The 72089-nt window shown below is 38.7% G+C and overlaps 1 long non-coding RNA gene across 12 annotated transcripts; it reads right to left on the minus strand.

Moving 5' to 3' along the window:
* Window positions 1-864: 864 nt before the first annotated feature.
* On the minus strand, window positions 865-52744 carry Gm2824. Of its 12 annotated transcripts, none has more exons than XR_001781655.2 (5): window positions 43173-47967; window positions 42980-43055; window positions 30981-31117; window positions 10648-11052; window positions 865-8424 (listed from the first exon to the last, which is right to left on the minus strand). It is a non-coding gene; the product is annotated as a predicted gene 2824 (long non-coding RNA). The 12 variants fall into 12 exon arrangements; XR_003951499.1 differs by lacking the exons at window positions 865-8424; window positions 10648-11052 and adding exons at window positions 24559-25371; window positions 26701-26775 and having other exon boundaries at window positions 27556-31117; XR_003951495.1 differs by lacking the exons at window positions 865-8424; window positions 10648-11052 and adding an exon at window positions 52270-52700 and having other exon boundaries at window positions 24559-31117; window positions 43173-43365.
* Between the last annotated feature and the right edge of the window lie 19345 nt (window positions 52745-72089).

The following is a 72089-nucleotide window of genomic DNA, read 5'->3' on the forward strand; positions in this document are numbered from 1 at the left end:
TAACGACCACAGCTCAAAGTCCTAGATACTCAAGTTAAATGGAAAGGAGACACAACATTGCTGAGCATTTAAACAACGAGAACTGGTTATTTTGTAATACCTAACTTACCTTTGTGGTGACAATGTGCAAATTTGCTCAGTGTTAAATTATAGATCAGCCTTGAAACAATTACAGAAAGAAAACATATTAAAAACTAAAAACATGAGAAGCTTTGAAACAAGAAAGAGGTGAAAAGAGTCAATAATTCAAGGACACTAGTTACAAAGCAGTATGGACAGAACAGCTTCACTATGTGTGCTATAAAAAAGCCTGGGAATGTATACAGCACTTCTAAACATGGAACATTGGCAAACAAATCCATATGACCCAACTAACCACTACTTTACATGGTTTTTGTTTTACTTTTGTTGTTTGTTTGTTTGTTCACCATAAAATAATCCACTACAGTTTCTCTGAGCAGCAGATATTGGTAGTTGTCACATAAATACAAGTGAAGACTGTTCTTCCTTAGTCAGTGTTCTATTGCTATGAAGGGTCACCATGAGCACGAAACATTTATAGAAAAAGAAAGCATGTAAGTGGGAGTTGCTTACATTTGCAGAGTGTTACTCTATGGCCATCATGGTGTGGGGTATAGGTTACACAGGCAGAAGCTGAGAGCCTTACAACCTAATCTACATGAAGCAGGGAGAGAGAGAGAGAGAGAGGGAGAGAGAGGGGGGGGGAGAGAGAGAGAGAGAGAGAGGGAGGAAGAAGGAGGAGAAGAAGAAGGAGGAGGAGGAGAAGGAGGAGGGGAGGGGGAGGAAGAGGAGAAGAGGGGGAGGAGGGGAGGGGAAGGGGGAGGGGCAGGGGAGGGCGGGGAGGGCAGGGGGAGAGGGGAGGGGAGGAGGAGGAGGAGAGAAGAGAGTTTAAACCCAAAGTAGGGTTGTAAAATCTCAGAGCCCACTCCTAGTGACATATCTTCTCCAAGAACACACCTTCAAACAGTTCATCAACTGGCAACATAAATATATGAGTCTATGAGGGTACATTTTCACCCAGTGGCACACAGTTCTAAAGTAAACAAAATATGCACACAAAAATGTTTTTATGGCCTATTATACAAGAAATTGAGCAATAAATTTGTTATTTTATGCCGTGTTTACAGGGCTACAGTACTTCCTTCCTTCGTGTTGGTGCTCAGAATCCTTTGAGAACAGAAAAACCAAATCAATGTCTTTACCTTGGCCAAGCACTCATGTATACTATCTCAAAAATTTATGAAGGACAGACATGTGTGCACTCTGATATTTAGGATATCCTGGACAGACACATGCACAGTCTGATATTCACGATATCCTGGACAGACACATGCATACTCTGATATTTAGGATATCCTGGACAGACACATGCATACTCTGATATTTAGGATATCCAAGTCCCCTGTTTAACAGTAATCTCATTTAACCTATAAGCAGAGAGGCAAGCCCTCTCACATGGCTCAGGCTGGTGAGATGCAGTTCTCCCAGAGGAATTTGCTGCTCCAGTCCTCCTCCAGCTCTTACTTGAGAATAGATCAGTCCAAGTCCAGCCTTGCACAAACAGTGCTCCCAGGTTAAACAATTGTTCTCACTGACTACAAATGATAGCCAGCTCAGGGCACACTCTCCTAAGGGATGTTTTACTTCCTGTGACAGATCCTCACCTCCTTTGCCCTGTCTCCCATCCCAAGAAATTCTTAATTTATTAACTTTTGCCTAATATCAAATTCAAAGGAGGCATATGGCCTTTACATGTAAAGAATATTTACATGTATATTTTCTCTGTCTAACATGCAAAAGCTGAAACCAAGTTTTAAAAAACATAATATTTTGACTCTTTCATATATATATATTTTTTTTTATGAAAACAGAGGCCATGAAATTGAAAGGACCAGGGAGGGGCAGATGGGAGGGTTCAGAGGAAGAAATGAAAGGGGAAATTACGTGATTTATGTTGAAATTTAAAAAAATGAATAATTAAAAAAGAATTTATAAAAATAAAGACAAGTTACCTCCAAAATTTAAGTTCCTAGGTTATAAAACTCATTTCTCTTTAATAAGCATTTATTTCATCTGTGCTATCTGTGAAATATTTTACTAAATATTTGAGATTTAAAAAGATAAATAATACAAGTCATTTTTCTATACCAACAACCACACTGGAAATTATAATAAAGTACTCTCAGCAAAACAATAGTTATTGAAAAAATAATGGCAACAAGAAAAGAAAAGAAGACCCACCCTTAGTTTTTTTCAGAAGGCACAGTTCTTTCTTGATAACTTTTAAATTATATATACTATCTAGCTAAGAGCATGTTAAAAAGAATATCATGGAAATTAAACCAAGCCTGTGTGTGAAAGGCTCAACAGATGACTGACTGGGTGTGGAGAGGAGTAATGCAGAGATACGGAGACAAGTGGACTTGTTCCAGTGACAACTGCACTGTGCTAAAACATGGAGACAAAGAATTCTAAGTAGAAGTCTGACATAGCTACAGGGGCCAGCAATATAGCTCACTGTATAAATGTGTTTGCCACCAAGTCGGATGACTTGAGTTCAATTCCTATGACCCATATAATACAAGAACTCCCAAAGTTGTATTCTGACATCCACAAAAGTATTTCTCTCTCTCTCTCTCTCTCTCTCTCTCTCTCTCTCTCTCTCTCTCTCTCTCTCTCTCTCTCTCTCACACACACACACACACACACACACACACACACACACGGACGGACACACATGGACACGGACACGGACACGGACACACACACACGAACACACACAGACACACATGGACAACCACAGGAACACGGGGACACATGCACACACATGCACAAAATGACTGCAATGAGAAATTTATAAAAGAAAAAAAAAATCCATGACCATAGCAGGTGTCCTTATATCAGGACTCTTTAATCTAAGCCCTGCTATCCTACATCCAAACATTTCTTAGAAGGATAAAGGGTAAAAGTTGTGTTGTTTTAAACCTGTATACTCTATGGCTGTTTATTTATGAGTATATAATAATTAAAGAATTTGGTACTACAAAGTAAATTGTATGTGCATGATTTTGCCAGAATACTACCTTTTCCCTCGAACTACATACTGTAGTAAAAGCATTGCTAGTCTAATAATATCTGAGAGTACTCAAGATTATGGGGGATTTAAAACACCATTTCTGGAAAAAATATACTTTCTCTCTTCAAATTTTAAACAGCTGTCATGTGAAAAAAATTAAAAGAAAGAAAGCAGACCCAAAAATGCAGCTAAAGCCGCAGATATAAGATATATCGAGTAGCCGGGCATGGTGGTGCATGCCTTTAATCTCAGCACTCGGGAGGCAGAGGCAGGCAGATTTCTGAGTTCAAGGCCAGCCTAGTCTACAAAGTGAGTTCCAGGACAGCCAGGGCTACACAGAGAAACCCTGTCTTGAAAAACCAATCAAGATAGATAGATAGATAGATAGATGGATGGATGGATGGATGGATGGATGGATGGATGGATGGATGGATAGATTATACCTGAATGTGCTGTGGGAAGGAAAATTCTAGCTTAATAAATTAAAAATAGGACCGACAAAATGTATCTTCTCAAGAAGGAAAAAAAAAAAAACTACCTTTGTCCACAAATTCAAGAACCGGTTCCTTCTCTAAGAACTAGTTCTGGACAAGGGGCATTGAAGACCATTTTTCCCTCTGACTAATAAAAGAAATTAGACAACCATGTTTGGGGGAAACAAGTATAGATACTAATAACAGTTAGTCCAGGTCAGTGGCTTATAAAAGAAAAGGGAAAAAGCTGAGTTGCCCCATGCCTCTGCCTGGTACATCTCCATACGCTTGATCTCCAGGGCACAAGATCTCCATAGCTTGAGAAAGTAGAAGGGGCTTAGAAAATCAAATCAGTGCAATGGATCTTTGAAGGTAAGAACCTCTAACAACACATCGGATTCCTGAAAATATATCACTGACTTCTAAGATATATGTGCATAGAATGAAACCTAGGGCCAAATGAATGACTAATAATTGAAAAGTTTCTCATCAGACTGAGGTATGCTTCACTCCTAGTAGTCCAGACAGATACTTTTGCTGTATACCCTCAGCGCTTTCCTGACAGAAAGACAGACAGATTGATGACTGACTTACTGACAGATATCTACTGTATCATAGAACTACACAAACCCTGTATTAAAGCTTGCTTAAATCAAAAGGCTAAGTAGATCTGGAGTAATAACAATTATAAACCAACTTAAAAAGGATTATCTTTACTCAGAATAACTTAATTCTCTGCCAAGACAGAATCCAACACTCCTTAAAACACAAGTACAAACTGGATCCAACAACATAATAATTAGATTACTCAGTTTACAATAAAAATGACTATGTATGACAAGAGCGAGGGAAATGTGACCCCGAAAGAAGAAACTTCAGTAAATAGAAACTGAGCCAGAAGTGATACTGACCTTAGTGTTGTGGGGCAAGCATGTAAGGATTTTGTGATTTCCTGAAGGACTAAAGAAGAAATCTAATTAAGACAAATGAAAGACACAAAATAGGGGGGAAAAATCCAACTTTAAGAGATGGAAACTATGCTATCTAAAATGAAACATGTAAGGCTGTGCTTTAGAATGGAATTTGGGTTTAATGAAGCAGATAAAGTTATTATGTACTAAAAGTGCAAAAATAAAAAATAAAAACCTGCAAAGCAGAGATGGCAGAAAGAATACCAATGAGTGCATCCTGATGATTTGATGGACAACATCGAAACTGAGATCTGAGAAGGGAAACGGAGAGGATAACAGTTTTAATATCTTGAAAGATAATGTCTAAAATATCTTCTCAAATGATGACGGGTAAAGGAAGTGAACTAGCCCCAAATATGATGAACAGAACATATCAAAACAGCTGACTACAACTAACAAAGACAAAACAGTTCTTTGACTACAGAAAAGACAATTTGGAAATAAAACAAAACAATGTGGGAATTTAAGCAATTCCTGAAATTTGCGGCCAATATTTACTCATCTTTCTAAATACTTGATGCATGAAAAGGAAAGGCACAAATGATTTTAACTCAAATGCTAATCGTAATACGACTCAAATGTTAGAGATGAAGACAACATTTGGTAGAGAGCAGACCACAGCTCCCAATGCTCCTACTGCTAAACACAGAGTGCTAACTTACTCATTTTTGTTTTAAAAGATCCTAAAATGAGGCACCTCATGTTCCATTCTAAGAGACAAGCAAATAAGTTAATTCCACAACGTCTATAAGGAAGGACACCATGGAAACCCAAGAAATTGGGAATATCAACACATTAAAAATCAGTAAAACAAAGTCTAAATGATTATATTTTGATTGTACCTGTATTAACTAGACATATGTCAGTCCACAGCAGACACAGGGGAAGTGAGAAGCTACAATTAAAGTGTCTTAATACTGAAAATATATTGTACTAGATTCTACAGTTATCAAAAATAATTTAAAAAAATACCTTAGAACCAACAATGATTCAAGGTTTTAAATAAAATAAAACATTCTATTTTAATTATTTTTAAAACACACACACATGTTGAGCTTATAAAATCAAAAAAAAAGGGAAATTTAAGTTTAAAAAGTCCTCTAACTATGAAGAAAATTCAATTTGAGTACATAGCCTATGCAGGAAACGCAGTTTAAGATGGTATGAGATCTGGCAACTATATTTGAAAGAAATAATTGAAAATGTACCCAGATTCCTTCACAACGTTCAGCAGGGACATGCATGCCTTATTGGACTCTCTAGGATCAACATTTTTTACCTCAACAACAAAGGACAAAACGTAAAAACCTGGAGACACAATTCCTTTCGGGTGGATTTTGCTCATTTCTGCTATTGTTGTAGGGTCACATTTTCACAGATTCCTTGCCGTAGAGAGTACTGATGGATCCCTTACACTTTTGCAGTCTCAGTTCAAACAAGCAAAACTGAAGCCGATATCCGCAGGGTCCTAAGAACAGTGTTCAGTTCTCTGAAATCCTGGCTTCCTGCTCCACAGGCCACCCACATTCATCCTTGCTCAGAAAGGTCACAGCTCTCTGACCTGTCACATTTTCCCGAACACAGCCAAGAATGTTTCTCAGTTCTAAGGGACTCATGGGATTAGACTTGGGTCCAACCTGATCCTGCAGCCAAATCTCTCTTCTCATAGTTCTTAACCTATATCACACTTACAAGTTCCCTCTGTCCCAAGATATAAACAGAGAGAAGTCTAGGAGATTCACTGTGTGCTATGTGAGCAGAACCAATATTCCCATCACGCTTGTGGTAGTAAATCTCTTTATTTTAATGCTTGAAACCGATCTAGTATATACAGAACAGAAGTATAAAGGGATTTTTTTTTTGAGACAGGTTTTCTCTGTATAGCCCTGACTGTCCTGGAACTCACTTTGTATTTTAAATTTTTGTATAAGAAACTAAATCAGAGCTAAATCTAGTACAATATTGACACAGTGCTTAGTCATCCCTAAGTATCTTTAACTAATACCTCCAAGTTTATTTTTTATAATAGTTTATTTATTCCTTGAATTTTTCATGTAAGTATAATGTATCCAGTTCTCTTCTCCTGCATTAACTTTCCATAACCCTCTTATTTCATTTTGTTGTTGTTGTTAATAGCCCACTGAATCCAATTAGTGCTTCCTATGTGCAAAGAGATGTGGGGTTATGCACTGAGACCGGAGCCATGTACTACCTAGCCCAAAGAAAGTGACTCTCTGTCCACCACCAACTGCCAATGGCTCTTGATCTAGGGATGGGGGTCTCAGGATTCCTTCCCTATCCATGCTAGAATTTAAATGGGCTTTATCTTATCTGTTTCTGTGCAGTCAGTTGTAGCTATGGTCACATGACTTGTGTGTCTGCCATGCACATGCAGGAGACAGGATTTTACTGTTCTCCTCTCCTTTCCCTGTCTCTCCCCTTCTTCCCACCCACTCTTCTGTGATTCTCTGAGCCTTAGATTGGGAAACACTGTTATAGATGACCTGAGCTGGGCACTGGCTTCTGTATTCACAGTAGCTATGAAATGGAAACAACCCAGATGTCCCTCAGCTGATAAATGGATAATGGACATTTATTACATATACAAAGTGGACTATTACTTAGCTACAAATAAAAACAATATCACACATTCTGCAGAGAAATGGGTGACCTGGAAAGATCATACTTAGTGAGGTCATCCTGGCTCAGAAAGACAAATGTAGCAGGTTCCTAAAGATGATATTATAAAATTTGCATAGAAATGGATGGCCTGTATCATGCTAGATGACATCACAATGGCTCAGAAAGATAAATGCAGCATGTTCTCTCTTGTAGGTGGATTCTAGCTTGAGTAATTTGCTTCAGATATTTAACTTTGTAGTATATGTGGAATCCTTGTAATTGAAGACCGACTCACTATGAAAGTGGAGGTGCAGAAACAGAGGTAAAATAGGATTAGATATGGGGGATATTTGAAGAACTAAGATTCAAACATGGAAGGTATTAGCATATGGCAAAATGAGGGGGTGGAAGAAGGCGTAATCAAAGAGTTATGAAAAACTTATATGGAAACCAATAATCTCACACTCAAGGACATAATAAAGGGGATATAATACTGATGGCATAAATTCTTTTCCAGGTATTATTTTACTAGTTTTAATTTATGTATTTGTATATGTCAGTATATTAGGGGATATGTGCTTCTGAGTGTAGAGCTTATGAATGCCAGAAAATGGAGTCACAGTTGACTGTTAGCTTGCCTTGGCAATATCTGCTGAGCTGGCCATGGCTTGGTTCTTAGACTTCACAGCTAGGTAGGATTTTAGTTGTTTATCTTCCCCGCAGCTTTCACAGACTCTTCCTGCACGATAGGAGCAGACCTCAAGGAGGGGATTCCTGGTCAGTTCAAGCTTAGCTTGGCTCCACCCAATCCTGTGTCTGAACTACATGGTGTTTTCTACAATAGGACTTTACCCAAAAGTTCTGGGATTTAACCAAGTGCTTTGGCAATCACCTATATTATTTTCAGAGCCTCTTAGGTTCCCTTAACCAACAAGTTGAAGGAAGTCCTGGAGATTTTGCCATATGGTCTACGGCTATTGCCTCAAGTGGCATATCTTCATTTAGCTAATTATATATGTAGGTACATACCTTTACATATAGTGCATGCAATTTTTATGTTAACATAAAATACATTTCTCTATGGCCTTTCAACCCCTCCTCAAACCATCCCCTTTGGTATTGCTTCTACTTCTTCCCCTATAGGCAAATTCTCATCTCCATCTTTCCCAGTTTCCTCTCCATAGCACACGTCCTGCTGTCTTCCTCCAGAGAGATCTTCTTCAACTCCATCGTGGCCTTTTTCAAGGTCTGGTTTCTGACACTGTAAAAGATAGAATAACAGAAAAAGACAACTTTGACCTTTATTTAATGCACCATTCATAGCACTCAATTAATATATTATAGGGCTAAGCATAAAAGTTAAAACTTGCAGTTTTCTAGAATAAAACAGGCAACAGTCTAGAATGGCGGTGCAGTTGAAAAGTCCCTACCATGCAAACAATGAGGATCTGAGTATAAAATAATCGGGAATGGTTGCTTGCCACTCTAGACCCGATGCTGAGAGGCAGAGACAAGTGGACTTCTGGAACTAAGTGTCTAGCAAGTATAGAGAGTCAATGAAAGCCAGGTTCAGTGGAAGATGTCTTTTCAAAAATTATAACACTTTATATAAAATGATAGTAGTAGACACCCAGCCTCTACATCAGGCCTTCACATGACATACACCCTGCTCATGCACATATACAAACAGACGCATACATGCACACTATAAGACAAGAATCTTTTCAATGTTTAACAACACATTTAGCACAAATCATTTTTTGAGGTTGTGAGCTTAGCCTTTAACATCCAAGGCATCTCTCCAGGCACAGGGTCAACTTTTTAAACTCTGCTCATTTTTAAACTGTTTTCAGAAAAGTGTTGAGAAGGTGGTACGTGCTTTGTTTCTCAGTGCTCAGGAAACTGCAGTGGAGAGTCACAACATGAAGGCCAGCATAGGCAACATGGCCATAACCGACTGCTCCCCACAGTACCAGAAAACCTTGTAAACCCAAAAACTCATGTGTGAGAAAAGGTGCACAGAATATAAGTCTTGCTGTTCTCTATTAAGGAATGCATACAGAATATTAAAAGAACCCCACTACTTAATAGATAATAAAAAATTCATGTTGAAGAATATTTTGTCTATGATATTTAAACGTCAATTAAACTTAAAGAAAATTCCTCTACACATCTAGTAAAATGGCTAAGTGAGGAAGAGTGGCCATACCAAATGCTGAGGAGTGAGGAGGACACAGTTACTCAAACAGTCATACAAGAAGTAATTTCTATATCTTACATTGACAAATGCATGCTAAACGTTACATTTCTACTACTTCATCCTTAACAGAAGAGAAGTAAAACAGCTGGCATTAAAATAATGTGCAAGGGTTTTTTTTTTTATTAAAATCAAGACAATACAAAGGATTGTAAATCTCTAAACATTTTAACTATGTAAATTACTCAAATATTCTTTCAAATAAAAGTAATACAAAAACATGTTTGGAGCAATGCCTCGTTGTTTAAGAGCATGAATTGCTCCTGAAGAAGATGTGAGTTCAGTTCCTAGTACCCATGTTGAATAGATCACAACTATCTCTCACCCAGCTCCAGGGAACCTAGTGCCCTCTCCAGCCTCTAAAGACTGCACTTAAATTGCACTTAAATGCACACACACACACACACACACACACACACACACACACACACTAAAATTAATAAAAATAAATATTTTTAAACTCACAAATTTCAGTTAACACAATGCATGGATAATCTCACCAGCATGCTGAAAAGAAGATGATCATATACATATTGTAAAACAAGGACAATCATGTAATTGAATACAAGTTACCAGATGGAAAGGATGACAGCAGTTGACTGGAACTATTGACAACCTCAGCCTATTTGTAGTGATAAAAATGTGACTTTATCATAGTAATTGTCACATGGGTGTACATTTGTCCAAACTCATCAACTAGAACTTAAAATTATCAGTACTGACTCAGTAAATTTACATTTTCAGCTGTTCTTTTCCCTTCCAAAATTGTTAATTGGATATTTTCCAGGATAGACATAAACTAAGCAGCCAATTCAAATGAATAAATAATGATATCCCACTTAAATGTTTTACATTTTCTATGCCTATTCTCTATTTAATTAAAATATATAAAAGAATAAACTACCATATATTTCTGTAGGTGCAAGCTTATATCTGAAATTTCATTACAAAATGACACTAGTGGAACAGCAATTTGTGATACTTATCTAACATTCTAAATATTAAATAAAATTTGGCCACTTCCAATTGTCATAATTTTTCCTAATGATATAGTTTTCTCTACATCCATACATACTCTTTTTTATTAAATTTATTTATCCACTTTACAACCTTTCCTCTCCTCCCATTACTCCCTCACGCAAGTCCTCCACAACTCTACCTTCAACTTCTTTTGAGAAGGGGAACCCCCCTTGGGTTGCCACCCCACACACTAACACCCCACCCTACCTTTACACCTCACATCACTGTGGTAATAAGCACATCCTCTCCCACTGAGGCCAGACAAGGGGATCCATTATGAGCACAGGTTCCACAGGCAGGTCAGAAGGCAGCAGGCTCAGGGACAACCCCTGCTCCAGCTCTTGGGAGACCAGGATGAAGACCAAGCTGCTCATCTGCTACGTCTGTGCAGAGATCCTAGGTCCAGCCCATGCTTGTTCTTTGGTTGGTGATTTAGTCTCTGGGAGCCTCCAAGGGTCCAGGTTAGTTGAATTTGTTGATGTTCCTGCAGAGTCCCTGTCCTCTTCGGGTCCCTCAATCTTTCTCCCAGCTCCATCTAATGTGAGTTACTGCATCTCCTCCCATTGGCTGCTGGGTGGAGCTTCTCATAGGACAGTTATGCTAGGTTCCTGTCTGCAAACAAAACAGAGTATTATTAATTGGTTCTTACCCATGGGCTGGGTCTTGATTTGGGGCAATCACTGGTTGGCCATACCCTCAGTCTTTGTTCTATCATTGTTTCTACACATCTTGTATGCAGGACACATTTTGGGTCCAAAGGTTTGTGGATGGGTTGCTATTCTTATTCTTCCAGTGGGAGTCCTGCCCATCTACAGGAAGTAGCCACTTCAGAATCCATATGCTACGTTTCTAGGAATCTCAATTAGTGTCACCAACATAGATCCTCTGGAGCCTCTCCCCATTCCAGGTTTCTGGCAAATCCTAGAGATTGCATCCCCCAGCCAATCTCCCTTCTCTCTCCCCTGTTCTCTCTACATATGATCCCCCCCCCTCTCTCTATCCTCTCTTTCACCCAGTTTTCTCCTTGCAATAACCTCATGTATCCATTGTGCTTCTCTTCCAAGAAATAGTCAAACATACTCCCTTGGGACCTCCTTTGTTATTTGGCTTCTTTGGTTCTGTTGATTACAATATGGTTATCCTGTACTTTATGGTTAACATCCATTTATAAGTGAATACATACCATGCATCTCCTTTTGGGTTTGGATTACCTTACTCATAATGATATTCTCAAGTTCCATACATTTGCCTGTGAACTTCAGAATGTCCTTATTTTTAATGGCTGGGTAGTATTCCATTGTGAAAATAAATCACATTTTCTTCATCTATTCTTCTGTTGAAGGACATCTAGGTTGTTTCCAGTTTCTGGCTATTAGGAATAATCACTTATGGATGGCAGAGTATCTTTTGGGTATATGCCAAGAAGTAGTATATCTGCGACTTGAGGTAGAACTATTCCCAATCTTCTGAAAAACTGCCAAATTAATTTCCAGAGTGGTTGTACAGGTTTGAACTCCCAGCAGCAGTGGAGGAGTGTACCCTCTGCTCCACAACCTTGCCAGGATGTGCTGTCCTTTGAGTTTTGATCTTAGCCATTCTGATGCATGCAAGGTGGAATATCAAGGTTGTTTTGATTTGCATTTCCCTGATGACTAAGGATGTTGAACATTTCTTTAGGTATTTCTCAGCTATTCAAGATTTCTCTCTTGAGAATTCTTTGTTTAGCTCTGTATCCCATTTTTAATTAGGTTATTTAGATTATTTGAATATTAATCCCTCTGTCAGATGTATGGATAGTGAAGATCTTTTTCCAATTTGTAGGCTGCCATATTATCATAATAACAGTGTCCTTTGAAAAATTTTCAGTTTCATGAGGTCCTACTTATAAACTCTTGACCTTAGTGCCTGAGCCATTGTGGTTCTGTTCAGGAAGTTGTCTGTTCAAGGATATTCTCCACTTTCTGTTCTATTGGATTAAGTGTGTCTGGTTTTCTGTTAAGTTCTTTGATCCACTGGACTTGTGTTCTGTGCAGGATGATAGATATAGATCTACTTGGAGATATCCAGCTAAACCTACACCATTTGTTGAAGATGTTCTCCCTTTTCTATTCTATTGTTTTGGCTTCTATGTCAAAAATCAAGTTTAAATAGGTGTGTGGGTTTATTTCTGGGTCTTCAATTTGATTCCATTGATCCACCTGTTATTTTTATACCAATATCATGCAGGGATTTTTTTTTATTACTGTTACTCTGTAGTATAGCTTAAAGTCAGACATAATGATATCTACAGAAGCTCTGTTATTGCTCAGGGTCATTTTTGCTATACCGGATATTTGTTTTTCTATACGAAGTTGAAATTTTTTTCTTTCAAGATTGTGTTGGAATTTTGATGGGGTTGCACTGAATCTGTAATGGAGCAAAATTTAAAGCATTTCCACTAAAATCTGGGACAAGACAAGACTGTCTGCTCTCCCCATATCTCGTCAATATAATACTTGAAGTTCTCACAAGAGCAATAAAGCAACTAAAGGAGATCAAGCAGATACAAATTGGAATGGAAGAAGTCAAAGTATCACTATTCACAGATGATAGATATGATGCTATACATAAGTGATCCCAAAAATTTTACCAGAAAACTTCTATAGTTATAAATACCTTCTGCAAAGTGGCTGAATACAAAATTAACTCTAAGAAATCAGTAGCCATCTCCTACACAAACAATAAATGGGCTGAGAAAGAAGTTAGGGAAACAGTGCCTTTCACAATAGTCACAAATAACAAAAACACCTTGGTGTAATAACTCTAATCAAGGAAGTGGAAGATCCATATGACAATAACTTCAAGTCTCTGAAGAACAAATTTGAGGAAGATATTGGAAGACTGAAAGATCTCCTTTGCTCATTGACTAGTAGGATTTACATAGTGAACATGGCCATCTGCCCATACACATTCTTAAAATAAGAGCTTCTTTTGTTAGCCATCTACTACTGGGTATGAGACCTGGCCTTAAGAATGGCTTGTATACCAAGTGAGACTCTATTAGAGAAAAATAATTTTTCCTTTCTGAGTGGTTATCAATTGGTTGTTAAGTTTAAAAGTAGAGAGAGATGGATAGATACTTATAATTTTTAAAAATTAATAAAATATAAAAGCTTTTCCAAATATTTCCTCTCCCATGGTAGTTATAGAATAAAACTATTTCAGTCAAATCAACTTCCTTCTGATATTTGGAGAATTGTTTTGATTAAACAGTTTATAGCAGTATTCAGCTGAAATAATGTTTTATTTTGCATTTGCTTTTCTGGTGGAACACCATTTTAATAGAACCCAGCAGTGACAGTGTTGCTATTAAGTAGCTTAGGGAGGACTCTGCAGCTAAACCCCCTTGCTGCATTGGAGTGCAGACCCCAGAACCAGTGCAAAAGTAAGAGAGCTAGCAACCCTCACAGCTCTGCTCCCTGGTCACCCCCGAGCTCTGTAGGTGTAGACCAACATGAAGGGGAAACTGGTTAGATAGACTAGCTGATCAGGGTCTCCATGTTCAGTTAGAAGCCCTGGCTCAAGCAATAACATGCAGATCAATTACAGAATGCTTGATAAAACCTCTAGCCTATATACATGCATGCACACCTGAACACATATCTATACCTTCATTCAAATAAAAAAACATGCAAATGCATAGGAATGAATACTGCAGAGAGGTGCAAAAGGTAGGAGTACTCAGATTGAGTCCTCGGAGGATCATCTCATTGAAATAGGACTGACACAATAGAGAAATCAACCAACAATGTCTGCCGTCAATGATTGACAATTGTCAATGAGCTTGCCAAGCAGAATGTAATTGTTCCTGGAAAAGATTGTAACTGATATAGTAAACTTTTCCTGGCGCTTTTTCCTGATTAGACTCATGAAGGATCCCTGAATGGGTTTTCATATCCTGTGAGGAAATGGATAACATTGGATGATCTCTTGTCCAAGTGGTTAAGAATTGCATTCCAAAATCTTTCAAGAATAAGAGATCTTATAAAAACCCAAACAGGACAATAGGAGACAATGTAACAAAGAATAGTGTAATAGGAAAAAAAAATAATTCAATGTCTTATCAACAGTGGACTGAAATATTTACACTGGCCAACAGCATCAAGATAATATGCAATAGTTTGACATATTCACAAAGCACTCCATCTCTGTTACCTTCATTACATCCACAAGAGGCAAACACATTTTATATCCTGTGACTGTCACTCTGTAGAAGAGGGAAATGCGTATTCTTTCTATTTTACAATACATTTGAAAACTGCTATACAGAGGATGGAGAAACATACTATGACAGCCAACATAACTTTGAGGATCTATAACTGATTTAATGAACTATTTAAACGTAATGGTTGATTAACCTAAACATTGATTCTTTGTAAATGTCCCTCAGCTATAACTATTCATTTTTATCAATAGAGCTGATATAAATATTGTGTCATTCTTATGAAATTTCAGTGTGTTAAGAAGTACAACGAATGGCTGCTATGGGTGATTAAATGAATCTTTCAAGGAAAATAAACCTCAGATGTATGTGAATAGTTATGTCTATGTTTTTAATTGCTTGTATAGAACAAAAGAGGAGGAACTGTAGTACAAGTAGTCCACAAGGAAAGTCTCAATGGTTTTACATTGGAAATGTCTTGAGAAATAATGCTGAAGTGTTCTTGAATTGTATTTGAATTCGCACTCTTTGTTTGGCTTCCTACAGGCTCAGTGTGAATCAGCAGAGTGAGAAGGCTTCTCAAAATGTGGCTGTCATCCTGAAATAGATTAAGGAAACAGAGTGATCTGAATACAGGAATTGAAAGTAAGTGAAGCTGTACAATATCCAGACTCTCGTAAAAAAGAAAAAAATTAAAAAAACAAGTCAGTTCTCCATGGCTCCCTTGCTAAATAGGTTCACCGAGAAACTGGAACATGGCCAAGATCTATCTGCAAAGCAGCACTGCTGTGTAGAGAGTAGTTAACCTGAGAAAGTAAACACTTGCTGCATCACTTTAAGCCCCTAAGATACAGAAGTCAAAATGGAATAGGTTATACAAGAGAGTTGCTAGGGGCAGGAAGAGGACACCTGTGATATTTAGAAGAGTGATGGGGAGACCTAAGAAGTAGGTAGGAAAACCGTATGCAACTCCAACATCTGTGGGGAGAAGACAGGATCAGCTGTAAGTCTTTAAAACATCTTGGACAGACCTGGACCTGCTGCTGTAGTTTAAATACGAAATATACTCCTACAGGCTTAGGAGTGTATGAACATTGACCCCCCCCCCTCTGGCAACACTGTCTATGAAAGTTGATATGTTTTTGTATATTCTAGCTAGCAGACCTAAGACCAAAGAGGTGGGGTATAGAGGGTATAGCCACAAGCTCTCTGCTTCACAACAAACCAACATATAACATTCAGTCCTACAAGCTCCAGCTACCATGAGTTTGACCCTAACCACCATACATATCCTATAATTAGGAAATATCCCCTTAGATAGTGATATAAATAACTTGTTTCTAGCTTAATTTGTCCCAATATGTGGAAAATATATATGTTGTCCTAATAACAGGAAAGGTAACAAATTTAAAGGTCTCAAACATGTGCAGATGGTTTGATAAACGTGTAGGAAGATGTGGCTTCTATTATTACCCCTGTGTTTACTCATTGAATATAAAGCTATAGAAAAACAATATCCTCGCATCTGTATCCCTCTGATGCTAAAGAACAAATCAGTAGGGGTTCTGAGAATATCTCTCCTAGTAAGTCTCTTGAAGGTACAAGTTCCCATAGCCAGCATCCCCAACAAAACACGACTGATGTCTTCAGCATCGTTAAAGAATTCTAACATAGTTAAAGCTACATGTGGGCTCACATTCTGCCTAGCCTGTGCTGCTATTGTTAAGTGTGCAGCTCATGGGGTGGGAAAACACAGCCTAAGATTCGGGAGGCCAAAAATGGGGTTCCCTGATTCCCAGGCATCCAGTTGCTGCTGGAAAACAGAGAGGAGTTGGGAACGGAGGTTCAGGGGTCCCTGGGCTTGTGATGAGGACCCTGGGGGAAAGGAGCTCCCAAACCTACACATCCAGGAGCCACTGAGTCGTGGGGAGTTGAGAACAGAGTTGGGGGCCCCCCGCAGAGTCACCGTGTAATGATTATTAACCCAGGGCCAGGGAAATGGGGGAACTCCAACTTAGCTCATTTTCGAAAGTCCTTAGCTTAGCAGCCCTTGTCTGGAAACATAGGAGGGCCTTCTGCAAGAGACTTAAGCTGCAGCTCTGTAGGCACAGGTCTTCTCCACGCTCCCCATGGTGGTTCTTAATGGAACTGACCGTTCTTGGTTTCAAACTGTTTATTGATTGTTCATTGTTAAAAATCGGTACATACCAACCCTTCAATGTGCAGCAGAGACTAAATACCTTTTACAAGAAGGAATGCCTGGGAAGGGAAGTCTATTGGCTAATCCTTCAGGGCCTCTAGGTACCTCATTAGCATGGAGACCTACATGGGAACCATGGTCACAAGTTCTGGGACAGAAATCGAGTAGGGAGCAGAGAGACATCTACTGTCTCAAGTGGGTGCCTGGGTGCTAGGGTCTCGGGCCGACTCAACCTTACCAAGTTTCCTGGTATGGTCCACTGTACCACATGTCCATATTTCTTCTAAGTGGCTTAAAGGACAAAAGTTGAAACAAGAAGCTGATTTCATAACCTGACCTCTTTTAAATACGAAGAATTTATAATCACTAAAACTCAAACTTGGAAAGCATGGTTTCATGAATGAATATGCAGCAAACACCAAAATATGGACTAGAAGGTGAACAATTTCTTCTCATTTTTAAAGTCTAATATGAGTAGAAGTTAAGAAAAATAAAGACAGGAAAACAAACAACTAAGGAATACAGATTGTATGGATGGTTTTAATGAGACCGAGCTAAGGGACTTCTTTCCTTTTGTAATGGAAAATTTTGTTTTTTAAGAGAAATTAGAATTATTACAATTCCATTGTTTTGTTTTGTTTTGTTTTGTTTTTTTAATTCATGGAAATTGATTTTCCCTGTGTGGACGGTTAGAATAAGGGAATTAGACTTAAACCATGACCCTTCTGAATTGTTTTTGGAAACATCAGTAATGCCTCCCTCCCCTTTAATTACTAAAGAAATAAAATAATCTTCTTTCATTTCCTTCATTACCAGCCCGGTGTATGTCATGACAAAAGACTGTGTGTTATTTTTACCATAATTGCCCCTGCTTCCCTTGAGAATTTAAAAAAAAAAAAAAATCATGAAATTTTTGCAGTTTCTCTTTTCCTCAGACCAATGAAATGGTTAAGTACGTGACACCAGAGTCCTGAATTTAAGAAGCAAAAAATCTGGCAACCAGTCCAGAGTCCATTTCCAAAAAGAAGCAGCTTCCCTGAGCCTGTACAGAGGAGGCGGTTGCCTTGGCAACCGTATCTGATAGCAGAAAATATGGCCGACAGGTACACAGAAAGATCCAGGGAGCAAAGCCTCCAGGCTGCTGCTGCTGTCAGTGTTATGCACTCAGGACGCATTAACAAACGCCAAGGTTTACACTGACACCTAATTTATGACCGGGGAAAATTTCTGAGTAGCATTTATCTAGTTCCAATCAATGCAGTTTATAATTTGGTACCGTGAGGCAATCGCTGAGCATGAAATCTGACTTCCAGCATAAACAAGCAACCACCACAAATGACTGTCAAGGTAGACCCGAAACATAGAAAGGTAGCTTTGAGGCAAGATCGATTCGCACGTTCATTGATTCCCACCCACGTGTATGCTTACTCAGATTCCCCAGTCACACTCCATTCTCTGTTCTTTTACAGGGATGCAACTTTTAAGGCAAGTTATCAAACTGGGCAGAGGATTCATTACTTTGATTTATAAAAGGATTTGTCATTTATGTTCATATCTACTTTTTAAAGAGTAAGTGTTGCTCAATGTTGCCTGAGCCCTCAGTCCTGCCCAGCATCCCCCTTGGGGGCCAGTGGGTAAGAAGGTGCAGAATCTATGTCTCAGATGAGAAAACAGCAGGAGGCTCGTTCACTAAGTCTCAGGGCGTGCCCTTTATACCCTCTACCCTCTTCCCATTGGTTCCAAGCAAGGGTGTCCTCCAGGTAGCAGGTCCTGATTGGCTGTCACTGTCTACATCACCAATCTCAGGTAGGCTTCATTTTGGTCCTCATGGGGAAGTTTCTTTCCTCTGTGGCTATGCTGCCCCACTTGCTGTTTACCTACATTCACGGGGAAGTGAGCACCACCTTGGCAGCAGTGCCTTCTGTTCCTCCTACATCTCAACCGTCTATGTGTACTCAGAACCTTGTTCTAATCCTGAACCCTACTTCAACAATCTAACACATAACGGCATATGTTAATAATGGATCCTTGACGACAAAGGGTGAGAGTTCACTGGAGTGTCAGTGTGCGTTTGTGTAGCTTTTATCATAATGGGAAGGATTGTTTTGAGTTAGAGCATGATCAGCAAGAGCTACAAGACAATAGTTGATGAAGCTGTGTTTTAATATATATGCTTTCACACTGCGCTTCCTCTTATTCCTCTTTTAAATAGTCAACTCCATCTAAAAAGCAAAACATTCATGACGCAAGGGAAAGGACCCCACACTCTGCACAAACAATCATTCTCCAGTGTACTTATCTAATAGCTCATAGAATTTCACAGAATGCTTCTTAACCCAAAGACTCTTTGTTAGAAAAAAAATGGGATGCAATGCCAAGTGTCCTCTTTGAGTTTTTTTGACCATGCTTTTTATCAAAATGGACCACTAAACACCTGTGCCCACAGCATAAAGTACAGATCCCGATGGCATTTATTCATCCTGTTCTGAGAGCTCTTCTGTCTCAGTGCTTAGAAGTCTTTGAGCCTGGGCACTCCTGATGTTTCTCCACATATTAAATACCACCAGTCACATAATTCAAGGTCCTTTGTGTGCAGTAGGTAAAAAGACTCTTATGAATTTAACCCTGAAACTTTTCAATGAGTTTTGTTATAATCTTTGAATGAGAATACAAAAATTCCACATCAAGTTTAATAGCACACAGAAAGAAATATGGATTGGCTCTTTAAAATAGGAGCAAACAGAAAGTAAAGTGTTAGAATTTGTTGTTGAGAAGAAAAATGAAAGAAGTCTTAAGGTTTTACACGATTAAATAATTTTACTAAAATTTGAAAAGAATCTTTTTTGTTCAGATTAAGCAATGCTACATATTTTTTCATATCAAAGCTTCATATTCCAATTTCAGCAGAAACAAAGAAAGCAGTACAAGCGAATATTTCTATAAAGGGAGATATTTACAATTTTGATCAATGTCATAAGGGATTTCTACATATCTCTCAGTCATTAGATAAGCAAGATACCTAGTAATGTTTAAATAATTCAAACTTTAGCCATTTGACAGCAGAGGAAAAATTAATTGTAACAATAGAAGTAGAAAAACATTCAAAGTTTTCTCAAGGGATTTAAAATGTTTTCTTTTATATTTTAAGAATTCTTAATATAACAAACTACAAATGATTTCAAAACTTGTCATTCTATTTAGTAATATAAACTCATTTCCTCTCTCAATATATCGTTTTAAACAATATGGAATGCATGCACCGGAGGCTAGCTTTTAATACTTTTACTATACTCTCATTTATTCATAAATACAAAACTAGGAGTTGAATATTGTGGCAGTTGTTTTTCATTGTTTAATTGATTACTTTAGAATTACCACAGAAATGCACCTCTGAGTGGGGGTTATTCCAGAAGTGTTCAATTGGAGAGGAAAGACCTACCCTAAATGTAGGGCTCAACATCCCGTGAAGCTGAGGTCCTGAACTGAGTAAAAATATAAATAGGCTGATTACAAGCATTACTCTTTCTACTCCCCATCAGTAGGAACACTGAGACCAGCTGTCGCCCATTCCGGTACCCTCAAAATTTCAGGAAAAACGAACTCTTCCTCAAGTTGCTCTTGTCGGGTATTTTGCCACAGAGCAAGACAACAGTGAGGAAGTCAGTACCGATGCGTTTTCAATAATTCTGACAGTATGCTTCTTAGGCCTTTGGAACTGTTTGCAGGGAAAATACAGAAGGCCAATAAATAAATAAATAAATAAATAAATAAATAAATAAATAATAGAAAAATAAAAAAGAAGAAGCCCTACAATGCTGGAGGCAGAGAGTAGTTGGCCATTCTGGTAAGAGATTTGGAGAATACTTGTGCACAAATAGATGTTAGCAGTAGAGATCATGAGGTTTCAGAGGGAGAAGAACCATATGGACCTGGGCAAAACACTAGTCCTGTCATATTCTAGGACTGTGTCTGGTTTCATCCTATTCTGTGATGAATTTAAAAACTATGAACTAATTTGTTGGAAGAAATTTCAAGACAGGATAGCATTCAGGCTGTAGAATGGTTACTCTTCACTGTTCATACTCTGGTCTACAGTGAGAGAAACCCATCAAGTTGAGCATAAAAATAAAAACTGTTTGGTAAATAAAAATTTGAATTGTTTTATTTATTTATATTCCAATGTTGCTCCCCCTTCCCAGTCCACCCTCCCAGGGTTCTTCACTATGCCCTTGCCTCAGAGAGAACCCCACCCACCCACAGGTCAGAGATGGAAGGAAAAATATAAAAATTACGGCTTGATAAATAAAAGAATGTGATTGACTTAAAATTGCACAAAAGGCTGGGGGAAAGAAAATGGTGTAATTGATAAAGAACTTACCATCTCTGAAGATGACCATCTTCAGTTCTGGGATTATAGGAAAGCTGTCTTGATGAAGGCTTCACCTAACAAGGGCTCCAAATAAGTACACTTAAAGGAGAGGCTCTGCCTTGAAAATGTCTCTTAAGAGTTTCCATGCTTGAAAATAACTAAGAAAGTGGGTTTTCCCCCTAGAGAATATTTCTTCAAATTCAGCAACTGCAGTACACAGAGACCACTATGGTATTGATAGAACAGGACTAGGTTACATGCAGCCAGCAGCTAAGGTGTTGTCCGGGAAGGACTGGTTGTGCAAGCATTAAATATGCCCAAGTGAGAGTTGATAGAGGTTTGCTCCCCACTTCTAGAAAGCCAGAGACCATAGAATTGTAGTAGGGTCAAGTTCCTTTCAATGGTGCCCTGAGAGGCTATTGCACTAAGTTAGGAAGGTAAAGACAAAGTTAATTCTCCAAGGGTTTTGGGTATGCCAGGATTGTGATAATCTGCAGTAATGAAGTGTATTTGGCCCAACATAGAGGGTTCAAACTGCAGAGATGGAGGGCTGGGACTATCCAAGGCCTTTGGAACCCAGATGATTTCATCATGAACTTCAGATGTTGTCATATAAGCCAGATGTGGAGCTGTAGGACTTGGCATTTGCTTTGTTGAGTATTGGTCTTTTTTTAATCTAATATATATATATACATATATATATAAAATATTATATATTATTCATTCAATTATTTTGCAATTAGAATGCTTACTCTTGGCCATTGACTATTGGAACTCTGTTTCTTACATATATATGTTTTTTTTAATAAGTTAAGAGTTTGCCTGAATCTCATTGTATACACTACACTTAAACTTTTGAACAGTGTTAATATTGTTACAACTTTGGAGTCTTATAGAACCCATGTTTATGAAGTTTATGAAACATTTTGCACTGTGAGATGAGAATATGTCTTCATGGACTGCAGGTAGAATGTTTTGTTTTAAAATGATGGGTTTGGGTTAACAAAGGAATAAAGGTGTGATGATAAATCTTCATTGTCGACTTGACTGAATTTAGAATCACCATGGAAATACATAGTATGACAATAGGAAGGCTCCAGAAAGGTTTATCTGAGTAGGGAAGACTCACACTGATTGGGGATAACCACATCTCATAGAGTCTTAAGGGGAATGAGAGTTACAACGTGATCAGAGCAAAAGCATTCATCTCTGCTTCCCAATGAAGGTATTCATCATTCTCACACTGTCCTTGCCAAAGTATTATCCAAAATTAATCCTTTTCCCCTTATTCTTTGCTTTGTATTTTATCACAATAATGAAGAAAAACTGATATAATTAGAATTTTCCTGATGACTAAAGATAGAAAACATTTTTGGAAATATTTGTTTGTTCTTTATTTCTTCATTTTGAGAACTATCTTTTCAATTAATTATTCCACTTTCTTATCTGCTATCTTTTTCAATTTTGATAATTCTTTATATATTCTAGATGTTAATTTGTGTCCCATGAAAGAGAAGCAAGAGATATTAAGGAAGCAAGAGATATTAAAATATTAATAAAATTGGCATGAAAGAAGAATGAAGTACTTGAAGAGGGATAGAGAACTTTCAAGAGGGGGAAAATATGAGGTTAAGTGTGCTCAATGTGGCAGATGTGTGAAAATAACATAATGAACTCTATTATTTTGTAAGCTACCTAAAAATTTAAAAACTCATTTTAAGGGAAACTAGGTATGAACATCTTAACTCAGAGGACTTGAGAAGCTATAGAAACAATGTAACAAAAATAAAGCATTGTATAAACCCAGTAACAAAGCCATTGGTATTAATTTAATATGATGCATTATCTTGATAAGCCAAAAGTTAACCTGCTTCAGATTTGAACACCATGATACTACATGGTGGTGTGAACAGCATTTGACATGCCTGTGATGTGCTGAGCTCTGCTTGTTCAAGCCACCTACTGCTCTTTGCTACTCAGGCATGTGTAGAACATTTCTTAAACAATGATTCATGCCATCTGTGAGGATTTGTATATGCTCGGCCCAGGAAGTGGCACTATTAGAAGGTATGGCCCTGTTGGAGTATGTATCTCACTGTGGGTGTGGGCTTTAAGATCTTTTTTTTTTAATATTTTTTTATTACGTATTTTCCTCAATTACATTTCCAATGCTATCCCAAAAGTCCCCCATACCCCCCCCCCCGCCAATCCCCTACCCACCCATTCCCCTTTTTGGCCCTGGTGTTCCCCTGTACTGGAGCATATAAAGTTTGCGGGTCCAATGGGCCTCTCTTTCCAGTGATGGCCGACTAGGCCATCTTTTGATACATATGCAGCTAGAGTCAAGAGCTCCAGGGTACTGGTTAGTTCATAATGTTGTTCCACCTACAGGGTTGCAGATCTCTTTAGCTCCTTGGATACTTTCTCTAGCTCCTCCATTGGGGCCCCTGTGATCCATCCAATAGTTGACTGTGAGCATCTACTTATGTGTTTGCTAGGCCCTGGCCTTGTCTAACTGCCTGGAAGCCAGTATTCTGCCAGCATCCTTCAGATGAAGATGTAGAACTCTCAGCTCCTGCTGCACCATGCCTGCCTAGAGGCTTCCATGCTCCCCCTCGATAATGGACTGAACCTCTGAACCTGTACTCCACTCACAATTAAATGTTGTCCTTATACTATTTTGCCTTATTCATGGTGTCTGACATAGCATGGTGTCTGTTAAAACCCTAACAAAGACAGCATCCTTTAGCCTTCACTTCTGAAAAAGTGTTCAGTACTTACTCTCTTCCAATTCTCTTTTTATTAGCTACTGACCATCAAAGATGCTATTGGTGTCATTAGTTTGTAAGAAGGAAGATTGGGGTCTTTTATATTCATTGGCAGGGTTTGGAATCCTTGGCTCCATTTCTGATCTATTTTCTCTGTTCCACAGGACTAGTACCACCTATTTGGCATCTTTTGTGTTTTAAACGTAAATAGTTATGTTACCTGAGTTTAACTTGTACTTCAACCTCTGCCTGAAATCTCCTAAATTCCATCCCAACATCAGTCATATGTGATGACTTCAACCTTCCTTTTCTAAAAAGCTCTCCCAAGACCCTCGTCTTAAACAAGCTCCTCTATTATATCCCCAAAGAGCCAAGGATATTCTTAATCTATCACTGTTTGTTGGTGATATCACTGCATCGCCAAATGTGCTCAAAACACCTGCACATTGTTCCTATTGCACCTGTGTGGATAGCACATGGACTACATAACAAATACTGATCAAATTGAGGAAGGGGAATGAACTTATGAAAATTAGCAGTGTTTAGTTCAAATGAAATAAATATCCACAACAGAAAAGCCTTCTTAGCCACAAAATACTTTATTTCCATGTTTATATTAAGACTTATTTCACATCAGTTACTTTGAAATCCAACAAGGCATAGAAATACTTTTTTTTTAATTTTTAAATTCAACTTAGCATTTAATGTGCATTTGTGTTTGCTTGCATATATACATGTGTAGCTCATGTATGCCTACTACCCATGAAGGTCAAAAAAAGAGTATCAGATCGCCTGCAACTGGAGTTATAGACAGTTGTGACGCATCATGTGAGCACTGGGATCAGCTCAGGTTCTCTCTAAGAATGACAGCTGCTCATAGCAGCTGAGTCAATTCTCCAGCCCCCGAATTTATGTTTTATGTATAAATGTATATAGCATGCACTTCTCTGTGACAAATACGTTGTCAGTTAACTATAGAATAATTTTCTCCCATTTTTGCTATTCTTTGGTAGGCTTGGTCACGTCTCCTTTTATAAAGGTCTTGTGTGTCACAAAATAACAATTCAGTATTCTACCTGAGGTAATTTAAATGCCACACTCTGAATTCTGAAGACAATGGACAATCTTTAAATTTTAGTTGTAAGTGAAAACAATTCTCAGGGTCACAAAGTTTCATAGCTCTTTACGTACATGTGAGTCTTAAGTGAAAACCAAATGAACTTGTCTTGGTCCCTTCCCTGTTATTGTGATAAAATACAAAGAGTAGAGCAATGTGCAACAGGAAGAACTATTCTATGTCAATGGGTCTGTAGAGAGAAGCCGTAACTGGAGAGAGAGCATGGCAGCAGGTGGCTGAAGTCGGAAGCTAACTGATCACATTTCTTCAGCACACCTGGAAACAGAGAACTGGAAATTGGCTTGGGCTATAAACATTCAAAGCACTCCCTGGTGACTACTTCTTCCAGCAAGTCTACACCTTCCCCAGATTGCATACAACTCCCTAAACAGCACCACCAGATGCAGGCTAGTTATTCAATCATGTGGGCCTATGGGGAAATTTTCTCATTAAAACCACTATCACACAGTCTCTATCACATTATCTCATATTTTCGACTTATCAGTAACTCTGAAGTACTAATTATATGTCTAATTCCGTCAATGAAAGGAACCTTGCAATGACCTATTCTACCAATTCTTTAATGCAAAAAAAATGTTATATAAATCAGAGATCAACTATGAAATGTGACGATCAAAAGAGCTGAGCTGGAAGAAATATCCTTAAAAATTTGTTATTTCTGAATGATGAAGTTATATCATATCCAATATCAATCTGCATGTTTTTTGAGGTAGACAAAGTGAATAAAATACTAGGTATTTGGAGATATGATGAAAATGTTAGGCATACAGAGAATTGATACAATGTAAGTATCTTACTTATTCATGTAATCATTCCTTCAATGGAGCTTTGGTTTATACGATTTTTGCAACTGACTGAATTTACTGGTGTTAATGAGATAAAATTTATGGAACTTACTAAAGTTAATAAATCTTCTCTTAACTTCATAACTTTGGACTTTATTCTGCTTGTTCTGGTTTTAAATTGGCCATGTATTTTTTATTTAAAAACAATCCATCATTTCCACTTAGAACAGATATCCTCATTTTTAATAACATTATAGTCATGAATTATCAAATTATGTTTAAAAAAAACTTTGCTACTAAGAAAATAGCATTGATTCATCAAAATATATAACCACTAACTCAGACTAAGTGCTGTCATGAGATGCTATAATGGTGATGGTGTTGGGAGTCTGAACTCCCATGGAAATTACTTTCTCAATTGCCAAGGAGATGAAAAGGTTTTAGAAGGATTCTTTTAAAACACAAATGATGTGGGAATTATGACATGGATAAGGAATAATCCTTTCAATTCTGTGTGGAAACAGCATCCTACCAGTGCTAAGAGACATATATTAAAATCCATATCCTTCAACAATACTGCCTAATATGTTTTAAAAGGTTTATTTGGTCTCTTTTAGTGTATAATGGATTTTTTTTACTGCGTAGATATATTTTATCCAGTGAATAAGGAAACCAAATGGTTAAAAAGAGATGCTGCCCTTTCTATGCATACAAATAGCTGGTTTTACAACATTAAGCTTTGGTGAGTCTGGAAAAGCCAACCCTTGTCCTATTTAAAGATTAGTAAGATGATACGAACCACATTAACCTAGTGAATGGCCCAGGTGAACTTCATGCTGTTTCAGAACTTGTGGCAGAAATAACAGGTGCATATCTGAAAGGGCGTGAGTAAACACACAAGTGCTCAGCAATGGCTTCCAAAGAGCAGTGCTTCATAGCAGCCAGAGAAGGCAATTTTTCATGATTTGTGGCTGAATGGCTCATTATCAGAGTAAGAGTAGTTCTTAATTTCCTAAATCCCATCCCCTTAAGACATCACAAAAGTTGTGTGATTGTCTTGCCCTTCCACCCTCTGATTTCTTTCCAGCTTAAGCACTGGTCCCGCTGTCAGATATTAGTTACACACTCTGCAACATTGCTGTCTGCATGGGCTAAATATTAGACTTTATTAGACAACTAACCAAGAAGTCACCAAACTCGTAAGTGACATAATTCAATAAATAAGTCGTTTGGTGGTTATTCAGGGTCAGCTTCCTACACGATGATCATCTGCCAAGGTTACTTCCATCTTCTGGCCCCACTGTCTTCTAGAGCACTTGAAATCTCTGCCTGAAATCTGGCTAAGCCGGTGGGGAAATTCTTGGCAGAATCTAGCAATAGTATTGTGTGCAAGACAGGAGATGGTACATGTCTCTTCTACACACATCCCATTGACAGAGCTCAGGACCACACAGATGCCTGGGAAACAGTGAACCTGTTTCCATTGCCTCCTAACAAATCACAGAAATAAATTCAGTGTCCTTACACATGGCTATTGTCTCACAGTTTACTTGGATCAGAAGTCTACACAGGGCTTAACTGGCTTCTCTGCTCAGACTCTCTCATAATTGGAATCAAGACTTGAGCCTGACTCCATTTTCAGCAGGGAACTCACCTGTTGATGAGTCTATTCTGAAGTCAACTCGGCATGCCAGATTTCATTTCCTATGTCTGTGTTGAAAAGTTCCTGACTTTTTCCTGGGTGCAGGCTGGAGTCGGCTCTCAGGATCTTGAAGCTATCTGCACATCCTAGAGATTTTCTGCTACACCTTGCCATAGCAACCTTCACAATACAGTTGCTTAGTTCAGAAAATGAACAAAATAAACATTATTTATATCCTACTCCCTTTCCTGCCAATCTCTCACTCCTCTCCTTCTCTTCAGAATGGGTACTACAATAATGGAGGGAGGGACTCTCAGTTGCTCAGTAAGAAAATGATATCTCAGACCAGGAGAAAAAAGACAAGAAAACAAATGGATAAATTCAAGCTTCGTTTAAAAGGAAAACATAATCTGATTTAGTAATTAGAAGGCTGAGTGAAAGGGGCAAAATTATTATAATCTGCCACAGTCATTCGAAATATGTCACTGGAGTCACCCGACCTTTATGATTTTGTTTAGAATCTCATTTAAAAGTCATCTTTACATTGTATGCTATTGCAAAGTCTTCCTTTCTGACAGACAGCAGGATTCACTGCGCATTAATCACACAATATTTAACCTTGTGTGCTCCATATATGTGTGGCTGTCTGAGCTCCATGATGATAAATTTACTGAATGTAAGAGCAAGGCCTGTCCCTGGTAAAAAATATGTAAGCTCTGTAACAGCCAGGAGTGGTGCTTATATGGTCATCAGTGTATATTGTTGAAATACTATATGTGCATCCATATGCCAAGACTTTGTGGCTTTCATAACTGTTTGGTTTGCTAAAATTTGAATCCAAGTATTTGACTGGCTTTCATCATTAGTGTTGCCATCATGATCTCTGTAAAAGAATCTCAGGGTTTTGCAATGAATGAATGATTACATTTGAGAACTCTTGACACAGGCCAAAGGACTTATTACACAGTTTTAAAAATATGGCATTTTATTCAACAGCAAATTTTCTCTTATTAATTTTATTCCTTTGCATCTTCCCTAAATAATAGATTTTTGGTTGGTTGGATTCATGAGTTATTATATCAGTTTTGGCCAAATATTCAAGATAAAAAGTGAGCCTTCAATTCACAACTGTTACCAACCTCAAGAAATTATTACATATATGAATATTTCAATGGATGCTGTGCCCTCAGTGGGTAAAGAGAAAAATAAATCCAACCTTCTTTATATTTTTTAATATCCACATTCCTGAATGCCAATATAAATACAACTCTTAAAGCATTAATAACTAGCTTCTTCCCAGGGTTCAGGAACCAACATAGAAAAAGAGACAATAAGATTTTAAGAGTCAGAGGTGACAGATGACATGTAGGGAGGAGTTTTTTCTGGACGTTGCAAGGCAGTTTAACATATGAACTCATGTTGGAGCAGTTGTGATAGCATGCTCAAGACCCTTCAAGCTCAAGCCAGAGAAAATTTCAGCATAGAAAGGAGAGGTGGGTGTGATTCCCTCACCTAGAAGAGGAGCAATTGGCAACTTATAGCTTCTAAGAGAAAGAGAATCTGTTTTCTTTAAGGGAGTGGCCCCTGTTATGTTGATCATACTTGAATGAAGGTTGCATATCCAAGTGTATTAACAGCACAAACTGTACTTGATGTTTATTTTATTTTTGTTTGTTTGTTTTTTGTTGTGTTTTTGAAATGATACAAAATTAACTTGCTTAGGATGAAGGATGGATCTGGATCTGGAGGGAGTTGAGGGAAGACTAAATACGACCAAATACATTGTGCAAGATTCTCAAAGATCTAATTAAAATAGGAAATAAAAAAATAAATATATACATAGTTCAGTTATCGCCATAGAGCTATGAACAGGTACAGCTTTCCCCATGTCCTCCTTGGCTTGTAACAGCTCCAGTCCATGGCTACCAGTGAGACCTACCTGTGCTACCTGTCACAACCCTCCCAGTCAGGTGACATCAGCACCTCAAACAGCAGCCATTGCGTTGGAGTGTTTCAGTCTTGACACAGTGTTTTCCATTGGAGGGTGGTTGGGGGAACACTTGTGACTACAATTTTATGTGAATCACTGCTAGTAAGCCCATTCAAAATGAACTTAAGCAGACTATCAGTTAGCATAATAAGTATGCACTTTCAACTACCATTTGGAGTCTACCTTTTCTTCAGAATCTTGATTCTGGTCTCTGAAGCCAGAGTTAAGCCAAAGGTGCCCACTCTTCTAAGGCAGAGTGGATTGATAGACAGTGCTAAGACCCAGATTCCAGTGAGGACTTTATTTTTCTGAGTGGAAATCTAGGAGGGATTGGAGGGCTGCTACTCATGACTCTTATATTCTATAATCTCAACAACTTTGAAAATTGTACTTTACCAGAACTTTGCCAGTCATTTCGACCCTGAATTAGATCGAGCCTTCCTCCAATCTTTCTCTGTTTATTATTATTATTATTATTATTGTTGTTGTTGTTGTTGTTGTTGTTGTTGTTGGATAGTTTCTTTATTTACATTTCAAATGTTATCCTGGTTCATGGGTTTCCCTCCTAAAAACACCCTCCCCCTGTCCCTTCCCCCTCTCCCTGCTCACCAACCCACCCACTCCTGCTTCTTCGCCCTGGCATTCCCCGACACTGGGCATAGAGCCTTCACAGGACCAAGGGCCTCTCCTCCCACTAGTGACTAATTAGGCCATCCTCTGCTACATATGCAGCTGGAGCCGTGAGACCCACCATGTATGCTTTTTTGTTGGTGGTTTAGTCCCTGGGAGCTCTGGGGGGTACTGGTTAGTTCATATTGTTGTTCTTCCTATGGGTCTGCAAACTCCTTCAGCTCCTTAAGTCCTTTCTGTAGCTCATTCATTGGAGACTCTATGCTCAGTCCAATGGATAACTGTGAGCATCCACTTCTGTATTTGTCAGGCACTGGCAGAGTCTCTCAGGAGACAGCTATATCAGGCTCCTGTCAGCAAGCACTTGTTGGCATCTGCAATAGCATCTGGGTTTGGTGATTGTATATGGGATGGATCCCCAAGTGGGGCAATCTCTGGATGGTCATTTCTTCAGTCTCCTCTCCATACTTTGTCTCTGTAACTCCTCCCATGGGTGTTATGTTCCCCCTTCTAAGAAGGGTAGAAGTATCCACACTTTGGTCTTTGTTCTTCTTGAGTTTCATGTGTTTTGCAAATTGTATTCTGAGCTTCTGGGCTAGTATCCACTTATCAGGGAGTGCATACCATGTGTGTTCTTAAAGCTGGGGAAGGAGACAGCTGGCTCAGGCTTGGCAGGCTTGTTTATTGGATGGATGTATACTCAGGGTGCCTTCCCAGGGAAAGACGGACAGGTCAAGCAATTTCATTCCACCGTTTTGGTCTCAAAATAAAACTTATATTGAAAAATTATAATTCAGAAACTATGGCATAAACATACCGAGGTCATCTGAACCCTCTTGCCTTGGAAATGAGTCTAGACTGCTTATGGGTTCTGTATGTAGACAAGACTTTTTCATGATGTCCAGAGGGAGTAGGAGACACTCCATGTAGTCGTATCTCGTGTAGAATTGTCTCCTAAGGGGGAAAGAATCTAAGTCTTGTAAAAAGCATCAGGAGTAGAGTGATACTGTAATCAAAGAACCAGAGCATTCCCAAGATAAAAGTCATAAGGACATCGCGGCTCAGTAGAGACAAAGTGCCCAGAACAGCGCTAAATTCGTTAGAGGTGAAACAGATCTATGCAGCGAAGAATCTCAGGCCAGGTTAACCACTCAGTTTTACAATGTTGCTTGGAAAGCTTTGAGGTGTTTGAGAATAAAAGTAGTCTGAATTAATGTGGAAGCAATAAAATAAGAAAAAGCTTAGGATTTTATTATACGTTTGATATATCTGCTTTCTTCCCTGGAAGCATGAGTCATACTTAAAAGTTAATTCATTCAGTAGCTTTTGGATCCTAAATAAATCTTCCAACAAAATGAGAGTGTGGGGAATACCAAGATCATTTACAAAGATTCTGTGACCTGAAATAACTCACATTAGTGAGAAAATGAGAGAGAATTAGTTTAAAAGCATTGTATGATTAAGCCTCTTATACAGGAGTAGAACTAGTGTGTGCCAGATGGCTGCAGCCACGGAACCAAGAGCAGGTACTGCGAAATCAATACTCTTAGGATATCTTCAGTGGTCCACTGAGATATAACATGTCCCTGATCAATCCAACTCCTTGGAACACAGTTCAGTTTAATGGTAGGTAAATCTTTCTAGTGCAATCAGAAGATAGGACAGAAGATGGTGGCCATGCTATATAGGCAGTAGGATAGATGGGTAAATGGATCCCCACAGGAATAAATCTTTATATGTGACACAGTCTTTGAAGACATGGAGCTAACCACTAAGTCTGTGTTCAGGAAGTTTTCTGCCACTTAGGGCAGCAGTTCTCAAACTGTAGTTTGAGACCTCTTTGGGGACACGTTACAATTCTTAACAGTAGCAAAATTACAGTTATAAAGTTACAGTTATGAAGTAGCAATGAATTATTTTTTCAGCTGGGGAGGTACCATAAGATGAGTAACTATACTAAAGGGTCACAATTTTTCTCATTAGAAAGATTGAGAACCGCTTAGGGTTTTTTTCTAAGCTGCCTTTCTGCCTTATCCATTCAGTTTATATTCTTTATATAAATAAATTGAAAATTAGAGATATAAAGACAATAAAAAGGTACATGATGTTTTTATATTTGAAGGACTGGAATTTAACAAAGCCATCTCAGGGCAAGGGTAAAAGAAGAAATCAACTTTAGAAGGAAATGGCATATTTTAGAAGAGTTGTTAGCCAAGCATCCTGATGTAACTCAAACAAACAAACAAACAAACAAACAAAAAACCCTCTATCCATCAGTGGTAACAGGGAAGCTAGTATCTATCCTCTACTAAAAATGCCAAATTTTTGTCAATGCTAAGAAAGTTCTGTTTGGAGAGAGAATAAAATTGCAAAGTAATCACCAATGAAATCTTACCTTTATGAGCAACTACAATACAAGCGCCCAGTACAAAGACATATGGCCTGATAATACAGACAGCAGAGAACATAATAGCTTATGCAATCAGGAAACTTTCTTCGAATTTTATAAAATCTGGGGCTAGAGGAAAGGAGGAAAGCAGGAAAGCATGTGTCCTGATCTTACAGAAGACTACAGATGAGCTCTCAGGACCCTCACTGAACGCTTCTAGACTCTGAAGGCATCTGCACTCACACGCACATATCCCACACAAATACACATAAGCACATGACTGAAAGCAAGAAAATAAATCTTCAAAATGAAACATAAACTCTATGAAATCTACTACTGGCAAAGGGCTGGCAAAAAAAGGAGTCTACCAAGCTATTACCAGAAGTTTGGCAACATGTCAAAATGTTAATGTTCTTGGCTTTAATCAGAGTACATGATTGAAAAAAGCAGCCTAAATAATTAGTCAGTAAACATATTCAAAAACAGCTATGGGAAGGGACCTGCCCCAACTTTATATATCATATTAAAATCTAGAAATATTTCAGTGCCTATCAGGAAAATAATGTGTTAAATAACTTAGAGAAGAGCCAATAGATTCTCAGGGGACCATTACAGACCATGCTGGGAATCACAATCTACTATGTACACAGAGGGATGTAGATTGAAATTTTATGTTTAAGTTAAAATTTTTGCCAAAAAATAGTGTGAATAAGAGATGGAAAATGACAATCTTTCTGCTTCCTTTTTCGCATACATCCCGGGGCCTTGAGGGAATGACTTTGATAATGGCATCCCATTTAGCGCCAAGAGCTCCAAAGGTCCTCATTCTCTGCACATTGTCCAGTGTGGGTCTCTGTGTTACTTTCCATCTGCTGGTAAAAAGATGCTTTTCTGTTGAGGACTGTGTAGGGCACTGATGTTTAGGTATAACAGTATGCCATTAGGGTCATTTTATTGTTATGTTCCATTAGCAGAATAATGGTAATAGGGTTTTTTTTTCCTAGTCTCATGACCTATCTAGTCTCAGGTTCTTGGCCACGTTAGCATTATGAGGAATAGGTTCCATCTTACTGAATGGGCCTTAAATTCAATGTAAAAAAAAAAAAAAGTTAGCTGCTTCCATAATATTTTGAAAAGTCAGCCATGGTACATGACTCCAAGAAAAGAATATCCTCCAGACACTATAGGCTAATGGACCTATGAACTCACAGAGATTGGTGACAGTGTGCAAAACACCCGCACAGGTTCAAACAAAACAAAATCTTAGCACAGAGAGGAGGAAATGGATAGAAAGTCCCACCCCCTAACCTAGAAGCTATTTGCAATTTATATCTTCTGGAAAGACACTATCAGTTTTCCCCAGCAGAATGACATGGGTATATCAGTCATACTGCAGGGCAGGCTCCATGCCCAGTAGCTACCCAACACAATGCAGGCTCCATGTATTTTGTGTGCTTTGTTGTTTCCTTTTGGCTTGGCTTGGTATATTTGACTTATTGGGATTGGTTGATTGGTTGGTTCATTCGTTGGTTGGATTTTATCTTACTTATGTTGTTGTTGTTGTTGTTGTTTTAAAGAGCATAGACAGTGAGAGGCGTCATGAAGTTGGGTGGGTAAAGAGGGGAAGGAGGGGAAAGGATTTGGGAACTGTGGAAACAGTATATGTTCAAAATCTATGGGGAAAAAAAAACATTTCAATACAAAATGGAAGCTTTTCCAAAGAGTACAAATGTAAATGATAAAACATGCCCTGCAAAGGGCTATCAATAATTATCAAATTGATAGAGAATTTTCACCTCAAGACATCTCACTGCCTTCAATATTTAATTTTCTGTTTACTCTCTTTCTCTGCATATTTTTCTATTTTCTGAGATTTATTTGCACCCAACAAATGGACAGAAGCAGCTCATTCCTGTTATTGAACTAGGGAAGGCTGAAAGAAGCTTCCGGGTCTGTGTTCATTCAGAGATGATGCATCTAATCTTCAAGAGACTGGAAACCCCAGGGAGTTTAGAGGTCAGGTGGGGTGGGGGGTGGGGACATCCACATGGAGACAGGTGGGTGGGTAGGTGGTATGGGATGTGGAACTGTCAGAGGGTGGATGGGGGGAATAAAATATGGAATATAAAAAATTAATTAATAAAATAAAATACAGTATTCAATCACTAAAAAGGAAATTTATGACTGGCCAAATTGTTAGTGTTAGTAGGATGGAACTTTAGAGTTTATGGTTATAAGAGTCAGAAAGGAGAGGTTAATAATCTCAATGCCATATTCATTCGGTATCAACAAGCAGATCTCAAGGTTGAAAAATTCATAATACCCCCCAAAGCACAGGAAACAAAAGTAAAATTAGTAAATAGGATTAGATCAGCTTCTCAAGCACAAAAGCAGCAATCTGGCAACTGACAGGATGAAGAGAGAGAATAGGGATGGAGAATATTCACAGACCTTTCTATGGGAGCAACACCATGACAGCAACAAAGAACCTGCATGACAAAGAACTGAAAAGACAGAATTCCTGTCAATATACTTTTTTTTAAAAAAGCCTAGTATCATCTAAAGATGGTTTGGATAGTAGTTTGGACATAAGATAGTAGTTGGGGTCAACACACGAGCAAGCCACTTTAATATGGAAACCCACTCCTTGCAGGTGAAAGACCCACAACGTGAGGACTCCCCCACGTTCTGACTCAGGAGAGGCGACACCCCAAAATCACCAACGAGAAAACGGTCTTGTTGCAAATTGCAAGAGGATTTTTATTCAAGAGCGCTCTCGGGCCCACGGTCATACACCACGCAGGGGTAGAGGACTGTGGCGCCCCGAGTAGATGAGTAAAGGGGTATTTAAAGGAGAAAAACCACAACTCAAGGAGGTGGGAAGGGCGTTGTTGGAAAATACCAAAAATACCAGGTAAGAGTCACAAGGAAGTACAAAGTCACAGGTGTCACAAGGAATACCTGGTAATTGTTAACTCTCAAGACAGTTTCTAAGAGCCCCTAACAATAGCACATTTGCATTGCAGCTTCCGGTAATGGTCAGGGTGACTTTCTTTGAATGAATACTCCTTGAACTCAGGAAGTGGGTGGGTGGAGGAATGTCACTATCTGTTTTATGATTAGCATACCTTGGAGCACTGAGTTTACTACTCTTTCACAGGGGAATGAGAAACAGACCACTCTGAGCACAGAACACACGTGGATGTACACTCCCAGTTTTCCCAGTGGTCAAGTCTATCGCTTTGGCCGTTCTTGAGTATGTGAATTAGAGAAGCAAGAACAAGCTAAGCTCAAATTCTACCACAGTGATTGTAAAGCACAGGTCACATGGAGGCAAAAGGCAGTGAAACTCAAGGATGTCCTGCTTTGCCCACGCCCAGGGGTTTCTTCCATCCCTCCACAGAATGGCCCTTGTTGCTTTCCTTCTGATGTCTCAGTTTCAACTTCCCATTAGCCATCACTAAATGTTCCTTCTGACTGGAGGACACTGAAATTTCTCCATTCATTTGGAGCAAAACACATCAGAGGTCAATAGTTTCAAGATAATCTCTTTTGTATAGAAGAATGATACTTAAATGTCTGCTTCAAAACTAAATCCAAGTGCCAGGAAATGATTCAATTTCTTGCTAGAAGCTGCCTGCTGACTTCCACAGTGGTAAGCTAGCTCCAGTTTGGTGACGTAGCCTGTGATAGATATCATGTAACTTAATTGTTTGGACCAGCACCTATTAGCAATGGCATTTTACTGAAGCAGGTATCTTTCCAAAGAACATATAAGACATGTACTTTGCGAGGCCTTGTGTTTGATCCTTGGAACATTAAAAAAAAAATGTTAGAAATGATCCAGGATGACTCTAATGAGATCAGTAATTGGATAGCGAAGTATTCGAATGTGTGTGTGTGAGTGAGTGTTGGTGTGTAAACATACATGTATATGTACTTATATATAGTATCCATTTTTTCCCTAACTTTATAGGTTGTATAGTATAGTGAAGAGATATTGTTGTTTAGAATAAGTTAGATCTTGCTGTGTTGTATGCTGGCCTGAGACTACAAGGACCAGGTACACCAGGGAGGCAGGCTGGGACTGAAAGAGACTTAGACGGGGAGAGGTTAATGGAGCCAAGACAGGATTCTGTTCAAGGTCCTCCAGTTTACTATGAGAGTCTACTTATAAAAGGGGAAGGCCCATCCCCCACCAGTCCATTCTTGGTGTCTGGAGCCAGCCTGTAGGTGATGTGCAGAATAGGATGTTCTTCCGGAATATCTCAGGGGCTTCTCAGCATGTAGCAGTGTCTTGGAGAGAGCAGTGGCAGGTGGCAGAACAAAAGAGCCATCTAGGTCGGAAGGCTCCATCCTTAGGTAATTTCCTTCTCAGTGGCAGCAAGATCAAAGTCTGGATCAGCCTACTTCAGGGCTAAGGGAGGCTACAATTCCTCCCTGATTATATAATAAAAATACCCGGACAGAGGCATAAAATTTATTTATGCTCCATAGTCCTGCCTGGGAAATATGGTGGCTGGTGGCCGTGCCTGCCTTAGGATCTCAGATCTTCTCAAACCATCCAATTCCGTCATAGGAGGCTACATGCAGCTAGTTTGTGTAATATTTCACACAAAGATGGCTCTGTGGTGAATTATCAACAGCCACGACCTTTTGGAATGTACCCATGTCTTAGATTGGTATGATTCCGGATCTGGTTGCCGTCATTGACTAACCAGCCCTCATAGCACACCTTATTCCCAAATCAGACCAAAGGCACAATATGTACTTAGAATTCTTATTGATGAAAATTAATAACTGCCACCTGCCTTGTTGGAGGCGAGGTTTTACATCTGCTGTAGTCGGGCTGAGGGCATTGCTGGCCTGCTTGAGAAACAAAGGTGGGACAGTGAAAAGCAACAGCTTCTTTGTGGAAGCCCAGGTACTTTATTCAGTTGCAAATTAGCAACAATCAAGCTCAGGCTCTGGCCTCCAGGTGTGGGGGAGCTGGCTTTGAGAATTAGCAAAAAGACCAGAGATTATCTGGAAGTGGAGGCTGTACTCCAAATTAACTTGCTAGGTAATTAAGATTTTTAGCTATCTTCAATAGGAATCTCTAATATTGGACTTATTACTAGACCAGTCCAAGATTGAGTTAGAATAATGGTTATATTGAAGGAAAAGGAAGAATCATTATAATTCTTTCTTATGACTAATCTTTCTAAGTCAGATTCCACAGTCTTTGATGTTCTTTTTTACCATAAGGTTAAAAAGCTTGAAGCAAGCCAGCTTTGCTTGTCCAAACTGAAAAAAATGGCAAGCAAGGATGGGCCGAAAACATGTACCCAATTCAGCTTCCTAGTCACTACAGTAAGGGCACTGAGCAAACTCACCTGTCTTGTCACATGAATTAGCCATCATGCTTCTGCAGCGTTCTGTGGAGAGAACCTATGCTTTTCCCTTTCCTAATAAGGTAGCTGTTCAGGATCAAACCATATGCCAATAAGTAGATCCTTTTAAGATACTACAAGGCATTTATTAAGTTCTGTGACATCCAAATTTCAAAATTCTAAAATAAAAGTATGATTTAAATAATGTGCGCAGGAATGCACTAAATAATATGCACAGGGATATAATTTCCCCCTTCTTTGTCTTTTAAGAAGCTAAAGTTTTGAAGAGGAAAAATTCCTGAATAGAACAGCAATGGCTTGTACTGTAAGATCGAGAATAGACAAATGGGTCCTCACAAAATTGCAAGGCTTCTGTAAGGCAAAAGATACCATCAATAACACAAAAAGGCCACCAACAGATTGGGAAAGGATCTTTACCTATCTTAAATCAGATAGGGGACTAATATCCAATATATACAAAGAGCTCAAAAAGCTGGACCCCAGAAAATCAAATAACCCCATTAAAAAATGGGGCTCAGAGCTAAACAAAGAATTCTCACCTGAGGAATACCGAATGGCTGAGAAGCACCTGAAAAAATGTTCAGCATTCTTAATCATCAGGGAAATGCAAATCAAAGCAATCCTGAGATTCCACCTCACACCAGTCAGAATGGTTAAGATAAAAAACTCAGGTGACAGCAGATGCTGGCAAGGATGTGGAGAAAGAGGAACACTCCTCCATTGTTGGTAGGATTGCGAGCTTGTACAACCACTCTGGAAATCAGTCTGGTGGTTCCTCAGAAAATTGGACATAGTACTACGAGAGGAGACCACAATACCTCTCCTGGGCATATATCCAGAAGATATTCCAATGGGTAAGAAGGACACATGCTCCACTATGTTCATAGCAGCCTTATTTATAATAGCCAGAAGCTGGAAAGAACCCAGATGCCCCTCAACAGAGGAATGGATATAGAAAATGTGGTACATTTACACAATGGAGTACTACTCAGCTATTAAAAAGAATGAATTTATGAAATTCCTAGCCAAATGGATGGACCTGGAGGGCATCATCCTGAGTGAGGTAACCCAATCACAAAAAACTCACATGATATGTACTCACTGATAAGTGGATATTAGCCCAGAAACTTGGAATACCCAAGATACAAGATACAATCTGCAAAACACATGAAACTCAAGAACGAAGACCAAAATGTGGACACTTTGCCCCTTCTTAGAATTGGGAACAAAACACCCATGGAAGGAGTTACAGAGACAAAGTTTGGAGCTGAGACAAAAGGATGGACCATCTAGAGACTGCCATACCCGGGGATCCATCCCATAATCAGCCTCCAAATGCTGACACCATTGCATACACCAGCAAGATTTTGCTGAAAGGACCCTGATAAAGCTGTCTCTTGTGAGGCTATGCTGAGGCCTAGCAAACACAGAAGTGGAGGCTCATAGTCAGCTATTGGATGGATCACAGGGCCCCCAATGGTGGAGCTATAGAAAGTACCCAAGGAGCTAAAGGGGTCTGAAACCCTATAGGTGGAACAACAATATGAACTAACCAGTACCCCACCCCCCAGAGCTCGTGTTTCTAGCTGCATATGTATCAGAAGATGGCCTAGTCAGACATCATTGGAAAGAGAGGCCCATTGGTCTTGCAAACTTTATATGCCTCAGTACAGGGGAACACCAGGGCCAAGAAGTGGGAGTGGGGGGGTGAAGGGAGTGGGGGGACTTTTGGGATAGCATTGGAAATGTAAATGAAGAAAATACCTAATTTTTTAAAAAAAGAAATACATGTGGAAAAAGTTAAAAAGAAGAAGGAGGAGGAGGAGGAGGAGGAGGAGGAGAAGAAGAAGAAGAAGAAGAAGAAGGAGGAGGAGGAGGAGGAGGAGGAGGAGGAGGAGGAGGAGGAGGAGGAGGAGAAGAAGGAGGAGAAGAAGAAGAAGAAGAAGGAGAAGGAGAAGGAGAAGGAGAAGGAGAAGGAGAAGGAGAAGGAGAAGGAGAAGGAGAAGGAGAAGGAGAAGGAGAAGGAGAAGAAGAAGAAGAAGAAGAAGAAGAAGAAGAAGAAGAAGAAGAAGGAGAAGAAGAAGCTAAAGTTTTAAAGTTCCACAATACCTTGTCCTTGAGAATTAATAATTCGTTGACAAAACATCTCAAATACGTGACTGTTATAGTCAGTTTTAATGTAACATGGACAGTGACTAATAGCACTCTCAATTGTTTCTCTTGAAGAGCAGTTGTAACTAGAAAGCTTGAAAAGTTATTAATAGTCATGTGCATAATTTATTTATTTATTAATCAGAAATGAGAGCATTCACTTGTAGCAATTTATTAAGTATAAGTCCTCAAGAATTAACACTATTTTGTGGAAACAAGTAGTAACTGAGGACACTAATAGCAAAGAATATTTTTATAATTTGATTTGCACAATTTCTATAAATATTAAAATATTATCTTAAACCATAATTCTTTTGAATATATAAAGAACGAGATTATATATCCAATCTATCTTATATGTAGGATCTATAGACTGTCTGAGATATAAATCCAGCATGGCATTGCTTTAAGATGTCTAGGCAATCTAGAACAATTTATTAAATGTCTAAAACAGCCTTCTTAAAAGGACAGCATTTTTCCTTATGAGTTGTATATGTATAAGCATTCGCAAATTTGAGAATTAATAGCATCTGAGAGACAAACAATTGTAATCTCTGAGATATAATATTGACTGTTAATATACAAATTAAGGTTTGATTGTTCAGCATTTTAAAACACCATCTATAGCACACAACTTAATTATCTGTGCTGAAGCAGGGGGAAGCTCAAAAGAATAAGCGTGTGATCCAATTCCCATCTACTTATTTCCCATAGAGGGGTTGTTTTTAAACACAGTAACTGGAATGCATGCATGCATGAATTTATAGAAGAAACAAAAACATGCATACAAACAATTTTTTAACTTATCTTTGGGATATTGATTGTCAAGTTTATATTAAATGATGGTATGCAATAGATCAATTATTAATATTCTGTAATAACCAATTTAATTGCTGTCTTAAACAACGAACAGACACTTTGTCAGGTTCTTAAGACACAGTTTTTGTTATAGTTGTCCCAAACTATATGAATTTATCTTACAATTCTTTATTAGCACCACAGAGGCCTTAATAGGTGTTAAAACTTTACTTTGAGGTGAAGAAGGATGATTTTACAACAAGGTTTTCTCTTGCCAAGGAATTGTTGTGGGCACATAACTAAAATAAGCAGGTAATATTTAATTACCATTGACTATAATTGATAACAATTATAAAAGCTTTCTTATTTTCTGCAAAGCCTTTTGTTCTTAGTTAATTTGTGTCATACTTAATAGCACTTAACAAAGGCTTAAGTCCTCCTGTGGTGAGTTTAAGGTGAGGTCTTAGCCAATTAACATCTCCTGGAAGCTTTTGAAAATAAAATTTTGAAGCAAATCAATTTCTCTTTCTTAGATTTTCTGTACCACGATATTATGGTATAACTAAAACCCTAAATATTAAAAGAATATTGCCTCTGAATCTTTTCTGGAGCAACAGCTACTCCCCAGAACTTAAAAGCTCCTTTAAGGTAAACTTCCCTTGAGAGGCATTAGCTAATAACATACTTTTCACTTAGGAAACAGTATACACTGAAAGATTCAAACTCTTAGCTTCTTGTATAGAAGCAGAAATGATACAAATTTTTCTTATACAATGTAAAGATGTGTTAGCCATACCTACAGCAATATTTTCCAGTGATTACCAGTTCACTAGAAGCAAAACTCTTTACAATTATCAGAATGCAAAGGAAAAAACAAACTCTTAAATCTATAATAACTACATGAAGTAGGCAAGTCAAATCGCAATGTCCTGATAAATTCTACAGCCTGGTTGACCCTTTTTATAAACTTAGAATTTAAACTTTATTAGAACAACATCTGGGTAGATCTGCAATAGTGTTCTTTCAGCTAAAAGAAATTTCCCCTGGAGGCAAGTTTCTAGAGCTTCCCTAGGCACAGTTTGGAAGACAAAAGAAAGTCACACATACCTTTCAGAAGCTGCTCTGAGCTTAGTTCCTCTTGCCAAGAGGACAGATTTTAGAATTACTAAGTTTCTTTTGCAATACTAGACCATAACTACAAATTTGGGAAAGCAAAACCCAATTTCAAAACAATTGATCACCTTAGAATCAACATTAAAACTTGACCACCACATTGCGAGATTTGGTTGCCAATTTATACCTATGAATGCATGACAGTGCAAGCTTTAATGCTTCATTAAAGAGATATTGCTTTAAATCTTATCTTCAAATTTACTTTCTAGGATAAGAATCACATTAAATATTATCTCAACTAGAAGTATCCTTAGAGGCCTAATTTTTTTTTTTTTTTTTGCCTGCTTTATACCACATGTTTGAAAGACTCCTGAGTTGCCAATTTAAAACTCACTTTCTAGTAACCAGTGTTACACCTTTTTGATCATACCCAATAACTAATACTCTACTATGAAGACACGCAGAGCATATTACATCTCTAAGCCCAGTAAAAAGCCAAATGAAGTGGCTACACTTAGACCAATCAGAGAATTTTAATTTTTCTAGCTATACTTATAAAATAAAAAGCACTTTGTCATTTGCTAAACACATTAATCACAATTGCAAGAGAACCCTCCAGGCAAAAAAAAACATCTATCAGCTTTTTTGCCCAAAAACCAAGAGGCTGAATCCAACATGAAACACAGAACATTCAGTCATTCAGACAACGAAACAAAACACAGATGAATCTACACGTAAACGGACCGGTGCACCAGACATTAGATAACACAGAGGGCACAGAACTTCTGCTGTAGAGCCAGAGAGAGTAAAGCAGGGAGTCCCCTGAATTCTCTCTGTCTCTGGGAGAGTTTCAAAATCCATTTTCCTCTCTATATTTTATTCCGTCATTTTAAGCCCTATTCCTCTAGCCTGATGCAGTTCTCGACTGCAGACAACCATCTGTTTCATCATTTTAAACCCTATTCCTCTCACCTGAAACAGCTTTTAAAAGCTGCGGACAGCCACCTGATTCAGTTTCTAGTCCCAACACATATTTTGCTGTCAAATCCTAAGTGGAAAAAGCGTCGGGTTAGCACTGTTCCAAACTTAGCCCGTATCCTTCCACACCTCCAGCAACCCCCCCTTTTTTTTAAATGAAGTTTAAAGCCAGCACTAGCATGAATACCTGTTGCTCACCGTGCCAGATAGGATCTGATTCTTTCCTTCCCTTGGAGCTCCATACAAGACAGTGATTCCCTCAGTGTTTTCCCGCCGTTCCCATGGTCCCTGGCCCGGGCGCCAATCTGTTGCAAGCTGGCCTGCAGCTTACAAGGACCGGATACACCAGGGAGGCAGGCTGGGGCTGAAAGAGACTGAGACTGCGAGAGGTTAATGGAGCCAAGACAGGATTCTGTTCAAGGTCCTCCACTTTACTATGAGAGTCTACTTATAAAAGGGGAAGGTCCATCCTCCGCCAGTCCATTCTTGGTGTCTGGAGCCAGCCTGTAGGTGGTGTGCAGAATAGGATGTTCCTCTGGAATGTCTCAGGGGCTTCTCATCGGGTAGCAGTGTCTTGGAGAGAGCAGTGGCAGGTAGCAGAACAAAAGAGCCATCTAGGTCGGAAGGCTCCATCTTAGGTAATTTCCTTCTCAGTGGCAGCAAGGTCAAAGTCTGGATCAGCCTGCTTCAGGGCTAAGGGAGGCTACATTGCTGTAAAGGACAACACTACATCCCTTGGCATGGGGTCGCATAATTATAAAGAAAGAGAAAAGGAATTTGTCTCATGGAGTTAATATGAGCAAGGGAGGTCATACAAAATTCCTGAAATATGGTAAAGGAAATTTACTCACTCAAAAATCCCCCTAATTATGTTTAAATGCATATTGGAGTAAAGATAGGGAGTAGACAAAAGGTAGACGGAAGAATAACAACTGCGCATTATAAAAAGAAGAAAAAAACCCCTCAAATTCTTGGTTTTGTGTGCTGTTTGGGAGTCACAGCACACATGAGCTCTGTGGCTGTTACCAGAGTGGGAAATCACCTGTTTCAACTCCTTCGCCCTTTGCCATCCAGAAAATGGATATGTGATTTGATTAATCTTATTTTTAAGTAAGAATCTCTACTTGCCCTTCCTTGTTACATTGTCTCTACAGAATAAGGGAAGCCATGAGCAGATGATGGCAGGTAGACGCCATTATGAAAGTGTCTCTTGTGCTGGACTCAGGCAGTCTGTGTTTCTTCATATGTGGGCTTTAAATAAACTCTGCCCTGCCAATATTTTCAATTTGGAAAGCATTTGAGGTTGAAATCGCTTTTTCATTTTTTTTATTCATTATTATATGCATCTCTCCACTTAGCTGTCATGTGCCTTTAAGATTTACACCCCAATTCCCCAGGAAATTGGGAAGTGCAGCATTGGAATATACATATATGGTAAGAGCATTTACTGCTCACATTATCTTGACCAGGAAAAGGAGTAAAGAAGGAAGGGAGAAAAAAAAAAAAGAAATGGTCTCATATTCTTACCCAGAGGAGCACTAATGGGTTATGAACCCTTTCAGAGTCATAGAGCAGAGAGAAAAATGGTTGCCTTGGCAACGAGGCAGGCCAGTCAGCTCCACACACTCTCCCAGGAGCTTCTAATTTATTCAGCAAATGGAGGAGAGAACAGGTGGCTAACCTAGATGATGCCAAAAACCTTTAGCTCTATAACGTTTGCGACCGCCACATTCTCTTAAATACAAACCATCATCCTTATTCTTTCTATTGGGAAAGTTAACAAGATGCATTCCAGTGTGGCTCAGGGTAGCTTAATAAACAGGAAAGCTGTCGGCACAGCATTCGTCATTTTCTAACAACAAAATATGGTGTCTGCGATTTCACAAAGTGACGATACAATAATTTAGTGTCACTAGCTACTTTGAAAGCAGAAACCATCTTAAGCCCCATCATAATAACGCGGCATTGGTCTTCCAGTAAATCAGGTATCGTTGCGAATTTTAAAAAGAAGAGAGTGTATTGCTGGATTTTGCAATGCTTGTTTTAAATGATAAACAGCCTCAGAAATTCCAGTTCCATCAAACCATATGCAAGCACAGGAGTGTGACCAATTTTGGATTGTTAGAGGAAATAGAAGGACTCATATCAAGCTACTTAAAGCCCCAGTTATTTATTATAGCATTAAATAATGTCATTAACTAGTATATGGATGGAATATCTGAAAAGCTAGCAGTGACCTTTTGAAAATATTGCACAAAGACATTCATGGATGCATTTTGATTTTCTTTTCTAGTCTTCTATCTAAACCCCCCCTAGTATGTCCAGAGCTTCAGATAACAGGATTCCATAGCATCTGGCTCCTCCCATCTCTGCTCCTGGCTACCATCTCTGTCAAAACCTGTTTTCCAGCACTGCATTCTGCACTCAGTGCATATCCACTGCCAAGGTCACCTGCAAACATTTATCTCTTCCCAAACTATTTCTTCCTTGACCCATGAAGAACTGTTGCTCAGATGTTAAGCAACCCCCTGTGTTCCCCTCCACGAGTTACTTCTTTACTGGATTCCATAGTCATGTTTTCTTCAGACTGAGTCTCTAGATCTTAGATGTAGGAAATATACTATAGTCACCTCTCATGCCCAAATCGACATGGGGCACACAGTACAAAGTTATAATCATCCGACTGAAGAATGGATAAGTGGGTAAGTTAACAAATGAGCATCCAGATGAATGAAACAGACTGACTAAAATTCCACACATTTCTAGTCTATAATAAAGCGTTTTCTGAAATTAAAATGTTACTGCTTTAAGAAAGGTCTGGTGACCATTCTAAAATCTCTTACAAATGCAGTCCTAAGTGGAGCTTATCTTTGTAAACTGGCCTTAGTCTAGCTTCAGGCTAACAACCACACTCCCACACTCCACTCCGAGCATCCTCACTAAGCACCAGAAGCTTCAAAGAAACAGAGCATGGAAAATTCTGGGCTTGACCTAAGGCATCATCAGCTTCACTTGACAACTCCAGGACACAGAGAATGAGCTAAGCAAGTGTTTGTTAGGAAGGATATTTAAAATAGGAGCGTGGGAGGAGGCTGAGGTCTTGGCTTTGGTCTATTGATCTGTTCTTGACATCTTGCTGTTTATTCCAGAGGTGACCTTGTGAAGTGTGGGCGTTTCCTTGACAACAGTGATAACCACTTCCAGCATGTAGGGAAAAGGCTCCTCTGCTTGTTTTCTACTCTACTGACTCAGAGATGCTCTATTGATTCAAAGAAAGCAAGAACATGTCTACTCTAAGGCAGCAGTCAGCTCCTTAGTAACACTGCACATAGGCTGGAAAACAGTCCGTAGTAGTAATGATTAGGCAATGCTTCCTTTTATTTCAGAAAACAGGACACAAACTCTGAACTGGTGTATGTTTCCTTCTAATCACCCCATGCATATGACTATATGCTTAATGCACACATGCACGCACTCACGTGCATGTACACACACATAAGCATACACATCATACACAGAGACACACACACATGGACACACACATACACACACCATACATACACACATCATATAGATGCACACTTATAGACACACACAGACATACACACATGGACATATACATCTTACACGCACACCATACATACACAGACACACACAGAAACACACACACAACAGAGTCAGTCTCCTACCACCTGTTTTATCTTCTGTCTTCTGTGTGTATGCATCTTATCAGTGTTCTGCCTCCAGTGTGATCCCTATTGTACTTATCTCCAATTTACAGTAAAAGTTTATTTGTCCATCTTTGTTTCTAATAATAGTTAAATTGCAGAATGAAATTAACCCAATATCCCAATCACAGAGCTTGCTGAAGCTAAGCAAACTAAAAAGTACAGGCAGCCCATATTATTGCAAAATGGCACAGAAAGTGTAGCAGACCTGGAAATCAATGCTGTTTGGGATCAATTATCTTTTAGTCCACATTTACTCTCATTCATTCCAACAGTGCACTAACATTTCATTTCTGTGCTCGTTTTCTTCTAAGAGCAGTTTTGAAACTTTGTTCTTGCTATTCATAACACATGTTTACGGCAGCTTCATACAATTCAACAATAATATTCATATCACAAAAAAGCTGAGGACCTTTGTACATTGGGGAGGACCCATATTTATGTAGTTATCTTCTCTGGGATTTATTTTTATAGAAATTGTTGAAATTATGTAGTGCTTTGTCAGGAAAAAACTTCATCATGAGAGATGCTTCTAAATGTTGTGTCTATGTGAGTAACTAAATAAACTATATGTCCACGTGTAGAATGGAACATCACAAGGCTAACATTTATAACCAAGTTTTCTCAATGAACAGGAAGTGTTTAATAAATTCTTTCATATGCAAAGATGTATGGAACATAAACCTTAAAATGTCATTCAACAAGAAGTTATAAATTCAAATATTTTGAATATACTTTATTATAACTAACAGAAATTTATATACAAATTGAGCCAGAGAAATATCGAAACCCCTAATCTTATAAGAAACATTAAATACATCAGTTGGTCACAAATCTTAGAATAATATCAGAATTTCTTTAATTTGTTCTTGGGTACCAAGTGAAATGATCATCATAAGTATAAGTATCACAGTTGCTTATAAGTTCATTGTTTACTCTATGACATAATATTCAACTGTCAATAATCTCTAATGAACTGATTTATATGCATGCACACATGGCTTCAGTTAGGAATGTTCTTAACTGAACAAAACCACACACTGTCATTTAGAGTGACTTAATGAACATGGAGTAATTTCAGGTCATATATCTATAAAAATAGCTTATCATATTTCATAAATATTTACAATTATCATGTATGTGTGTCTTAGGTAGAGTTTTACTGCTGTGAACAGAGACTATGACCAATGCAACTCTTTTTTTTTCTTTTTTCTTTCTATTGGTTATTTTATTTATTTACATTTCAAATGTTATCCTCCTTCCCAGTTTCCCCTTCACAAACCCCCTCCCCCGTATCCCCCGCCTTTATGAGGGTACTACCCCCACCCCCACCCACCCCCACCTCAGTGCCCTAGTCTATGACCCCCTATGCTGGGTCACAGAGCCTGCACAGATCCCCTCCCATTGATGACAGATAAGGCCATCCTCTGCTACATATGCAGCTAGAGCCATGTACTCTAGAGCCCCCATTGTACTCTTTAGTTGGTGGTTTAGTCCCTGGGGACTCTGTGACCTCTGGTTGGTTGATATTGTTGTTCTTTCTATGGGGTTGGAAATCCCTTCAGCTCCTTGGGCTGGCTTACAGTTTCATAGATTCAGTCCATTATCATCAAAGCAGGAACATGGCAGCATCCCAGCAGGCATGGTAAAGGAGGAACTAAGAGTTTTACTTCTTTATCTGAAGGCTGCTAACAGAATAATCACTTCCAAGCAGCTAGGACAAGGGTATTAAATCCCACACCCACGGTGACACACCTATTCCAACAAGGCTACCCTTCCAAATAGTGTCACTCCTTGGGCCAAGCATGCACAAACCATAACAATGTGTGAAAAATTTTAAAGTAGCCCTATGATGCTCAATGGGTATTGTTGTTCTATTAGTTTGATCACATTGAGGCTGGCATTTCTGGAATTCTCCTTTTGCTTTGCTTGGTCATATTTCTTCCTTTGTGGAGACAAAATGGATGCAGCTGCTTTCAACATTACAATCTGAATTTGAGACCTAATAGAGAAGTGCCCCCCCCCCCGCGCAAGATTATGTCAGGAATGTCTTATACCAGGTGCTCATATCAAGAAATCAAAATTTTCCATAAAAAATTTGGCAAGTATATACTCATTTCTCCAGATTCCTATGTAAAGCATACCGACACTCACACTTGCAAGGGAACATGAGAACTTAGGTTTTCAACTGTTTGCTCTAGGTTGATAATTGATGAGCAGCTTAGAGATATGAGAGTATGAACTAAAAATAGTGTATGTTTATTTGAAGAAAGATATATGAAGATATATATATATATATATATATATATATATACACAGAGAAAGAACTAGATAGATAGATAGATAGATAGATAGATAGATAGATAGATAGAATATAAATATACAGGATGACAAATTATATATGACTTGATACATACAGATAATAGATAGACAAATGGATATATAGAATATAGGTAAAGATAGATATACAGACAGTAAATGGATAATGGATGGTAGAAAGATGATAAAAGGTAAATGGATGCTAAATAGAAGAAGAATAGATAAATGATAGATTAGATGATAGATAGATGATAGATAGATTGATTGATTGATTGATTGATTGATTGATAGATGAAAGGTAATAGATAATCCAATGTAGATAGAGCATAAATGGGTGTGTACATGTGTTTAGTTGATAGGTAGATAGATATAATGATATAAAGATATGTAATAGATAATTCAAGATAGATAGAAGATAGAAATAAAAGGTAAGGTATATGGATGACAGATAGACAGCTAGATGATAGATTATTAAATATAGATCAATGATAGAGATAAACAGATATGATATATAGATGATAATAATAGATAAATGGTAGATAAAGTAAAAATCAAGAGAGAAGCCATAAAAGAGGTAAAGATTGTTCTTCTATTTCTTAGAAAGGGGACAAAATACTCATGGGAGCAAATACGGAGATAAAGTATGGAACAGAGACTGAAGGAAAGGCCATCCAAAGACTGCCCGACCTGGGGAACCATCCCATATACAATCACCAAACCCAGACACTATTGTGGATGCCAACAAGTGCTTGCTGACAGGAACCTGATATAGCTGTCTCCTAAGAAGTTCTGCCAGAGCCTAACAAATAGAGAGGCAGATGCTCACAGCCAAGCATTGGACTGAGCTAGGGTCCCCAATGGGGTCCCCAATGGAGGAGATGGAGAAAGAACTGAAGGAACTGAAGGGGTTTGCAACCCCATAGGAAGAACAATAATATCAGTCAACCAGACCCCCCAGACCTCCGAGGGACTAAACCACCAACCAAGGAGAACACATGGAGGGATCCATGGCTCCAGCTGCATATGCAGCAGATGATGGCTTTGTCCAGCATCAATGGAAGGAGAGGTCCTTGGTCTTGTGAAGGCTCAATGCCCCAGTGTAGGGGAATTCGAGGGCAGGGAGATGGAAGTGGGTGAATGGGTGGGGGAACATCCTCATAGAAGCAGGAAAAGGGGGGATGGGATAGGAAATTTGCGGGGGCAGGAAAGGGGATAACATTTGAAATGTAAATAAAGAAAATATCCAATAAAAGGAGGGAAGAAAGAAAGAAAGAAAGAAAGAAAGAAAGAAAGAAAGAAAGAAAGAAAGAAAGAAGGGAGGGAGGGAGGGAGGGAGGGAGGGAGGGAGGGAGGGAGGGAGGGAGGGAGGGAAGAAAAAAAGAAAGAATTAAAAATAAACAGCAATAGAGCAGTAACTGAGATGCATATACACACACTCTCTCTCTCTCTCTCTCACACACACACACACATATACAATTAATTGTGAAAACTAAGCCATTACATGAAGCCACATATGAATTCTGCCAAGTTACTCCCGTTGTGCACCTGTGATGGATACTAAGAGCATCCTCACTGTGCCTAGTGTCACTATTGCTCAGGGCAGACACAGTGCTTAGAAATCCCGGTAAATGTTAGACACCAGGTTTTTGGGATTTTTTCCTATAAGCAAATCAAGCTAAGCACAAAGCAAGAACTCCTCTGAATGCCCAAAGTTTAAAATCCTATACACTGTGACCAGTGAAACAATTTCTTCACATTCTTAAACTAGAACTTGAAGGGCTAAGTCTTTGCAGAGTCTGTGTCATTTACCTTGAAATCACGTCTAGGCACGGTACATGACTTGCCATTATTACCATTCCATCATTTCCTTCAGGTAAGTGCAGGGCGTGAGAGCATAGTCATGTGATCAGGACAGCAGCTCCGAGTTCTAGGACATCTTTGCCCCTTTTCCTCCCAGGCTCCCCCATAACTTTTAAGTCATATGAAGGGACAGGCTGTTGCCTTCTTTTTACAAAGGTGAATTGTATAAAATATTCTTTTGACAACACTGGCTGCCTAAGTAGATAAAAAATAATTCATTGCAGAGCAGCCCACAGTTAAGCAAATCTTATGTCCTTTGAGGAGAAATTCAATGAAATCTCTCAAACTTTTCTATAACGAGAGTTGTATAGAAAGGGTTAAACATCATATCTTCTCTCAACAAACCAGATTAGACTGCAGAAATCTTAGAAGTGGGACTCTTTGCTTGGCTTCTGTGTCCATCACCAAGCCCAGAGCCCCCAACACATATTAAGTGCTGGTAAAGTAATTTCACATTTAGTGAGTATCAAAATAAGAACAACCAATGTTTTGGTTCAGGTATTTAAACTATAACGAAATTGGCTTGTTTCCCATGGAGAGTCAATTCCTGGACTTCATTCTAAGGACAGAGCTCGAGTTCGAGATCATTAAGCTTTCCAGTGAAACTCCTAGAAGAAATTTATACAATGAAAGCCGAGGCAGGCACACACTGGCCCATACATCATGCGCACGGTGTCGCTGAACAGCCTTTTGTCAGATCGTTCAGCCCTGGTAAAATACATTTTTCTCAGAGAGGATAAAAGGATTTTCCTCAGGGCCCTCATGGATTTGCTGCCCCTAAGAAGTAGAATAATACAATCCCTTGAAGAAAGGGATTCTATAAAATCATGTTTCTTTTAAATTTTTATCTATACAACACAATTACAAATTTTAAGCATTAAAAAAATGAATATAATATGATTCTTACAGCTGAGAAGCTAAGATGTCCACTTATAAAAAAAAAATCGGTTTTAATACTCAGATCACATGTGAAACAGCTCACTGTCAACACCAGGGGAGGCATTTTACATAGAAGCAAAGGGAAGGCAAACAAGAATCTCAAGTCAGCCCTGCGCGCATAAAAGCTCCTTTATTGTAGGGTCTTCTCATTCAGCTGTATTTTTATCATCCTGCATGAGGCTTAGCCAGAACGGCATGAGCCATGCGTGAGTTGCCCCGTGAGTTTGAACACATAAGCTGTACTTGATGTCAGTAAAGCCACAGGAGAGCAGGCTCCTAGCACACAAGTGCAGCCCCAACACTTTCCATTAAGGCAGTTTATTCCATTGAATGAAAAGGAAGCACAGAGAAAAGCAAGCGAAAGGAACAGCAAACAAACAGACAGACAGAAATAAGTCAGTTCCGAAGCAGCAGGCTGACGCGTTAATTGAACATTACCTTTTCCTCATAGAGAGAGGCACGCATCACGGTCATTTCTGTCTTTTCTCACAGTGCTGATTTCCAACCCCCAGCTGAGCAGGCAGCTGTGCTGAGCAGGAAACTGGTGTGCACAGCGGGAGGGCTGCATCCTAATGCTACTCCCTGAAACTCTTGCTTTATTTCGGTTGCCCTGTTGTCATGAACAATGCCAGACACGTGCAAAGATGTCCTCTTTCCCCAGTGGTGGTACAAAGATCACAGTGATGGGTTCTCTAAAGACTTCAAATGCCAGCACCACCTCACTTTTATTGTTATTTTCAATGTAGCCTCCAAAGAGAAGGGATTGGCTGCTTTTCAGGGTGTTTAGAGATTCAGGAGAGCTCTCATTAATCATATCATAACAGAAGGGATAATGGCAAAATAGACATGGAAGTTAAAGCATATGGGAGGAGAGTTGATTGTTCCTCCCCTCCCCTAGCCAAAGAAAGAAAGACAGAATAAAGGCAAGAAAAAGAGAGAGAGAGAGAGAAGCTGCACAGTTGCATACCAGTTTTTCTGTTTTTTCCTACATTGTAATATTGGAATGCTTATCATTAATAAAAGCAGAAATTGTAACGTATATATATATATATATATATACATACATACACACACACATACACACACACACACACACACATATATATATATTTAATAAATGTAGCAATGCAAATCAGTGAGCTTAAAGTAAAGCCGCATTTCTTTAAAATCCCTTGAGTCCAGAATTACTTTCTCTCTGTTACTATTCAGTGACAGTAAAAATGCTTCAGTGTCCTCTGGAAGACACATGAAATGAAACGTAATTATAGGAGAAACACTAAGCGACATAATGGCTGCAATCGCTAGCTGCAGGGCATGATGGGTTCTATGAGACTGTCACACATGAATCAAGCATGTCACCTCAGCAGTGGGATCTGACGAAGCCGAGCCTTAAGAATCAGAAGAGGCAATTGTCCGTTTTTCTGAAAGTATTAAGCATTACTATTCATTCCTAACATACGGAATTCCATATAAATACCTCCTGTGTCACTGTCAATTATAAGGACTTTGGGGCTTAATTCTTGAAATCATGTTTAATTGTTTTGGACAACTTTACACATCTATTTTATAGTTTCTAAGTAATTGAGTTCTTTATCATAAAACTATCAGGCATGAATGTCAGTATAAAAATATTTATTAATAAGATTGATTCCTAGGCACTTTAGGGATTTTGCTTTTTTATGTTCCCTTAATTATACATACAGATAGATAGATGGATAGATAGATAGATAGATAGATAGATAGATAGGGAAAACACAAGGGGTTAAATGCTAACATTCATAAATTTTTATTTAAATATGGACTATGTTACTAATAGATATTTAGAAGCATATAAGTTTTATACCCAGAGAATTTTATCACTTGAACTCAAAACAAGATTACATACAATGAAAAAAAATCAAACATAAATATCACCAGCACGTAATCACTCAGGAAATTTTCCTTGTACATCAGATAAATGTTCCAACCAAAAAGATCGGAGAAAATAGAAAAATAACACACAACGACTGTGGTGCAACAGATTATCAATTGATTTTGCCTAATGCTGAGCATCGTTATCTCATTGTGGATGTTAAATCACTAACTTTGTAGAGTCTTGCAACCCAAACGTGTCGACTTGTCTTTTCAAAAACCCATTGTGTGCTTCCTACAAAGAGGAAGAACTTACCCTCGAAGGAAAAAAATCAATATTTTATCTAATAATATTTCTTAAACCAGCATTCACCGTTAATAGCAATATATTGAACTCTAATCAAAGATACTACTTATTCTAGAAAGTAAATACGATTATTCTTAAAACCTGAGTAGAAAAGAATCTTATGTTAGTATTTTAGAATTGTATCTTTTATCATGTGCCAAAATAATTTCAACAAAGTCATTAAGCTTAACAGCGGAATTGGACTTGACAATAGTGAAGACGTATGAAGATGAGGGAACACGCACACAAAGGGAAAGACTTGACCTGATGAACCATATAAAATTTTAATGTACTAATGGTTATTTTTCACTTTTAATTGACACATGTTTGCACATCATTAGCCAAGTATGGTAATGTGATACATATGTACAATTTTATGATCCAATCCATCTCCCCAAACACAGTACCTGTGTAACGGCAATGTCTGAACGGATTTCTTGTGTCTATTTTGAAGTATCTAAGAAACTAATGACCTTCTCTGTAAGACACCAGAACCATTTCCCTGTCTAGCTATATTCTGTTCCCTATTCCCAGCCTCTTCCCTCCGCTTCCCGGGCCTGACTGGCAACCCTCTCAGTTTCTAAAACAAGTCTATAGTTTGCATTTTCACAAATGAGTGAGAAACTAAATAATATTTTAGACTAGACTATGACCGTATTACTTGAAAACCTAGCATGGATGTAACGAGAAACATACGACTTCTGTTAGGCAACTGACAAAGAATGTGAACAGAAACTTTAAAAAGGCAAAGGTTAACCAGACAGACACAGGAAAAGGTACCAAACAAGTACCAAAACTCAAATTCAATTAAAATTAACATTCCACTACCACTTATTAATTAATTTTAAATATGTGATACTCATTAGGTCAGATTGGTACTTGCCAGGAAAATATGGCAAACATATATCCGAATGATTACTTGTTCGATGCTAAAATTATATATAGGTTCTTTCTTTTCAAAAAATGTAGTATCCTTAAATAATGCTTAATATAGTATATATAAAGACTAGGAAAGTCCAAACAGTAGCTAAATGTCTAATAAAATAAATCATTCAAAAGTGAAAATGAAATTTGATCCTGGCAGTATGCAGAGAGTGAGGCTGTGAATGCTACCACAACTAGACGATGTGTTTCCATGACCGGGTCAAGACCCAGGTAAGGACACAAGGGATCCACAGAACTGAACATCCCCTTCCTGTCCTAGCCTGCCTATGTACACTCACCTCCACAGAAGCATTGATCTGACTCTCACCTCCTTCAAGTATTTGCAAGAGAGCCAACAGCTAAACGGACCCATCTGTTTGACAGTCTCCAATTCAGAAATGGTTCCAACTTTTTCCCACCTATGAGAACTGGCTTGCCTAAGTTCTTGCAAAAGAACTGACCCAAGAAACCCTGTCTCAGCACTGAAACTACCGTAGGGCCTGTGCTGGATGCCCTTCATTTCAGCAAGCTGAATCCATCTTATTCTGCTGTACTGAACTATGAATGGCCAATGGCAGATGCCCTTCAATAGACTGACACTGACCATCTCCATGTTGAGTACGATGCAGCCACTTCAATATGAGCACGCAAAATAGTGAGAGACCCACATGAGAGATAAGGAAAGAAAACAGAGTGCAGGGGTTTAAAATACTACTTCTATTTATTGGTAATCCTAGGAGTTCATAATTTTTATTTCTATTTCCTCATATTATTGAAGTTTCTAAAAATTGTAAAAATAGATAAAGAGAATAGATAATCTCTTCTTATAAAAATAGAAGACCTTCATCTAATACACACATTTGATGTTTTATATATTCAAAGGAAAGAATGTGAACATGAGACTAATTAATATGTTATTATTAATTAATAATTAATATGTTATTAATTATTATTAATATGTTATTAATAAATGTGCTCTTCCTAAGCTGATCGGTATGATTGGTTGGTTCTGCTCTGTCCTTATTTAATTTATTGATACAAATAATGGATTGATTTATAAGCAGTTGCTCATTATTTGATATAGACAACAACACAATAATTAACTCTTATATTGATTCATTTTTATATTCTCCCATTTATCATTTTACCAAATATACATTGAATTTCTTTAATTCTCTAGACCTTTTCCAGAACTAAGTCTCAGTAAGCAGAATTGTTCATGATGAAGATAGCAATAGGAAGTCAGAAACAATATATACCAAACTGAGGGGCAAGCACCCCTTTCCTCTATACAAATGGTACTGCGGCCAGGGACAAGGGTGCATCCATGCTCTTCACATCCAATCCATGGGGCATTGAAAGATGATTTCAGGGAGGACAGGGTGCTCGCCTTAGTACCAAGTACATGCTTATCAGCAAAGGAGAAAAGGAAAACTATTCTAAGTTGCACATGAATATATAACTAAGATCTGAAATAACAAAGGCCATCGATATTAGAGAAGAGAAGCTTCAGATATCAGATTAGAGAAGCTGAGGTCAGAGTGAGAACATCTAGTGAAAGAATTCTGACAGGAATGGAACTTGATCTGATTCTTATAAATCAGAGGACAAGAAGACCCTATCAAAAATGCACATTTGCCCTAGTTGATGACTTAATATGCAATGAATATTTTTATTGAATCATTTATGTATTCATAATCAACAGAAAAAAATTAAAGCAATTTTAGTTTTGAGGTAATCGCTCCAAGTATTTTCATGATTTACAGATTACATCAGGCTCCCTGTGACAAAGCTTCATTCTGATGGCAAGAAATGGCTCCTTGGCATAGTACCTGTTTTACAGAGACAGGAGAGACAGGTTGAAGAGAGAACAAGTTAGATATGGGTAAAGACAGAATGAGCCAGAGAATGAGAAGGAGCCAGAAAATTAGAACAGATTGCCAGAGTTAGTTTGGGGCCAAACAGAATAATTCAAGAGAGACTGAGAGAAGCCAGAAGTCAATGGACATTGCTCGCCAAAAGTTTACTGAAAAGCTGAAAGGAGAATCTCCTGATGTGATCCAGTTATACATGAAGACATGACCTGTCTAATAGAATGTTGCCCACTGAACAGAAAAGAGAGCTTTGTGAGACACGTTTTGCATAATATGAAATGAGAATTTGGCTAAATATGAAAAAAGTTAGAAGACAACAATTCCTTGAATTTTATTAGATATTGATTAGAGAATATTAGTCATCTTTTGTGGGGATGGTTTTTCAAGACGGGGTTTCTCTGTGTATTCCTGGCTGTCCTGGAACTCACTCTGTAGACCAGGCTGGCCTCAAACTCAGAAATCCATCTGCCTCTGCCTCCCAAGTGCTGGGATTAAAGGCATGTGCCACCACTGCCCGGCATTAGTCATCTTTTGATGGAGAAAATTTTTATAAAGTTCCAAAGGTATAAAATTACAAACTGCAGGGAAGGATATATTTCAAGCTTTAAATTGGACTTAGACATGATGTAAGCATAGTTACATATGGCATGCAAATGGAGATCATGCCAGTGGAGGCAAAAATAAGTGGGGATGTGTGAAGTTTGATCATGCATATGGAGAACATTAGCACAATGAACAAAAGGAAAATATCTGTACAGCAAATGGGCCATATTGTATAGCAGAGACTCCAGTGGAAGGAGCATGATATGAAAGAATTGATAGAGAACTTTCTAGGCAAGCATCTTTAGACTCTATATGAGTGTTATTTCTACTTCTGAGTGTTATTTCCACGTCATGATCGTGCACTTCTTTCTTTAAACAATCACTTCTCTCCTTCCTGTTCTAATAGTAAAATTGTGAGCAATGATTCTGTTCCTCTTTAGAAGAGTAGAAATACCTAAATGCTATTCCGAGACGTCATCTCCTCGCTGTGAATTACACCCTTTTGCAGTCTTCTGCCCATCCTCGTGTTAAGCTCTGACAGATGATTTTAGATGAAGCAATTTTTCACTACAGTAACTCCTTGTACTGTAAAGTTCTCTGAGATTTGACAGCGAAAAGAAATGAACTCTTCAAGACTACTTTCTGCACAAGAGTTGTGTGGTCTTAAAAATAATCTGTGCTGGGGCCATGTTAAAGCCCACAAATCCCTGTTGCCACCTGAGACTATGTTGGTGTCTATGATCAGGGCTGTCACAAGGGACCACATAGATGTCTGTGGTCTCTGCTGCCAGCCATAAGCCATGTTGATGTCTCTGATCCATGCTGTGGCCAAGGGCCTTGTTGATAGCTGAGGTCCATACTGCCACTCGGGACCATGGTGATATCCATCTTCCATAGTACAGCCGGAGACCATAATGACCTATGTGGTCTGTGTAGCCTCAGGAAACCATGTGGAATAGATCCATGATCTATACTGCCACTCTCTGTTATGAGCAAGGGAGCTTCTGTCGCAATGGTATTGATGACTCCAGACTCATAGTTGAAAATGAGAGACACTGAAAACTTCTGCCACAAAGGAAATGGTCTAGACAGAAAGCCATTGAAGAGAGGCCTTTTAAAAATGTGATAACGATGCCTTTCACAGTTGGTGGTTTCTGGCAGAGAAATGGAAAAGAACTCAGTTATCTTAAAGGGCTGGCCCCTGGGAGTTCAGTGACTATATAAGCAATACGGATTATGGTTGTATTTTGTTTTTTCTTAATTTTGGAGGGGAGGAGAAGGCACAAGGCTGGGAGGATGAACCTAGGAGAAATGGGAAGTGAGTATAATGGTGTGCATTGTGTGAAGTTCTCAAATAATCAATAAGAGGATATTGAAAAATAATAATCTGTGCTTTTCCTTTTGATCTTGCTACCACTTCTATCCTGGTAAATATTGTCTGCCCTCTCTTTCCACTGGTTTTGTTTTTTCTTCTTTTTCAGAATTTTCCATAAATGGAACCACACAGTAGCTACCCATCTAAGGATGATGTCTCATAATTACTGGAACTCACTTAAAATTTATCTCTCTTTTTGTATGTCTTGACAATAAATGACTTACATTGCTGTGTAGCCTGTATAATTTCCTTTTCACTCACCTTTTGTAGAAAATCTTCATTGTTTACCAATTTAGAAGGAATGCAAATACAAGCAAATACAAGGGCAGACTTCCATGAGGGTATACATTTCCAGGTTGGTTGTATGACTACCTAAAAACACAAGTATTTGGTTGGCCTATTTAATGTAGTATCATTTTTGAATCAATGATGAACAGGAGTTATACAATTATTGTTACCATGAATTGCTTTATTTTTTTCTTGTCACCTCAAAATAAATATTTTCAGAAAAAGCATAGCAAACCTAAAATGACATCCTCGCTTACTATAGAAAACAAGTCACAGGCTGGATTCTGTGAGAGAGAAGAGTATGGAGGGAAAGGTATTTAAGGTAAGAAAATAGAATGCAGACAAAAAAGTGAAGTTGCAGGCATGAATAGTGGATTTGAAGAAGTAGATATAAGGAAGGAAGGAATTAATTCAATGATTTGGTATTTAAATTTCAGAGTCAAAATAAATAATTCTCTGGGGAGGATGCTTTCTCAAAAGAAAAAGACCTTAACTGGGGATCTATTTTCAACTTATTGCTGCTTGGAGAGGGAGAGTTGGTTTTCTCCAGGGTTGCAACCTTGAGAGAATAGCTGTGCTCCAATAGGTGATCTAAGACCCATGTACATACTTGTATCACTAGTATCACTAGTATCATCACTAGGGGAGCTAAGGGAAAGTGATGTGCAGTTTATAGGAGGAGTTGGGAAAGTGGGAGTAGAGGGTGGATCTTATCGAAATACATACTATTCATGTATGAAATTCTCAAGAAAAAACAAATCAAATAAAATATTAGTGATTTCATTTTATATTTTATTAATCAGTTGTTTTGGAACTTTGTACATCATTTATACTCCTCCCTCTCACCCCCAAACACTTCTATGTTCCTTCCCACTCTCTCTCTCTCTCAAATTCAGAGCCTCTTCTTTTATTATTATTATTATTATTATTATTATTATTATTATTATTATTATTATTACACATGACCAAGCCCACTCAGTCAGTCAAGAGGTTCTTCAGCACAGGAGTGAGGATTTAAAAGAAAAAAGACAGACAACATTGTACCATGACTCCAGTTAATTCTCAGACTGAAGGCAAATTTAATTTTCCCAATCTGCTTTTTATACCATTTTAATTACATGCAAGTACTAAGGGCGAGCAGTACAATAAGGAACTAACAAGGCAGTGAGAAAAGTCCAGGATTACTGCCATGACAGTTGTGAAAAAGGGCTTGTCATAATGATCAAAATACTTAAGTCCACCTCCCAAACCAAGCCTAAAATCTTGCTTGAAGCCTACTTCTTTTGTTGCACCCTAAGATTAAAACTCCTGCCACCCTACTTCCCTATTATATAGTCTAAAGTTAGATTCTTGCCGAAACTTACTTCCTTCTCATGCCCTAATGCTAGATTCCTGCCTGAACTTACATCCCTGTCATGGTCAATGTCAGATTTCTTCCCGAAGTCCATTTCCTTGTCCTTGGCCAATGTCTGATTCCTGCCAAGCAGCACCCCAAAAAGGCTGTCCACATACACATGTACACATTTATACATAAATGCAGTCTGCCAAGTCCATTTAGTGTGAACTCCACTTAGTGTGAATCATATGTCTTTTTGTTTAGGGCTGACAACTTGAGATTAAATAACTTGTAAGGATTGGGAGGGCTTGTCCCTGAAGAAAGCTGAATCTCCCTCTCTCAGAAGCCATTCATTACCTATGGCCTTCATTTAGCAGTATACTAAATATATATGTATGTATATGTATGTATATATATTCACGCCTACATGTCATATGGTATTGTCATTTTGTTTGTCTTCTTTAAGCAACTGACTATGGGTAAGAATATGATGTATAGTATTATATATACATATATATCCATACATACTATGTGTGTGTGTGTATGTGTGTGTGTGTGTATGTGTTTAGACATCACAAAAAGAAAGGAGAAAAAGACAGACAAAAAGAAAGGTAGAGAGAAAAGCAGAAAGGAGAAAGAGAGAAAAAGAAAGAAAGAAAGAAAGAAAGAAAGAAAGAAAGAAAGAAAGAAAGAAAGAAAGAAGAGAGGGGGAGGGAGGGAAGGGAGGGAGGGAGGGAGGGAGGGAGGGAGGAAGGAAGGAAGGAAGGAAGGAAGGAAGGAAGGAAGGAAGGAAGGAAGGAAGGAAGGAAGGAAGGAAGGAAGAGGGGAGAAGTCTAACAGGACAGTCTACAAAGTGTGAACCTTGGAAACAAAGCAGAGATGAGGATGGAGTGATAAAGACACTCATTGAGATTGAGAAATCAATTCTGGAATCATTAGATGAATTCAGATTTCAATGTCCCTGAAAGTAAGCTTCAGAGTTCCTTTAATTGGCAATAAACTTCAATGAATATATTTCAGATCTCTGTCTTAACTCTGCGGATGCTTTTTCTGGGACTAAGTGATTCTGCTGCTCTCCCGCTCTCCTCACACTTCACCCACACTCATCTCTGGATGTAGGAACGTATCACCAAAGCTAGCAAAGCAAAGAAAAATGAAAAGGACCTGAACAGTTGCCTCATATCCTGATCCTTAATGCAGAAAGATGTTTAAAGTGTAATTGGCATGACTCCTGAGATGTTCCTTCTAGGAACATGTTAAAGGATGATACCTCTGTGTACAGTTACTGATGTAATAAACAACAATCTATAGAAAGGGGAAGGGAAAGGTCCTGCCCTTGCTATAACCACCGTATGCAGAGAAAGCAAGTATAAATAGCTTTCTGGGTCTCATCCCTTGCTACATAGAAGAATTCTCTTGGCTACTGAAAGAATAGTAAACTCAGTGCTCCAAGGTATGCTAATCATAAAACAGATAGTGACATTCCTCCACCTACCCGCTTCCTGTGTTCAAAGAGTGTTAATTCAAAGAAAGTCACCCTGACCATTACCAGAACCTGCAGTGCAAATGTGCTATTGTTAGGGGCTCTTAGAAACTGTCTTGAGAGTTAACAATTACCAGGTATTCCTTGTGACACCTGTGACTTTGTACTTCCTTGTGACTCTTAACTGGTATTTTTGGTATTTTCCAACAACGCCCTTCCCACCTCCTTGAGTTGTGTTTTTTTCCTTTATATACCCCCTCAGCTACTCGGGGCGCCACGGTCCTCTACCCCTGCATGGTGTATGACCGTGGGCCCGAGAGCGCTCTTGAATAAAAATCCTCTTGCAATTTGCAGCAAGACCCGTTTCTTGTGGGTGATTTTGGGGGGTCACCTCTCCTGAGTCAGAACGTGGGGGAGTCCTCATGTTGTGGGTCTTTCACTATCACCTCCTGACTTCATAAATAACTGAGAAAGTATTTCCCTCTAAAGTTGGTGTGACAACCAGGACACAGAAGTAAAAAGCTCAAATCAGGAGAATGGCTAAGTATGTCCTTGCTCTAGAATCCAAAATACTTCTCTTTAAAAGTCCATTACAGGCTTGTGCAGACTATTTTGTTTCTACTTAGAGTAACCATCTCACCAACACAATATAATCCTGAGTTTTCACCAATATTGACTCAGATCGCTTAAGTTTTTTCTTAACTACTTTTCCTCTTTTTAACATAAAGCACACAGGCAAAGCGACTGAAGAGAGAAACGGTTTATTTTGGCTCTCAGTTCAAGTGCACAGGTCACAGAAAATAACACAACAGAGGGAATTCAAGGGAGGTGATCCCATTACATTCACAGTCAGGAAACAAGAAGCTGTGATTACTTAGTGCTCTGTTTTATACTGTCCAGGATCCAAGCCAGAGGAATGGCACTACTCCTAGTGAGCACATGTTCTGATGTTACACTTTGCTTAAACCAATCAAAATAATCTCCTGTTCCCAAGGTGACTGAAGACATGAAGAAGTTGGCAACTGGAACTATACCTATCAGTTTCAATTATTGATATTATTTGTAATTGTGAATTTAAATATACTATGAGCATTAGTTAACATATTATTTCTAGTAAAAGAAAATTAAACCATTTTTAAGGATGCCAGTCATCACTTTTAAACTTTGACTTCACTTTAATCATTCTTATTTGTAATTTGGCAACTATAAGAAATAAGTCAATTCATGCCCTCATGTAATACTTTCTTATGATACAGGCCTGATATATTTAAATAATGTCGCTACTATTTTTTTCATTTTTAATTTATTACTTTCTTATTCTCAGGGTTTGTAATTGTTTCCAGTTATTTGTGCTGCTTGAATCACTAAAGTGATTATGTCTAAAAGAACATAAATGTATGAATAATTGAGTGAGTTAATGAAGTCTGAGGTATCTCACCAGACAATGAAAATCTGTAAGATATCACGAATGCAGTGTTCATTGCATAAGCAATGTGGGATTCTTCTACCATTAAGCAGAGGCTCTGGATCATGAAAATGGCACTACAGGCATACAAGTCCCCTCAGCAGAAGCTCATCAATATTTTCAAAACACATCCCATTCTTCTTGTGCTCATTTGAGGTACATTAGCAAGCTTATTAAGTTCTCTGTTCTGAATTATGTCCTTGTCTTTAATCTTTGACCTCCTAATATTTCAAAATACATTAAGGTAGCAATTAGATCCTCCCTTCTTCAGGATTTTATGCTGATCAGGCAGTTGGCTCTCCCTTGGAAGCTTAATAAGACTCATTTTTCTTCCCATGCTTGGTATAGTAAGGCTTTTGCTTAAAATAGGTAAATATAACACTCTGTGAAGCTAGCCAACATCAGTAAAAACATGACCAAAAAGAGATGTAGAAGGAAGACTGAACAAAAAGTGTGAATTGTGAAAAACTCAATGGTTTTTCATTATTCATTTTAAACCTAATAAATTGAAATTTTTCATTTTTTGTGTTAGGGAAACATTTTTTTAAATTAGGTATTTTCCTCATTTACATTTCAAATGCTCTCCCAAAAGTCCCCCCCCCCCCCCCGGGCCAGGCAATCCACCCCACTCTCCTAGCCACCAAATCCTACTTCTTGGCCCTGGCATTCCCCCATACTGGGGAATATAAAGTTTACAAGACCAAGGGGCCTCTCTTCCCAATGATGGCCGACTAGGCCATCTTTTGATACATATGCAGCTAGAGAAACGAGCTCCGGAGGTACTGGTTACTTCATATTGTTGTTCCACGTATAGGGTTGCAGACCCCTTTAGTTCCTTGGGTACTTTCTCTAGCTCCTACATTGGGGGCCCTGTGTTGCATCCAATAGCTGACTGTGAGCATCCACTTCTGTGTTTGGCAGGCCCCTGCATAGCCTCACAATAGACAGCTATATCAGGGTCTTTTCAGGAAAATCTTGCTGGTGTATGCAATGGTGTCAGCGTTTGGAGGCTGATTATGGGATGAATCCCTGGGTATGTCAGTCTCTAGATGGTCCATCTCAGCTCCAAACTTTGTCTCTGTAACTCCTTCCATGGGTGTTTTGTTCCCAATTCTAAGAAGGGGCAAAGTGTCCACACTTTGGTCTTTTTTCTTCTTGACTTTCATGTGTTTTGCAAATTGTATCTTGTATCTTGGGTATTCTAATTTTCTGGGCTAATATCTACTTATCAACGAGTACATATCATGTGAGTTCTTTTGTGATTGGGTTACCTCACTCAGGATGATGCCCTCCAGGTCCATCCGTTTACCTAGGAATTTCATATATTCATTCTTTTTAATAGCTGAGTAGTACTCCATTGTGTAAATGTGCCATATTTTCTGTATCCATTCCTCTGTTGAGGGACATCTGGGTTCTTTCCAGCTTCTGGCTATTTTAAATAAGGCTGCTATGAACATAGTGGAGCATGTGTCCTTCTTACCAGTTGGAACATCTTCTGGATATATGCCCAGGAGAGGTATTGCAGGATCCTCTGGTAGTACTGTGTCCAATTTTCTGAGGAGCCGCCAGACTGATTTCCAGAGTGGTTGTACAAGCTTGCAATCCCACCAACAGTGGAGGAGTGTTCCTCTTTCTCCACAAACTCACCAGCATCTGCTGTCACCTGAATTTTTGATCTTAATCATTCTGACAGATGTGAGGTAGAACCTCACGTTTGTTTTGATTTGCATTTCCCTGATGATTAAGGATGCTGAACATTTTCTCAGATGCTTTGCAGCCATTCTGTATTCCTCAGGTGAGAGTTCTTTGTTTAGCTCTGAGTCCCATTTTTAATGGGGTTATTTGATTTTCTGAAGTCTACCTTCTTGAGTTCTTTATATATATTGGATTAGTCCCCTATCTGATTTTGGATTGGTAAAGATCTTTCCCAAACTGTGGGTGGCCTTTTTGTCTTATTGACGGTGTCTTTTGCTTTGCAGAAGCTTTGTAATTTTATGAGATCCCATTTGTCCATTCTTGATCTTACAGCACAACCATTACTGTTCTATTTAGGAATTTTTCCACTGTGCCAATATCTTCGAGACTTTTCCCCACTTTCTCCTCTGTAAGTTTCACTGTCTCTGGTTTTTTGTGGAGTTCCTTGACCCACTTAGATTTGACCTTAGTGCAAGGAGAGAGGAATGGATCAATTTGCATTCTTCTACATGATAACCACCAGTTGTGCCACCATCAATTGTTGAAAATGGTGGTTTTTTTCCACTGGATGGTTTTAGCTCCCTTGCTGAAGATCAAGTGGCCATAGGTGTGTGGGTTCATCTCTGGGTCTTCAATTCTATTCCATTGGTCTACTTGTCTGTCACTAAGCCAGTACCATGCAGTTTTTATCACAATTGCTCTGTAGTATAGCTTTAGGTCAGGCATGGTGATTCAATCAGAGGTTCTTTTATCCTTGAGATGAGTTTTTGCTGTCCTAGGCTTTTTGTTATTCCAGATGAACTTGCAAATTGCCCTTTCTAATTTGTTGAGGAATTGAGTTGGGACTTTGATGGGGCTTGCATTGAATCTTTAGATTGCTTTTGGCAAAATAGCAGCCATTTTTACTACATTGATCCTGCCGATCCATGAACATGGGAGATCTTTCCATCTTCTGAGATCTTCTTTAATTTCTTTCTTCAGAGACTTGAAGTTCTTGTCATACAGATCTTTCACTTCCTTAGGTAGAGTCACAGCAAGGTATTTTATATTATTTGTGACTATTGATAAGAGTGGTGTTTCCCTAATTTCTTTCTCAGCCTGTTTATCCTTTGTGTAGAGAAAGGCCATTGACTTGTTTGAGTTAATTTTATATCCAGCTACTGCACTGAAGCTGTTTATCAGGTTTAGGAGTTCTCTTGTGGAATTTTTAGGATCACTTATATATACTATCATATCATCTACAAAAAGTGATATTTTGACTTCTTCCTTTCCAATTTGAATCCCCTTGATCTCCTTTTGTTGTCAAATAGCTCTGGCAACTATTTCAAGTACTATGTTGAATAGATAGGGAGAAAGTGGGCAGCCTTGTCTAGTCCCTGATTTCAGTGGGATTCCTTCCAGCTTCTCACCATTTACTTTGTTGTTGGCTACTGGTTTGCTGTAGATTGCTTTTATCATATTTAGGTATGGGCTTCGAATTCCTGATCTTTCCAAGACATTTATCATGAATGGGTATTAGATTTTGTCAAATGCTTTCTCTGCATCTAACAAAATGATCATATGGTTTTTGTCTTTGAGTTTGTTTATATACTGGATTACGTTGATAGATTTCCGTATATTCCGTATATGCCATCCCTGCATCCCTGGAATGAAACCTACTTGGTCAGGATGGATGACTGTTTTGATGTGTTCTTGGATTCAGTTAGCGAGAGTTTTATTGAGTATTTTTGCATCGATATTCATAAATGAAATTGGTCTGAAGTTCTCTATCTTTGTAGGGTCTTTCTATGGTTTAGGTATCAGAGTAATTGTGGGTTCATTGAATGAATTGGGTAGAGTACCTTCTGTTTCCATTTTGTGGAATAGTTTGTGCAGAGCTGGAATCTTTTGAAAGTCTGTGTCCTGGGTTTTTTTTGGTTGGGAGACTATTAATGACTGCTTCTATTTCTTTAGGGGATACAGGACTGTTTAGATCATTAATCTGACCCTGATTTAACTTTGGTACCTGGTACCTGTATAGAAATTTGTCCATTTCATCCAGGTTCTCCTGTTTTGTTGAGTATAGCCTTTTGTAGAAGGATCTGATGGTGTTTTGGATGTCTTCAGGATCTGTTGTATGACTCCCTTTTCATTTCTGATTTTGTTAATTAGGATACTGTACCTGTGCCCTTTAGTGAGTCTAGCTAAGGGTTTACCTATCTTGTTGATTTTCTCAAAGAACCAGCTCCTCATTTGGTTGATTCTTTGAATAGTTCTTCTTGTTTCCACTTGGTTGATTTCACCCCTGAGTTTGATTATATCCTGCTTTTTACTCCTCTTGAGTTTCCATTTGCTCTATAGCTTTTAGGTGTGTTGTCAAGCTGCTAGTGTGTTCTCTCTCTAGTTTCTTTTTGGAAGCACTCAGAGTTATGAGTTTTCCTCTTATAAAGGCTTTCATTGTGTCCCATAAGTTTCGGTATATTGTGGCTTCATTTTCATTAAACTCTAAAAAGTCTTTAATTTCTTTCTTTATTCCTTCTTTGACCAAGGTATCATTGAGTAGAGTGTTGTTCAGTTTCCACATGAATGTTGGCTTTCTATTATTTATGTTGTTATTGAAGATCAACCTTAGTCCATGGTGATCTGGTAGGATGCATGGGACAATTTCAATATTTTTGTATCTGTTGAGGCCTGTTTTGTGACCAATTATATGGTCAATTTTGGAGAAGGTACCATGAGGTGCTGAGAAGAAGGTATATCCTTTTGTTTAGGATAAAATGTTCTGTAGATATCTGTTAAATCCATTTGCTTCATAACTTCTGTTAATTTCACTGTGTCCCTGTTTAGTTTCTGTTTTTATGATCTCTCCATTGATGAAAGTGGTGTGTTGAAGTCTCCCACTATTATTGTTTGAGGTGCAATGTGTGCTTTGAGCTTTACTAAGGTGTCTTTAATGAATGAAGCTGCCCTTGCATTTGGAGCATAGATATTCAGAATTGACAGTTCCTCTTCGTAGATTTTACCTTTGATGAGTATGAGTGCCCCTCCTTGTCTTTTTTGATAACTTTGGGTTGGAAGTCGATTTTATTCAATATTAGGATAGCTACTCCAGCTTGTTTCTTCAGACCATTTGCTTGGAAAATTGTTTTTCAGCCTTTCACTCTGAGGTAGTGTCTGTCTTTTTCCCTGAGATGAGTTTCCTGTAAGCAGCAAAATGTTGGGCCCTGGTTGTGTAGCCAGTCTGTTAGTCTACGTCTTTTTATAGGGAAATTGAGTCCATTGATATTAAGAGATATTAAGGAAAAGTAATTGTTGCTTCCTAATATTTTTGTTGTTAGAGTTGGCATTCTGTTCTTGTTGCTGTCTTCTTTTAGTTCTGTTGAAGGATTACTTTCTTGCTTTTCCTAGGGTGTAGTTTCCATCCTTGTATTTTTTTTCTGTTATTATCCTTTGAAGGGCTGGATCCGTGGAAAGATATTGTGTGAATTTGGTTTTGTCTTGGAATACTTTGGTTTCTCCATGTATGGTAATTGAAAGTTTGGCTGGGTATAGTAGCCTGGGCTGGCATTTGTGCTCTCTTAGTGTCTGTATAACATCTGTCTAGGATCTTCTTGCTTTCATAATCTCTGGTGAAAAGTCTGGTGTAATTCTAATAGGCCTGCCTTTATATGTTACTTGACCTTTTTCCCTTTCTGCTTTTAATATTCTATCTTTATTTAGTGCATTTGTTGTTCTTATTATTATGCGTTGGGAGGAATTTCTCTTCTGGTCCAGTCTATTTGGAGTTCGGTAGACTTCTTGTATGTTCTTGGGCATCTCTTTCTTTAGGTTTTGGAAGTTTTCTTCTATAATTTTGTTGAAGATATTTGCTGGCCCTTTAAGTTAAAAATCTTCATTCTCATCTACTATTATCCGTAGGTTTGATCTTCTCATTGTGTCCTGGATTTCTTGGATGTTTTGACTTAGGATCTTTTTGCATTTTGCATTTTCTTTGATTGTTGTCCCCATGTTCTCTATGGAATCTTCTGCACCTGAGATTCTCTCTTCCATCTCTTGTATTCTGTTGCTGATGCTTGCATCTATGGTTCCAGATTTCTTTCCTAGGGTTTCTATCTCCAGCGTTGTCTCATTTTGGGTTTTCTTTATTGTTTCTACTTCCCTTTTTAGGTCTAGTATGGTTTTGTTCATTTCCATCACCTGTTTGGTTGTGTTGTCCTGTTTTTCTTTAAAGGACTTGTACCTCTTTAGCAGTGTTCTCCTGTATTTCTTTAAGTGAGTTATTAAAGTTCTTCTTGATGTCCTCTACCATCATCATGAGATATGCTTTTAAATCCAGGTCTAGCTTTTCAGGTGTATTGGGGTGCCCAGGACTGGGCGAGGTGGGACTGCTGGGTTCTGATGATGGTGAGTGGTCTTGATTTCTGTCAGTAAGATTCTTACGTTTGCCTTTAGCCATCTGGTAATATCTGGAGTTTATAGTTATAGTTGTCTCTGGTTAGATCTTGTTCCTCCTGTGAGTCTGTTATCCTCTATCAGCAGACCTAGGAGACTAGCTCTCTCCTGAGTTTCAGTGGTCAGAGTACTCTCTGCAGGCAAGCTCTCCACTTGCAGGGAAGTTTCACAGAAGATGAAGGCCCGAAACAGGGCCTGTCCCAGAAGCCGTGCTACTTCTGCCAGTCACAGAAGCTGTGCAGCTTCTGTAGTTGGCACTCTCACCTACACAGTCTAGTCTCTGAGAGATCCCAGACCAGAGACGGCTCCCTCGGGTGCTCTGGCAGCCCTCCCGGGCATGGCAGACACCTCTTCTCTGGCAGGGAAGGTGCCCAGATGTCTGTAGCCCACAATGGGGTCTGCCCCAGAAGCAGTTTGACCTCAGCCCATCCCAGAAGCTGTCAGCTTTTGTAGTCCACACTCTCACCTTCACAGACCAGTCTCTGAGAGATCTGGGAACCAAAATGGCTCCCCCAGGTGCTCCGGTAAAACCCTCCCTGGAGGGGCGGACACCCCTCCTCTGGCAGGGAAGGTGCCTGGATGTCTGGAGCCTGAAACAGGGTCTGCCCCAGAAGCTGTGTGGCCTCAGCCTGTCCCAGAAGTTGTCAGCCTCTGCAGTCCACTCTCTCACCTGAGCAGACTAGTCTCTGAGGGATCAGGGAACCAAGATAGGGAAACATTTTTATTTATTTCTAACATTTTCAGGAAATTTATTTCCTGCTGCCACACTTAGATTTTTTTTTTTTTGATGTTTATGTCACTGAGTACATAACCAAGATTTATCTATGTGAATATATTGATATACTTACTGGAGTGCCGAATATTCTGTGCATAACGATTCACATATTTTCACACTCATACATGTGCATATTTTCTTTAATTATATAATTAGTCATGGAAACACAAACTCCAATATTAGTTTTAAAATTCTTCAAGGTGTTTTTTAGTCATGTACAAAATCCCAGATCAAAACAAACAAACAAACAAAAAAACCCTTCTGTATCCTTCTTTATTCTTATATAGTATATGTTGTATTATCTTCCAACAAAAGTACAACTACTAATGATAAGAATTTTATTGATAGATTTGTTTGTACTCACTAAATAGATGAGTTTTGTTAAAGAGTCTACTAAGCTCTCAGTCTTAAAGCACCGAAGGAGCGATAAAAGCAATAAGAACCCATTGTTTACTTGACATACTGTAGTCCTCCACAACCCTGCCATAGCACTGGGAACCACACCATGGTTGAAAGGGAAAGGGAAAGCATCAATGAGATAAAGCCTCCAATAAAGCATAACATGAAAGAGTGCAGCCAAGGTCCATAGAACATGGGGTACTGTGTGGTCTGGGGTAATGATCAGCATATCTGGAAGCTGATCTTCTATTGATACAGATGCTGCAACCAGATCTTGGCATCCTCCAGGGCTACCTGCTACTTGTTGTATGATGACATTGTGAGAATCATGGAAGAAGAGGACAAGTAATGTTTGCCTTCTTGACTGGGGGCATCAATCATCAATATCCTCATACTGGAGCACTACTGACAGAAGAGAGCCATGATCAACACGTGATTCAAACTTGCAAAATAGAAGATGCTACAAACTTCACTTAAGTGCAGAGAGTGAGAAAGGTGAAAGGCAGGGTGGGAGAGGAAGATAGAAGACAAGTTTTAAACATGCCCCGTCAAACTGGGCCCAAGGAGAGAATGCAGTAATTTTCTGCATTGATATGTCTTTTACTCTGGACTAAGCATTTTGATATCCAGGATAAAACTGTTTTCTGGGGTTTTAGTTGAACTCTTTATTACCTAAGTATAATTGGACAGAACTCTGAAGCAAACCTAAGGATTTACCCAAGGGTAAGAAAGGTTGATCCACCGGGCAGTGGTGGTGCACGCCTTTAATCCCAGGACTTGGGAGGCAGAGGCAGGCGGATTTCTGATTTCGAGGCCAGCCTGGTCTACAGAGTGAGTTCCAGGACAGCAGGACAGCCAGGGCTACACAGAGAAACCCTGGCTCAGAAACCCAAAAAAAAAAAAAAAAAAAAAAAAAAGAAAAGAAAAGAAAAAAAAAGGTTGAACCATCAAGGGTCCAAGTTTTTCAAGCGTAGCAGTAGAAAAAAAGTGAAATTCATTTTCCCTTTATACACTAACATTCCATCAATAAATTATCTATGATTCTGTGTCTTCCAGTTTGAAATTCAACAGCTCTACTTGCTTGCCAGACAAGCCACAGGGGTGGCGCCAGGGTCACTTGCTCAGCTTGACAGCTATTGTTAACCTATTGTTGGCTGGAGTGGGCTTTATTTGCATCCACTTCCACAAAACAAAAGGAAATCAAGCTGGTGTGAATTCCAGACCAGACAGTGTTCCTGTCTGATAAGCACATTTTGCATAGAAACCTGGACAGGTTTTACGAAGCACTGGCTATTAGGCACCCTTCTACAGCAGACATATCAGGGACACCACAAGAAGCCCAGCCCTTGCCCTTTGGCAGTAAGAAGAGCTGAGTCCATGTGCCAGACACTGGCTCATCCTTACTGACGAGTCACCATATGTTCTGTTCAAGTGACTCTAAGCGTCTGGGGTAGAAGATCAGAGAGTAGGTGA

The sequence above is a fragment of the Mus musculus genome, chromosome 15 (genome assembly GCF_000001635.26).
Source record: "Mus musculus strain C57BL/6J chromosome 15, GRCm38.p6 C57BL/6J".
NCBI lineage: Eukaryota > Metazoa > Chordata > Mammalia > Rodentia > Muridae > Mus > Mus musculus.